The sequence below is a fragment of the Ursus americanus genome, chromosome 24, assembly GCF_024610735.1.
Source record: "Ursus americanus isolate L20-20 chromosome 24, mUrsAme1.1.p, whole genome shotgun sequence".
In the NCBI taxonomy this organism is placed as follows: domain Eukaryota; kingdom Metazoa; phylum Chordata; class Mammalia; order Carnivora; family Ursidae; genus Ursus; species Ursus americanus.
This window is the reverse complement of record NC_142150.1, coordinates 33630134-33702222: the sequence shown is the minus strand read 5'-3', so window position 1 is coordinate 33702222 and position 72089 is coordinate 33630134. Positions and strand designations below refer to the sequence as shown.

Here is a 72089-nt window from a genome sequence, read left to right as displayed (position 1 = left end):
TTCCACCAATTTCACCCCTTCCATATGATTTAATATTCTCCCATTTTCTTGATTTGGTCCAATGATCATGTTCTCAAGTCTTTATTATTATTATTATTATTATTATTATTATTATTATTATTATAAAGAACAGAGGAAATTTATCTCCTCAAATTGCTTCTCAATCAATTGATAATTTGGGGAAAGAAGAGCACAATTGCTCATTCTACCTTCATTAATTTTCACATTATGAGTTTTGACTTCCCTCATTTATGAAATTTTATTGTGCAGTACATTTTTTATTTCTATGAGGTTATAATAACTAAGCTTTTAAATAAGCATAATTGTATTGATGAAGGAATTAGGTTTTATACAAATCTTTTGGAAAGTAATTTATTTTTTTTTAAGATTTTATTTATTTATTCGACAGAGATAGAGACAGCCAGCGAGAGAGGGAACACAAGCAGGGGGAGTGGGAGAGGAAGAAGCAGGCTCATAGCGGAGGAGCCTGATGTGGGGCTCGATCCCAGAACGCCGGGATCACGCCCTGAGCCGAAGGCAGACGCTTAACCACTGTGCTACCCAGGCGCCCCTGGAAAGTAATTTAAAAAAGCATCAAAATACATTTTTCTGTGTATTTTACCAAAGAATTCTATTATCAGAAATCTATTGAGATAAAAACAATTAGAAAAAAAGATTTATATGCAGGCTTTATCATTATGATAGAAATTTCTTCGTAAAGCAAGAACTCTAAGTATATAACACTGGGAGATGGATACTTTAGTAGGCTCAATGTAGCATTAAATTATAGTCTGTGATTATGAGATATCCAGAAAACTGCTTGCCATTGCCTAAAATCTCCCTTACTATAGGTGATAGTTTTGCTTTTGGAAGTTTGATTATAACAATAACAGTGATGACTGAAAAGCTGTTATATTAAAATATTCGACAATGGAATTATTCTGGAAGAAAATATGAACTGTCTGAAACAGGAAATTAAAATTTGCTTTAACACATCATATTACATATTTACCTAAATTTAATTGTCAAGCAATAAGAAAAAAATTCCAGAGACTTACAGATTTTAACAGGAAAGATTTATTGCTGTGAGTAAATATCATTCCATTTGATAAACATTCTTTTCACAAACTCAAAACCATTGTTCATTACATATTGCGAACGTGCCGTTAGCCAAAGGCTATGCTTGCTTTCTTAATAGCTGTGGTAACAATGATACTGGACAGAGTTTTTGACGCATGGCTGAGTGAGTAGAACAATAAACACTATATAGAATGGTGAACATAAGCAACATGGGGTTTTAACAGTCATTTTGTTGAGAAAACTATCAGCATTTTCAAGTGGTTGTTTTATAGAAGTTTTCTAAAGGCTGATTTTAAGGGAATTCCACTGTAATCTGATATGACAGAATACCTTTGCATTGCTATTTTGGTATTTCTTTTAAACAACTGACACTGGGGTACCTGGCTGGCTCAGTTGGTGGAGCATGTGCTCTTGATCTCAGGGTAATGAGTTCGAGCTCTATGTTGGCATGGAGTCTACTTAAAAAAAAAAAAAAGTATTAATCAGCTGGCAGAAATGGAATTGCCCTAAAAAGGAGCCTGTGGAGGGGCACCTGGGTGGCTCAGTCAGTTATGTGTCTGACTCCTGACTTCAGCTTGGGTCATGATCTCAGAGTCTTGAGATCAAGCCCCGTGTCTCCCTTCATGGTCAGCGTGGAGCCTGCTTAAGGTTCTCTCTCTCCCTCTCCCTCTGCCTCCTCTCCCGCACTCGCACATTCTCTCTCTAAAAAGAAGAAAAGGAAATTGAGGAAATATTTTTTAAGTTAAATATTCAGATTGTGACAGTTCTAGGTAAAGATGGCATACAAAATACAGGGATTTCTATTTGTTTCTTAAAATGGGAGGAGGCCTGTGTGCAAGTATATGTATGGATGTATGTGTGCGGGAATTCTATCTCTCAGATGTTGATCTTGTCTGGTCCTGGGTGAGCTTTTAACTCCATTGATCCTTTGTTTTCCCATCTGTAAAATAGGTCAGCTCCTTTAGAGTTGTAAAGGAGAAGGAAGATTGAGTGCGCTCTCTGTAACCGATTTTCACTGAGTTAGTAGAGATTCAAAATAATAAGTTGCATTCGTAAGGGATCAAAATTATATAGTGGCATAAAATTATTTTCAACTGGAGACACTTGGGATTCAGTCGATGCATAAAGAGGCTTTTTCAGAGCTTTCGTCATCTGACTAAAGGCAGGAACCTCTAAGAGTGAGGCTGTTAAAATTGCTCTCTCCCTGGGGTGTTGTCTCCCAAGAAAGAAGACAGAGAAGACCACTTGCCCCTGTATAAACAAGCAATATCACAAAATTTCCTATCTCTCCTTTGTTCCTTCAAAAATCCATTTGTTCTTCCCACAGAAGCCTTTCACATAACAAATTAAGTGTATGAACCCCATCTCTAATTATTGAGTAAGCTACTTTTTGTGTGTATCTTACATACATATGAACAAACTTTGCCTGTTCGCCTGTTAATCTGTCTTTTGTCAGTGTAGTTCACAGGTCCTCAAACAGTAAACTTAAGAGGACAGAAGAAATATGTTCCCTCTCAGACAGAATGTATTGAATGTGTATCTGCATATACATATATACATATACATATATATATCTGTGTGTTTCCAAAAGCCAATAATGAATACATACTTTAAAAATACCATTTTTTTCCTCCAGCGAATCTCACAGGTGTTTAACAATGCTCCTGCCTGTGGAATCAATAAACATTCCTTAAAGGTTTCTTCTCTAAAATTCATGGTCACTGAGCAAATACTTTTCTCAAAATAATTCTTTTCATTGCTTCTTTGGCCTCTGTATTTCTCACACTGTATATCAGGAAATTTAGGACTGGCAGCAAAAGAGTATAAAACATGGACAGGATTTTGGCTCTGTCCTGTGGGTAGTTAGAGCTGCTCCCCAGATAAGTAAATATCACTGTTCCATAGAAGATAGTCACTACCATTAGGTGAGAAGCACATGTGGAGAACGCTTTATATCTGCTCCTTGTCGAGTGTAACTTCAGGACGGTGAGGAGGATTCCCAGATAGCAACTAACCACTACCAGAAAGGTAGTCACTGATGTCATGCCAGAGAGGACTGTAAATAAAATTTTGCTGTACTGGGTGTCGGAACAGGACAGTTGAAAGAGCAGTGGGATATCACAGAAGTAATGGTTGATGACGTTGGGCCCACAGAAAGACAGGCTGAGCAAGCTGCTCAGGTGGGTGAGTGAGCTGGCAGAACCTGCTAGGTAGGAAACGGTCACCAAGTGGACGCAGAACGTGCGAGTCATGAGGCCCTTGTAGTGAAGTGGGCGGCAAATGGCGACATAGCGATCATAGGCCATGACCGCCAGGAGGAAGCATTCAGTGGTCAGGAACATGCTGAAGAAGGAATATTGAAGAAGGCAACCGTGATAGGAGATGACTTTCTGTCCTGCTATGTAGTTCACCAACATTTTAGGAATAAAGACTGAGGAATAGCAGAAATCCAAGAAAGCCAACTGGCAAAGGAAAAAGTACTTGGGGGAATGGAGCTGGGCACTAGTCCAGATGACTGTGATGACCCAAACATTGCTCACCACAGTGGCGAGGTAGATGGAGAGAAACAGCATGAAAAGGACAGTATTCAGCTCTGGGTTATCAGTCAGCCCCAGGAGAATGAATTCGGTTACCACACTGACATTTCTGTTGGCCATTTGTATGTCCCCCTATGGGGGGTCTGCAGGGAACAAGAGGACAATGAAAATAACCAGAGTATAGTGTGAATATATGCATTCAATCGACTAGCATCTTTAGGAAACTGCACGGTGTTAGTTAACAGTCACAGTCCATAGGAAATTCAATTCTCTCAAGTGTGAGGAGTCAGCCTGAGAAGAGACTTTGATTGACTCAAAGTCTCATCAGGGGGTGTAAACTGACATTACGCACTGTAAGAACCTTGGCAGAATCAAAACTCCCTTGGAAAGCCTCTAGGAATGTAGATTTAACAGAAAGAAATTAGGAGATGGACCTGGGGTAACAGTATATTCCAAATTCCAGAATACAAGGCAAGAACCCTGTATTTGAGGAAAAACATTTCTTAAAGAACACAAAAACTCAGTATGTAACAAGTAAATTTCTGAGCCATCTAGCAAAACTACTGTGTATGACATCTTTTTAATTTAGACAAATAAAACATGGCACATGTTACACAATAATATATATATATATATATATATATATATATATATATATACACACACACACACACACACAATATATATATATACATGATGGAATTTATAGACCATCCATAAAAATGGAAAATGAGAATTAGGGATGTCTGGATTAGAGAGTGAAAAGAAGTCAATCATTTTCTATCATAACATTTGCTATTCCAACAGATATTTGTCATTCCATTTTCTGATTTCTTAGAGCATTTATTATCTAATGGCGTGGATTAGTCCATATCAGATTTTTTTCATTAATCAAGAAACTTTTCAATATGCTTTGATCCCTGCAGTCAAAAAACCTCAACCCTGATTTCAAGGACAATACATATACTTTTGGTACATTAAATCATGCATGGATATGGATTTTTATCAAGAAAAGGATTATTAAATTAATTTTATTTTAGGCTTTCTCATACAATCCGGATTACATGAAAAATAAAATTATAATAGCTGGCATATTAGGGAAATGAAAGATTAAGTAATTTTGGAGGAAAGGTTTCTTCATTCCAGGATTTATAGGAATACATGATGGACTATTGTACTTTGGGAGTTTCCAATAAGAGAAATAAAAATAAAGCATGCTTTGCATTAATTTGACAATTGAATCTATTTACATTGAACGTTAATGAATAGGATGTTTCATAATCCAGGCTTTGGGAATAATATTTCTTTGCTATTGAATAAAAGGTGAGAATGACATGGGTTTGATTCTCTGCCCTTTACTCACAATGTAATGTAAAGTTATTTAGTAACAATTCAAATGTTGCAAACCTTGGGACGGGATTGCTTTGATCATGTCTACTTTACTGAAATGCCAGAGGTGAAAAAGAAGTACGAGTTTTTTTTGCTCCATTAAACTGTGGATTTCATGTCTAAGTCTTAGTTACTAGCTTAACTACAATTTCATCTGTGAATCTTTCTCAGAAATAGTTGTGATAATTGAATAAGAAAATATGTGAAAACTGTCTGCACAGCCCCTAAATGTTTGTTGTGTAGTCAAAGTAAAACAAGTAAAACAGATACCAGACTGTCTATTGACATACTGGGCAAAAGGCTTTTGACTAAAGTAATATTTTGGATCTTTGTTCTTTTTTGTTGGTTTCATTTTGTTTAGATAGTTTTGCCTGCCTCCCTGGACTTGAAGCAAACCATTTGTTACTTTGACTATGAGTTCCCTCTTATGTCACTGATTTCATACTTGTTTCTTTGATTTTCGTTTAACAACTATTGATTTTCATCTGGACTGCCTTTAATGCCATTTTTCCTTTTACTGTAAAGTCGGTTATACACAATAAATTAATCTTTGAATCTAAAAATTAGCTCTGGTAACAGGGCCAAAAATCACCACTCTCTCAGATTTAATACAATTCACAGCTTGTAATAATTAAACTTAAATTTTAAAGAATTTCTTTAAATAAATTTCTTTTTGTAATTTACATATTCATATGAAGCTCTAAATACAGTTACCTGAGGATATAGGGAATGAATCCACTAATTTTTTTCTTAAAGATTTATTTGAGAGAGAGAAAGCATGAGTGGGAGGGGCAGAGGGAGAGGGAGAATCTCAAGCAGACACCCCACTGAGCATGGAGCTGGACACAGGTCTTGATCTCACCACCCTGAGATCATGATCTGAGCCAAAACCGAGTTGGACACTTAACCTGACTGAGCCATCCATGTGCCCCAAACACACTAATTATTTTAAGAGAGCTATTCAATGGGCTCAGTGAGTTATGCATCTGCCTTTGGTTCAGGTCATGATCTCAGCGTCCTAGGATGGAATCTGACATCAGGTTCCCTGCTCAGCGGGAAGCCTGCTTCTTCCTCTCCTTCTGCCTCTCCCCCTGCTTGTGCTCTCTCCCTCTCTGTCAAATAAATAAATAAAATCTTAAAAAAAAAAATAGAGCAAGAGAGCTATTTGATGTGGCAATGGTCTAATTCTATTTCACTTATCTCAATCATTTGAATGGATTTGAAGCAGATGATTTTTCTTCACTTTCCATTCATAGCATGTATTAAGAGTTGCTGTTTTTGAAACCTGGAGAGGCATTTATAATTCCTCTGTTAGAGCACATAAATATAACACCTACCTGATGTTGAGATGAAGCTTAGACCTTTCTCTTAGTTTCCTGACTTGTGCTTATATTTGGTTCAGGGTCTTTGGAGGATGGAATCCCCAGTGATTCTGTGATATTACGTTTCATTAAAAGAGCAAAGAGAGACTTGGGGAAGGTAAGGTCCCAGCACCATCTTTCCAAATTATAGTAATTCATGGATTTGGCCATTTCTCAGTTTTAGAAAAAACTGTCACATAAAAAATGTATCACACACAAAAAAATGTATCAACTTCATAAGCCTCTGCAAAACAACATCTAAGTTATTAGAAATGAACTCCATCAGTGTTTATCATTATAATTTACATAATATAGTTATATATATTTTATATATATCTTTTTTAGTTTTATTTATTTTTTATAATAATATTTTTTATTATATTTTGTTAGTCACCATACAGTACATCCCTGGTTTTTGATGTAAAGTTCAACGATTCATTAGTTGCATATAAAAGGGCTAAATTCCATTTGCTGATGACCATATGCTTCTCTACATATGTATTATTATTGGTAGTGATTATGGAAAATATGTATATATCTTTCAATCTGAGATAACCCAAAAGAAGTGGAAGCAATCAGCAATCACTAGATAGTCAAGCGTGTGTATGTTCATACACTAACTTGCCTTTTAATATGAGACAATTTAGTCAATTAAGACACTAAAATAAATATCAAGTTTAACATTTTTGCCACTGTGGTGGTTGAACACAAATGTAATTTTTAGAAATTCTAGGTAGGCTGCTACTTGGAGGATAGAATGAAGAACAGAGAAGGTGGTAAATCAGAGTAAAAGGGTAGGCATTTACATTTAGTAAAAAAGGGGAGGGGGCAAATAAGAATAAATAAGTCACTGATATAGGACAAATGCAACCAAAGCAACAAACTTAACTGTACAAGAACAAGGTGGTGAAAATTCGCAGTGATATTCAAATGAAGCAATAGTTAGACTAACACACAGGGGATATTATAATTAATTTTACTAACAAGAAGATTGCTTTTTCTTTGGCAACAAAATATTAAGTAGGATCGTAGTTGGGGTTGTTTTTATTTATTAAATGCCTCGTATGTTCCAGGCACTTCACAACTATTATCTCTAATCATTAGGTAATTTTATGTAGTTGAATATTCTGATGCATATGATTCGTATTATATGTGGCCCAGAATTATTAAAGGAATTGTCTGAGTTTGGACTTAGGAAATGGTGGGACAATACCTTAATACGGTGATTGTCTCATGTAAAAATTTGTGTTGCTTTTACTATTTATTCCATACAGTCTTTTAATACCGACAGACTAAGAGTGAACATAATAAGGATGGAATTTGGAACCATATTATATGAAAAATATGAAAAAGTCAGGGAATATCCAGTATGAGAAAAATTAGACTCAGGACAGTATTCTTCTTTTTTTTTTTAAGAATATTATTTATTTATTTGTTTGTTTATTTGTTTGTTTGTTTGTTTGGCAGAGAGAAAGAAAGAGCACAAGCAGAGGGAGGGGCAGAGGGAGAGGGAGAAGCAGGCTCCTCACTGAGCAGGACTCCATCCCAGGACCCCAGGATCATGACCTGAGCTGAAGGCAGACGTTCAACCGACTGAGCCACCGAGGTGCCCCTCAGGACTAGTATTCTGATTCAGCGAAAACTGAACATCTGAGCAGTCTACGAATGAAGAGTGAGAATATATGAATTTTAAGACTTCATGAGACATATCTAAGACTGATTCCAGCTCTAAAGAAAGAGACGGGTTTTGCTTAAATTGAAAAAAAAAAAAAAACCCTCATATTTAATTGGTGAAATTTAAGAAGCTAGTTTTATAGGGTAAGGATGATAAACTTTAGACCATTTTTAGAGGGCATTCTATAGTGGATTAGGGTTTTGAAAGGATGACAATATGCTCCATAGATATCCATAATTCTGGGAATCACAATTCATTCACAGGCACAACTGACCAAGGACTAACTGAAAATTGCCATCAAAGCTGGGATCAGTGTAATCACTATTGTGTTCATAGCAAAAGACCAAATCTCAAATCTTGGGAACCATAAATTCCTTACACTGACTTGTGGGTCCCTTAATAAATAACAAGCATGACCATGGTGCAAATGCACCCATGACTAGTCCAAGTACTGCCAGCAACTTATTTCCCTGATGCATTAGGCCAATTCTAAACTCCAAACACCAAGTCTACACATGAAATAAAAAAAAAATATATATATATATATATATATATATATATATATAAAATCACATATTTAATAGAGATTGTCTGTGAACTAAGAGGAAAGTTATGTTAGATAAACATCTGCTGAGTTCTGATTTCTCCAAGTGTTGATGTTGAGCAGTAATCAATTTTATGGATGGGGTAGAGAGATTGGAGCTGAAGGTGCCCATTCTCAATTTTTTATCCTGGTATTTTACATGAAAATGGAAGAAATAGCATCAGATACTTCATTCATGAAGTTCTCATTTATTTCTAATTGACTAAGTATATTAACCACTTAAGGGTATTTGGAATGTGCTTGACTGAGTTACATTTAGTGATATGTGTGTGTATACACACACACACACACATACATGTATATATATGAATCAGGTGCATATATATACGGTATATTACTCATTATGTAGGGTATAGTACCCATTATATAGAATATATTGCTCATTTTCCAATCTTCACCCTACAAATCTGTGACACACCCTTCATCTGCCTCAAAATTTAAGGATTTTTTTTTTATCTTATTTGAACATCCAGTTACTGTTTATACTATAATACAGTAACTCTTTGTTAGGGTGAGTTGAAGGTCAGTATTAAACATAAACAAATGTCATACTTTTGTTCCATAAAATAACACCCTTCCCACACATGTCCACTTAGTAAACTATTTTATCTACATCCTGGCCGGCCAGGGTTTTATGAGGTGAGTATTGTAACAGAAGGAGGTGAGTATTGTAACAGAATGAGTTCAACTTGTTTTTCTGAGTTTTAATTATCTAGCTCATGTATTATTATGTTTGATACTCTAGGATATAAGATATTGAATGCTGTTGAAAAAATTGTGAAGAACTATATAAAATTAGGTTTACTTATCATTATTATTTTACCTTTTGATTTTTTCTGAAAATCAAAACTTTAATACAAATTCATTTATATGAATGCCTCTTATACATAAATGTCACATACATGTAGCCTTAGGGGACCCAGTTTCAAATAATATATCAAATAATTTTAGGGACACCTGGGTGGCTCAGGCAGTTAAGCATCTGCCTTGGGCTCAGGTCATGGTCCCTGGGTCCTGGGATGGAGCCCCACATTGAGCCCTGCATCGGGCTCCTGTTCAGCTGTTTCTCCCTCTCTTTCTACTCTTCCCCCCTGCTTGTGTTCTTGCTCTCTCTCTCAAATCATAAATAAAATCTTAAAAAATAAAAAAAAGAAATGATTTTGGATAATCATAAAGGGTCATACAAATTTTATATGATGTTCTTGGTGTTGGTGGTGTCATTATTTCATTCTGAAAAGTAAACTTTCGCATGAATTTCTTTGCTTGCATTTCTAATATAATGAGAATGTCATTTGCTATCTTTTTTCATGTTTCAGTTTGCTATCTTCACAGATATTGGAGCCATTCACTCACTGAGAGGAAAAAAAAATAAAAGTTTAATCTAGCCTGCCATGTAAAACCATATATTAATATTTATAGAGTAGTCAGGTGTCTCATTGCGCTGCTTAGCCTAGCTGTCTCTTATTATTTCAGTATTTAAAAGACTCTCAAAAAATTAAATATAGTTTTATTTGAAAATGAAGAATACTTTTGTTTCCTGGTAGGAGACTTCATAGCAATTTAGGGGGAAGAGATCACTATGAAACAATCAATATTTATGGGCCTGATTTCATCATTATGCACCTGTACATATGATTTGAATCAAAGGGAAAACAATGGCTTCACATATGTTCCCTTCCTGTAATGCATAGAACAGATGTCCTCCTGCATAAAATACCTTCAGGAAATTTCTTGTTTAAAGTCTAAAGAAGATTCTGGAAGTTCTTTAATGGAAAAAACGGGAAATGAGTCTGATTTTTCATGACTCCCTAATTATCTTGGAGGCCTCCTTCCCATGAAGTCAAATTCTTCAAGGTAAATTTTCTCTGAGTTTTAGTAACCCTTCCATGTGGAGCGGTAGTAAAAGTGTGGCATTCTGTCCCGTTCAGTTTCATATGTAATAAGGGAAACCAAAGCCAGGAATAGGGAAATGGCTCAGACTAATGACTGGGAGTGAAATCATGCAGGCAACCTAGAACCCAAGTTCTTTTTCTGACTATTTTTGAGTATTTGCATTTATTTTGAAAAATGTCTGCCTATAAATAATCCAGGCTAATTTCAGAACATGCATATGCCAGCTATGTGGATAATTCAAGTACCAATCCTTTTTGCATTAAAAGTATTTTACTTATTTCTCGTGCTTAATAGAGAGACTGAGTCAAGAGATACTTTATTCCTGGGGCGCCTGGGTGGCACAGCGGTTAAGCGTCTGCCTTCGGCTCAAGGCGTGATCCCGGCGTTATGGGATCGAGCCCCACATCAGGCTCCTCTGCTATAAGCCTGCTTCTTCCTCTCCCACTCCCCCTGCTTGTGTTCCCTCTCTCGCTGGCTGTCTCTATCTCTGTCGAATAAATAAATAAAATCTTTTAAAAAAAATTATAAAAAAAGGAGATACTTTATTCCTTACCAATCTTATGTTTGTATCTGTCTATATGTCTGTTTATGTGTCTGTTTATTTGTATGTACTCATTCTTCAACTGTCCAGAGATAAATAGCCTAAATCTTGCTATGGTTTTTAGGTTAGTTTACACAGTAACCAGACATACCTCTTGTACCTGTTACTCTTCTGGCTTTTTTCTTCTACTGTAAAATGGAAGGCTCCCATTAGGTAAACTCTGGAATTCCTTTGGCTCAAAACTTTAATAAATTCATGTAAATATTCTGATCTAGAGGACTTCTTTCTATGCTATTTTGGGACACCATATGTGTCCAAAAAATTAACAAGGAAAATATTTCATTTCTATAGCTCTTTTCACAGCATCTTTTACTTCCTTGTTCCTTAGGCTGTAAATCACTGGGTTTAACATAGGAATCACCAGCGTATAGAACACAGACACCACCTTTTCTTGTTGTAAGGAATATTGGGAACTTGGTTGGATGTAACTAAAGCTTATAGAGCCGTAGAATAAAGTCACAGCCGTTAAATGTGAAGCACAGGTGGAGAAGGCTTTGTGTCTACTGGCAGCTGAGCGGATCCTCAGGATAGTAGCAACAATGAAGACATAGGAGACCATCACAACCAAGAAAGTGATCATAGCAATAATTCCAGAGAAGATTAAAAGCAACAGTTCATTCATGGATGTGTCAGAACACGACAACTTCAATAGTGGGGGAAGGTCACAGAAGAAGTGACTGATGATATTTGGCCCACAGAAAGACAATTTCACCAGGCCGATTGTGTGTGTCAATGAGTTGATTAAGCCTCCTACACATGACCCAATGACCAGGACCATGCAAACTCTTTTAGTCATAGCCACTGTGTAAACTAAAGGGTTCATGATGGCTACGTAGCGGTCATAAGCCATTGCCGCCAGCAAGAAGCCCTCAGTGGTAAGGAGTGACACAAAGAAAAAATATTGCATGATGCACGCAGAGAATGAGATTGTCTCCCGTTCAACAAAGAAGTTCAGCAGCATTTTTGGTGCAAAGACTGACGAATAGCAGGCATCCACAAATGACAGACAGCTAAGGAAATGATACATGGGTGTTTGGAGTTTGGGAGTTATTTGAATTAGAATAAGCATTCCTAGATTCCCCACCAAAGAAATGGTATAGATCAGCAGGAACAGAACAAAGAGGACCACTTTCAGTTCAGCCCTATCTGTCAGTCCCAAAAGAATAAATTCCGTAACCAATGTAAAATTCACATCAGCCATGTGCGTGTGTTTCTTGGTACCTGTTGATGACAAGAAAATTGAAATTGAGAATAATCATGTCACACCATCAAGACTACTTGGAATCCCTAACTAGCTGTGCAACTTGGGCTGTTGACTTTTCTTTCCTGGTTTTTTCACCTATAAAATTAGAAAAAAAAATTTTTAAAGATTTTATTTATTTATTTGACAGAGAGAGACAGCCAGCGAGAGAGGGAACACAAGCAGGGGGAGTGGGAGAGGAAGAAGCAGGCTCATAGCGGAGGAGCCCGATGTGTGACTCGATCCCAGAACACCAGGATCACGCCCTGAGCCAAAGGCAGACGCTTAACGACTGCACCACCCAAGAGCCCCTAAAATTAGAAAATTTTAACTAGAAAGTCGCTAGTCTCTTCAAGTACTGTTTACTAGTCCATTCCAAAAGGACATCGCATGAATAAAAAAAAGTAAATAAAACATTAGGGTCTTAGCTTCAAGGTGCATGTAAATGCTTCTCTTTTTATGCAGAGGGGGAAAAAAAGCTAAAGTAAATTTTATTCTAAAAAAAATATGCAAAGCAAAGTCCAATTTATAAAGCATAATAACCAAGGTTGGAAATTTAATCTGTGGTCTCATTGAAGTTCTTTTAAACTTCTCACTTTGGGTTTAATGGTAGCTAATACCAAGTACATCAAAATATAAGAATTAACTTTACTATGGCATTTGAACTGAGAAATTCCACGTAATTTCATGTTTAGTTCATATTACACAATTATTTTTGTAAATCGGTTGTGATGAAAGACAAAGCCCTAACATCCATAAACTTTGTGGTCATCCTTAGAAAATAGCCAGAGGCATTGGTTTCTGAGAAAAATGCCACTGGGAATGGGAGGAGAAGGTACTCTGAGCTGGCATGTGAAACATGGTGAATAGCAACTTATAATTGGCTTTTGATATGCAATAGAAATATCTTACTCAGGAGACTCAGGAAACAGAGTTTTTATACTTTTTCTGATAAAGAGCAATGTAAACCTATAACATAAAGCAAACCTATAAAGCATACAGATACGTTTTCACAATATTTTTTTGGATGTTGCAATACATTTCCTAAAACATGCAATGTCTTTTCCACTGAATACACAATGGTTGATTATTACATTTTGTCTGAAAAAAATGCAACTATCTTTTTACACTATATAGAAAATAAAAATAAACATTTTAGGCATTTACAGTGCTATAGTTTTACCTCTTTAGAATAAAGGGAGATGTTTTTGATGGCTTCATTATCCTTTCACTTGGGAGATGCTATATCTTTAGTACAGTAGGCAAACTCAGAAAAAACAACATTACAAAAATATTGAAATAGTCAGAAATGACATAACTGTGTTAGATGTAGACTACCTACACTGATAGGTGAGGAATCCTATGGGGATGTAATTATGGCAGATAGCAATTCACCCTTTACGGAAGAATATTCCACACTGATTGAAACATCGATTTTTCATTGTTTCACTAGATGTTGCCTAACAATTTTGATGTTAATGTAGAAAAAGAAATTGAAGTGTAGCATAAGGGGTGAGAATAAATGGCCAAATTATAAATTCCTCCTACTCTGTGTTTACGAGAATAAAATTAAAACATAATTTTTGTGTCTTCATCATCGTGTTTTTGTATTTTTAACTGATTTGCAAAATGTATTTATAAGAGAGTCAAATAAGTGAGTTTCACTTACCAGTGGAAGAAAAAAATATTCAATACTTTATCTTATTTAGGAATCTTTAACTGCTCATTCCAGTGGATTATTTCTCTATATCCCCCCCCAAATAATCAATCAATCACACAGAAAAGTTATATTTGTCTAAAACAGTAGTATAAAAACTGGGTAAATGATAGTAGTTACAGGTAGGAGGATTGAAATTCAAACTTCTCCTTTAATATATGATAATCATAGGCAGAGCCTCCATGATATGAAAGCAAGAGTAAGATGGTCAAAAATTTTAGTTACATATTTACTTTAGTACCAATGGGAATAGAGTCCCCGGGGCTAATCGTCTGATCAAAAGGATATAATAAATACATGATTAAAAGTTCCTCTGTGTTTCTTGAGGAACTTAGGAAACTCTCAAGACCTTAACGGCTCCCTGAAGGCATTTAATTTCCTGAATGTTAGAATGAATAGAAGGAAATATAGGGCAAGTAAGTATAGGGGGAAAAAAAAAACAGTATATAAATTCTGAAAACCAGTGCAATAGAATAGATAGTGATGATGCCTGCTTGGTACTTTAGCAAGAGAAGCTTTTCAGAAGAATCCATTAGTTAGGCCTACTTGTCAGAAAACACACATGGTGATGAGCAATGGGTGTTATACGTTACTAATGAAGTGTTGAACCCTACATCAAAAACTAGTGATGTACTATTTTTTGGCTAATTGAACATAATAAAAAAATTTAAAAATATAAAAAAAAAATTTAAAAATTAAAGCTCTAGGGGCGCCTGGGTGGCACAGCGGTTAAGCATCTACGTTCGGCTCAGGGCGTGATCCCAGGGCGTTATGGGATCGAGCCCCACATCAGGCTCTTCCGCTATGAGCCTGCTTCTTCCTCTCCCACTCCCCCTGCTTGTGTTCCCTCTCTCGCTGGCTGTCTCTATCTCTGTCGAATAAATAAATAAAATCTTTAAAAAAAAATTAAAGCTCTAAAAAAAAAAAAAAGAAAGAAATAAAACACACATGCATACGTCCACATCCACACACACACAAAAGTGAAACTAAAACCCAAACATCAGTGGGCTTTAAGGTAGTAGAATAACACCTGGTTAAAAAAAAAATCTCCTCTGTTTTCTTGGATTGTGAGGATGGAATCAAAGAAAATTAAAACTACTGCTTCTTCAAAGGCTTCCTTGAAAGGAACCCAACCACCCCTATCTTGAATGTTTTTTCCTCCATTCTAGCATGTGTCTGCTGATAGACAACTTTTGGCATTTTGCCTTCATCTTAAAATGAATAATGAGGAATTCTGGTAGCAGAATTGTAAAATTGTAAATTTGATCTGTTTAATTGTAAATTGTCGTTTAGTTACAATTCTGTAAATAGGAATTGTCCTTTACTGTTTATTCTGAAAGTAATGAAAATTTGCCTCCCTAAATGGACATTTCCTAAATGCCTCAATTGAAAGCTAAAAGAGCAGGCTATAGGAGAGGGTATTAGGTGATAGTCTAAAGTTGAATTAGGCCAGAAGATGATTCACTATTTTAGAAGGCCTAGAAGATTCTAAGTACCTGATGCATTCTGTGTTATTTTCAAGTATATAATTTATTACCAGTCCATATATGAAGAACTATCTGAGACATATATATCAGAACTATAAAAAAGATTAAGCTTCTTAGACCAATAGCCTCTTTTCTCCTAGGAAATTATAGATCAAGGACAAAAATTATCTGAAAAAACATAAATGTCTCTATTTGCAGGTGATAAGGGAGAGAATAAAATAGAGTAAGGATTGCTAAAAGGATTATTTAAAATGGAGCAGGGAGGACACCGAAGGGGTGGGGCTAGAAGCCAAGGTTATGTTCCATATTAAAATGGATGCAAATGGACTTTCTGCCTCAACACAGTTCCACCTAGCAACCAATCCCAAACAAGTGAGTGTAACTGTAGCTATGCCAGCACCAATCACATTTCCTTCAAAATGATTTATGTAAATTCCCTCTCTCCTCTTTGAAAACTGTAACCTCCTTTGTTTCTCCCAAGCACACTTTTGACTTTGGTTGAACTTGCAGTTTTGTATCTCCTTGGTTGACACAGGCACTCAGTTGGGGGAAAAAAAACCTACATTTAGAAAATCCCTATCAGGTTCTCTATCTTCTGCAGATCCATTAATCCCTTGAGATTACACACAATACTATTTTCTTTTTTCTTTCTTTCGCTTTCTTTCTCTTTCTTTCTTTCTTTCTTTCTTTCTTTCTTTCTTTCTTTCTTTCTTTCTTTTCTTTCTTTCTTTTCTTCCCTCCTTCCTTCCTTCCTTCTTTCCTTCCTTCCTTCCTTCCTTCCTTCCTTCCTTCCTTCCTTCCTTCCTTTCTTTTTTTTCATAATTTCTACACCCAACACGGAACTCAAACTCAGGACCCCAAGATCAAGAGTCAAATAAATGTTCTACAGCTTAGTCAGCCAGGCACCCCACGCAATGCTGTCTTTAAAACACCTATTTCTGGGAAGTGGCCTCATATCAATCATCAGATACTTAAATGGATACCCAAACTAAGATGTAATGTCTTAACATTAAAAACTGATATTAAATTTTAAAAGTTGATATTTAGCACATATATAGGGCTGCAATTGAATTCGGCATATAGAAAAATTTAGCAGCATTATTTAAATGAATTTAGTACAGATTTATTGATTTTTTTGTCATGAAAGACTTTGTAAAATATAATTCAGAAGTATATTAATTAATACAACATATTGAAGTGTTATATTTTAGAAAATAATAACTTTTTTCAAATAAAAGTTATCAAGGAATAATTATGATACAATAAACAGTGTTCAGTTTAAGTGTGTAATTTAATGAGTTTTGACAAGTACATACTCCAGACCAATTAGTACTATAATCAAAACATAGAATTTTATCTTGTTCTCTTCCTAAGAAACCCCCATCTCTGACCTCCAACCCCAAAGAACTGCTGATCAGTTGTATATATTTATTTGTGAGATTTGTTTTTGCAGAGTTTCACAACATTTGGGATAATACAGTTTTTTTTTGGTCTAGATTTTTTTTTTTCAATCAGAATAATGTTTTTAGATACATTCGCATAGTTACATAAATCATTAGGTCTTTCTTTCTTTTTTTCTTTCTTGGTAATATTTCATTGTATGAATTAGCATACTTTGTTTACCCACTCACCTGTTATTGGACATTTGTGTTGTGTGCAGTATTTGGCTACTTTGAATAAAGTTGTTGCAGGGGGACTTGGGTGGCTCAGTCAGTTAAACATCCTACTTTTGGTTTTGGCTCAGGTCATGATCTCAGGGTTGTGATATGGAGCCCTGCATTGGGCTCCTGCTGAATATTCTCTCCCTCTTCTTCTCCCTCTACCCTCTGTGCTGTCTCTCTCTGTCTCTCAAATAAATTAATAAATCGTTAAAAAAAAAAAAAAGCTGTTGTAAATACTAGATTAAAAGTTTTGAATGGGCATGACTACTCAGGTTTCCTGGATAAATGCCTAAAAATGGAGTGTTCCAATTCATTAACAGGGACTATGTATTAATTTAGATCTCCTATTCCTCTTAGCAATTTTTTATAGTTTTCATGTCTTTACTGTTAAGTCTTGATTTTTTTGTTGTTGCTGTTGAATTTATTCCTAAATTCTGTCTTACTGTAAGTGGAAATATTTTATTAATTTTTGAATTGTTTGCTATTAATATACAGAAACATAGTTCATTTTTGTATATTGATTTTGTCTTTGACATACATAATAATTTCACCTGAGAATGAGAATTGTGCTTCTTTTCTAATTTGGATCCTTTTAGTGTTTTGTTTTGTATTATTCATTTCGTTTTGTTTTGTTTTCTTTTGTATTGTTCTTTCATTTTGTATTGTTCTTCTATTTTGTATTGTTCATATATTCCTTATTTTTTGCCTCACTTTTGAATTGTTCTACCTTTCACATTTAAGCCCATTTATTCCTGGAATTTATTTTTGTGTATTTTTGTGTATCATATGTTACGTGATAGGAATCTCCAGTAAAATGTGGAATAGAATTTTTTTACCATATGACGGCAGTTTTGTCCAGGTTTTGTTTTGCTTTGTTTTTTGCTTTGCTTTTTACCTCTCTTTTCTCCTCCTTTCTGGAAACTCCACTATGTATCTATTGATATACTGAATGGTGTCGTGCAAATCTCTGAGGCTGTTTATTTTCCTTCATTCTTTTCATGTTTGTTCTTCAAATGGGATGATTTCCATTGATCTAGCTCCAAGATGACTGATTCCTTCTAGCACCTCATATTTGTCATTGGATCTTTCCAGTGGATTTTTCATTTCAGTTATTGTATTTTTTTTTTTAAAGATTTTATTTATTTATTCGACAGAGACAGAGACAGCCAGCGAGAGAGGGAACACAAGCAGGGGGAGTGGGAGAGGAAGAAGCAGGCTCATAGCAGAGGAGCCTGATGTGGGGCTCGATCCCAGATCGCTGGGATCACGCCCTGAGCTGAAGGCAGACGCTTAACCTCTGTGCCACCCAGGTGCCCCTCAGTTATTGTATTTTTAAGTACGGAATTCTCATTTGGTATTTTTATCAATCCTTTTCTCTTTATTGAGATTCTCTATTTGATGAATACTTACTGTAACACTTTCCTTTAATTCTTTATATATATTTTCTTTAGTTACCTGAACATGTTATTTACAATAGTACTTTGAAGTCTTTTTCTGCTCAATATAACATCTGGGTCATTCAGTTTCTATCGACTTTTTTATCCCTGAGTCCAATGTGTTGCATTTTTCTGTTTCTCTGTAGGTCTTGTAAATTTCTGTTAATGACTACACTTTATATGCAATACAGTGTTGATGCTCTGCATTTTGTATGTGCAGGTTTGTTAAGTACGGACAATTGTTTTTCCAAAGTTGTTGTTCTGAGTAACATCTCCATCAGCCTTTGTAAGAGTTGTAACTGCTCCATCTCTTCAGCACTTGATATTGTATGCTTTTTTTTTTTTTTAAGATTTTATTTTTTTAACTAATCAGCTATACCCAGCATGGGGCTCGAACTCACAACCCTGAGATCAAGAGTCACTTGCTCCACTGACTGAGCCAGACAGGTGCCCCTGATATCATATACTGTTTTTATTGTCTTATCTTTTTGTGGTTAATTTTCCTTCCCCAGATTATTAATAAAGTTGAGCAACTTTCTTTTATTTTTATTGGAAGTTGGGAAATTTTCGATATTTATTGTGTCATGTGCCTTACAAATACTTTGCCCCCATCCCCACCTTTTTTTTCTTTCCGTTATGTTGTTTATCTTAGTTTTATTGGTTTGTAAGATTTCTTTATACATTTTGATTATAGTTTCATAAATATGTAGGAAAACTATTTTCACTGACTCTGGTTTATTTTTTCATGCTATAAATATATTTTTAAGTATCAATATAATTTAAGTTCCTTAATCTCTCCTTAATGGTCAGAACTTTTTGTGTCTTATTTAAGAAATGTTTTGCCTATTAAGTTTTTAAGACCTCTCAATGTATTTTTTTTTACTGTTCTAACTTTTGCATTTACTATGCTATTGATTGCCTTCCATTTTAAATTGTGAAATTTGAAATATTAAATATAATGCACTCTGTTCCCTTTTTCACTTTTCTTATTAAAGCCTTAGAAGATTTAATCCCATTGATCCACACTGTTTTTTGCATTATTGTTTCCATGCATTTATATTCTATTTATTTTAAACCTCCTAATAAAATATTATTATTGTTGTACAGTCAAAATTCAATCACAATTTATAATTACCCAGAAATCTCCAATTTACCCTTCCCTTTGCTTTCCATATTTTCATTGAAATTCCATTTTTTGTCCCTTCCTCTGAGCACTTGTTTAAGAATTATATACATACACGGACACATACATTATAAAGTGCCCTGATATCAAGTATACAATTTATTTCAGATTTCTTTTTTTATTTATTCATTTGAGAGAGAGAGAGAGAAAATGCAAGCACTCAGGGAGGGTCAGAGGGAGAGGTAGAAACAGACTCCCTGCTGAGCTGGGAGTTCAACGTGGGGCTCGATCCTAGAACCCTGGGATCCTGACCTGAGCTAAAGGCAGACTGAGCCACCCAGGTGCTCCAAGTATACAATTTATTTCAATTTTATGTACATGTACATGAGCATAAGCACCACACAAATCATAATGATAGAGATATTGCCAACACTACAGAATGCTCCCTTACAGCTATATTACCATAACTTAAATTTATCTGTTGTTAAACCTTATACAATAGAATCTTACATATGGAGTTTTTTTTAACATATGGACTTTTTGTTTCTGCTCTCTTTTATTGTGCATAACATTTGTGACGTCCATTTACCTTATTGTACATCAGTAACTTTTTAATAAAAGTGCCGTTTAGCCTTCCATTTTGTGACTATATCAAAATTTATTAATTTATTCTCTTAAAATGGTCTGGGTTTTGTTTCTAGTTTATAAATATAAATATAAATAAAACTGCTGAGAGCATTATTGTTGATGTATGTTTGTGAACACACACACTCATATCTGGGAAATCTTGGGATATAAGTTAGCCATATATTCAGCTTACCATCAGACAGTTCTCCAAAATGTCTGTACCATTTTCGTACTCCTGTGGAAATGTGTGAGTAATGATACTAAGCATTTTTACATATGCTTATTAGCTATTTTGAATGTCTTTCATGTAAGCTTTTTTCCTACCTTTCCCCCCATATTTAGTTGTCTTGTCATTTATTGACTGGAAGTTCTTTTTAATATATTCTGGATGAATTTTTTGTCAGTACACACTCTATGAATATTTTTTCATATTCTGTGGCTTGGCTTTTCAGTCTCATAATGGTATATTTCCAGGGACAGAAGTCCTCATTTAAAACAAAACCTCACTGGGTGTTGTATATGTGTTGAATCACTCAACTCTACACCTGAAACTAATATTACACTGCAGGTGAATCTACTGGAGTTTAAATAAAAATTGGGGAAAAGAATAAATAAATAAAACACAGATCTATTCTCCCATTGTTCTTTTTATTTTACTATTTGTATATCCTTTTTTTTTTAAAGATTTTACATATTTATTTGTCATAGAGGAAGAGAGAGAGAGCACAAGCTGGGGGGGCAGCAGGCAGAGGGAGAAGCAGGCTCCCCACTGAGCAAGGAGCCTGAAGCAGAACCTGATCCCAGGACCCTGGGATCATGACCTGAACCAAAGGCAGACACTTAACCAACTGAGCCACCCAGGCGTCCCTGTATATTCTTATTAAGAAATATTTGCCTATTTTGATGTCATGAAGACACAAACATTTTTACTTCTAGAGGCTGTATTTCTTTTTCATCTTTCATACATTTAGTTCTATGATCCATCTTAAATCAATCTTCATGTGTGATGTGAGCTGAAGTTAAGGTTCGCAGCTCTTCTGTGATTCTGCTTATATTGTGTGTTTTCCCACTCTTTCTTACTCTTTTTAAAAATATTTTCTGGTTCTTTGCATGTGATTAAAGATGCATAGAAAGTAAAGATGACATTACTTTCCACCACGGAGGGCTACATTCTTTCTAAAAAGGCATAACGGATGAGAGGTTGACTAAGTTAATTCAAATATTATTTGGGCTGGTTCTGGACTGAGTTGAAGTTAGACCTCATTTTTCTTCTGCCTTGTCCCTGTTTGGGTGTAGAATTCCCAAGATATTGATTAAGAGGTGGGCCTTTCTGTCTCTAGCCCTTAAACACTGCAGAAAGTTAAGTTTCAATTCTTTGGTGGTGTGAACTTTGCTCCTGTACAGGCATACCTTGGAGATATTGTGGATTCGGTTCCAGAACACTCCAGTAAAGTGAGTCAAATGAGTTTTTTGGTTTCCCAGTGCATATAAAAACTATGTTTATATTGCGCTATAGTCTGTCAAGTGTGCAATAGCATTGCATCTAAAAAAACCAGGGTGCGTACCTTAATTTAAAAATATTTTATTACTACAAAAGGCTAACCATCACCTGAGCCTTCAGCAAATCATCATCATTGATCACAGATCACTGTAACAAGTATGTTAATAATGAAAAAATTTGAAATATTGCAAAAATTACCAAAATGTGACACAGAGATACAAAGTGAGCAAATGCCTTTGGAGAAGTGGCATTGATAGACTGGCTTGACGCAGGGATGCCATGAACCTTCCGTTTGTAAAAAAGCACAGTATCTGTGAAGTTAAATAAAGTGAAACATGTAAAGTGAGGTGTGCCCGCACATCTTCAAATTGCAGCCAAGAGCTTGAGGGGGCTGCCAGCCTTGTGTCTAACGCAGGCTTCTACCTCTGGTGGGACCTTATCAACCAAACACCTAAAGACTGAGAAAAAGATCACCGTCTTGCCAGCTCCATTTGAATCTGCAAAAATCTGAATCTTCTGTGCTCCATAAAGAAAACCTCAAGCCCTTTTTGCCTGGCTTACAGCAAGATCAAAATCTGCCAAATGTTCTGGGGAGGAAACCTTTGTTACATTTGTTGTTAGCTCGTCCTTCTAGCAGGACTTTGTGTCTTCTAAGCACAGGAGGAGAGTGGAAGATTTCAATCTACTCCTGTGGCCCAGAACCAGTATTTTACACTCTCTACCTTCTGTCCCATTCTATTTCCTGGGGCGGGGGGTGGGGGGAAATAGCTGTGTGTTTAAGCTCCGATATAATCCAGTTCATCTCCTCAGGCCACATAACTGCCGAGAGGACCACTGTTTTCTCTTCCCCCAGAATAGTTACAGGGCACCGGAGCCCCTGATTTTGGTAGATGGCAATTGTTAGTATTTGTATTGTTTCGGACAACACCAAACATTCCTCTCTGCTTTTTAGAAGTTCTTTCTTTCTTTCTTTCTTTCTTTCTTTCTTTCCTTCTTTCTTCTCTTTTAATTACTTAGGGAAGAAGGAGCAGAGGGAGAGGGAGAGAGAGAATCTTAAGCAGGCTCCATGCTCAACACAGAGCCCAACACAGGGCTCCATCTCACGACCCTAAGATTATGACCTGAGAGGAAATCAAGAGTTAGACGCTTAACTGACTGAGCCACCCAGCTTCCCCAGAAGTTCTCCACTTAAATCTATCTATCTATCATCTATCTATCTATCTATCTATCTATCTATCTATCTATCTATCTATGTATCCATTCATCTATCATCTATCTGTCTCATGTATCATCTATCTATCCATCTGTCCATCCATCCAACCATCCATCCATCTATCATCTCTCTATCTAATCATCTATCTATCCAGTCTATTGTGTCTTCATCCCTCTGTATATTTGTTTACCTGCGCTTCAGGCCTACTCAGACCCAGAATATGGCTAATGCCCTGAGAAGAAATGCAGCCATGTGATGAAACCTGAAAAATATCTGTCTGAACCTCTCCTGAGTCTGCGGAGCCCTTTCCAGGGCCCTCCATGCAAGCCAAGCCTGCACTGTCAAGTGTGCCCTGAATCAGTGAGGCCGTCAGCTCGCATCCCCAAGGTCATGCCTCCCTGAAACCTAAGTCCCTCTAACTCTCTTTTCTTCAATAGCTACTCACTTCATTCAACAGATAATGTCTTATCTTGCTTTGCTTGTGATTTTTGTATAGATGCTGTTTTGATCACAAGTTACTCCATCCAGAAGTAAAAGTGCATATTTTCTTAATTTTTGTTATTTTGAAACATTTCAAATCTGTAGAACAGATTCAAGAATAAAACAGATTTGCAAGAATATTTAAATGATCTCTCCTGTGTTCCTTACCAATAGATACAAACTTCAATTGCTTATTTACTTTATCAGTCTGTTGATCTTTAGCTTACTGTATGTATATATGTATGTGTGTGTATACACTGGTTTATATACACATAATTTCTTTATAATTATAATGACACAATATTATTTTATATTATCCAGTACACAGTCATGCTTTCCAAAAGTTTGAGACATAACATCAGGTAATTCATTCATCTTCACACAATACTCTGAAAACTCGCTTCCCATACCCCTCCATTACCTGTTCCTCTAACAGCTTTGCCCCATATCTTAAATCTCTTAATGTTTGGATCTCACAGAGTAACTGGTGCAAGTAAAGGTACTAAACAGAACTATATTGAATGAATAAACTATAACTAAGGACAGTTTTTTTCTATAGCTATTCTATACCATTAAGATACATAATTTAAATACAAAAATGGAGATATGTGTCTTTACTTGGGTGACAGCATTTTTAGAACAACAGCAACAACAAAAAAGATCAGATCCAAGAAAATCATGCCAAGAAACTATTTCATTTTTCCTCTGAGATAAGAATACATTTGATAAATTCCTATTGTTGGAGCATTCTTTTCATTTGAATCAATGTCAGAGTCCATGGTGAGTTCTTTCAGAGTTTAGCATCAGAATTTGTTAGGAAAAAAAAAGTACTAGCTCTTGAGAGAACGAAACTGTTAAGTCACAAAACAGTGAATGGTAGAATATAGTGATTTTCAGTCTTCATGTCAAACTCAACATTCACATCTTCAATTTCATGAGACTTCCTTCATTATAGTTTTGTTGGTGTTTGTGTCTGTGATACAATTTTAAGAAAAGTCTATCTATTTAATGTTAGGTTAACAAAGCCATGGACAAGATTGGCTCAGATGGGAGTTCTCTTCCACGATATTGACCTTTTGGCTGCATCTTTCACATCCTTATTTCGTAGGCTATAAATCAGTGGGTTTAGCATGGGTATCACCAATGTATAAAACAGAGCAGAGACTTTCTCCTGTTCCAGGGAATACTGAGAACTTGGCTGGATATAACTAAAGGTCACAGACCCATAGAATAAGGTCACAGCAGTCAGATGAGAGGCACAAGTGGAGAAGGCTTTGCGCCTCCCCTCAGCTGAGCGGATTCTCTGGATGGCAGTGATGATGCACGTATAAGAGACCATGATGACAGTGAAAGTGAACATTGCAATGACCCCAGAGAATATTAAAAGCAACATTTCATTGTTATGGGCATCAGAACAAGAGAGTCTCAGAAGAGGGGGAATGTCACAGAAATAATGATTCACAATATTAGGACCACAGAAATCTAGTTTGAGCAAACCTATTGTGTGTGTGAGCGAGTTAATGAGCCCACCCAAGTAAGATGCAAGGACCAACTGAACACAAACCCTTTGGGTCATTATGACTGTATACAACAAGGGATTAGCTATTGCCACATAGCGGTCATAAGCCATCATAGATAGGAGGATGCCCTCTGTGGTTACATATACTGCAAAAAAGAAACTCTGTAGAACACAACCAGAAAATGTGCTGGACTTACGTTTCGATAGGAAATTGACCAACATCTTTGGAGCAAAGACAGTAGAGTAGCAGATATCACAAAAAGAAAGGTTGCTAAGGAGGAAGTACATTGGAGTATGAAGTTGGGCATTTAACCAGATCAAGATGATCATCCCCCAATTACCTGCCAGAGTGGTGAAATAAATAAGGGTGAAAAGCAAAAAAAGAGGGATCTGCAAATTAGAGTTTTCAGTTAAACCTACCAGAAGGAATTCCTTCACCCCTGTATGGTTCCAACCTGCCATGCATTCAGGTTTATATAGCTTTTCAGTTGCAGAACAAGATGATATCACTCAGATGAAAAAGATATATGTATAATTTCTTCCACGATCCAGTATCCATAATAGTATTGGGGTGTTTGTGTTTACCCTGTAGCTGGTTGAAGAAAAGAAATAAACTTCAGCAGTGGGCTATATGTATACTAGACAATCCATTTACAGTGACTCAAATTCATGGAACTAGAAATTATTTTATGCCTTGTTTCTCAGTTTCCACATCATAAATACTGAGAGAAGGAAACTCTTTCAGATCAAGAAAGTATTAATTGGTAAAACTGACAGTTAAACCCCAATATACCTCAAACCGAACCTCTGACTCATGTTAGGACACATATACAAGTTCTCTGCTTACATCGGCTATGCACTGTGGCTCCTTGTGATAGAAATTACTTCCTTACCTTTTGGCCAAACTACTGCTACTTTTCAACACCTAGTTAACTCTCGATGCTGACATTCATAATAGGCAACCCCTTTCCTTTCCAAATCTCTATGCCTCACCTTCTTCTCAGATTCTGCACTTGGAAGATCAATGACCATGTCCTCCATAAGAGCTGAATTGAGAGGAAGAGGTAGAACAATCTTTTCTTCATTTAATATTGTTAAGGCCAATCAAAAAAATAGCAGTGCAATTCAATTGGAAAGCCCTTTCCTTTTGCATCTTTGGATAATTTCACTTATGCATTTTTTTTTTTTTAATCAACATTAAAACAAACCCTCCAAAACCCAATGTCAAGACTCGGGGTGTGAGGGTGAGATACTGAAACTATACCTATCAGATATGTCTTGTTATTATAAAATATTATATACAAATAAATATATAACTGATTAAGTATTATATGAAATATTGTTATATATTTAAATTTACAATTCTATAACTTCATAAGTATATACATGTACTTGTAATTTGAAATGGTATATATTGAATGGCTTGTGACTAAAAATTGCTTATAAGACAAAGGAAGCAAAAAATCAGATAACATACAAAAATAAAACTTAAATAATAATCACAAATAAAAATGCAAAAGAGCGCACTATCAACAACAAGCTGCCGTACTGAAAGACCCCAAATTATAGCTTAGATAGTCTAATTTAAAAACAATACATATTGATTTGAAGTCTATTATATCCAGGCACGCTAGGGTTGTAGTGGGAAGAAGTAGCAGCTTGTAGCAAAAACAGTCTTAAGCTCTGAGAATCAAATGTCTGTGTGCATGCCCTGGTTTTATTGCGGACAGGCTACAGTGACAAACTCAAGGAAAAGAGAAACTAATTCTTAACATATTATTGGATTCATAAAATAAAATTATGTCTAAAATATTTCCAAAACACTATTATATAGATATGAAAGGAATGGTTTTTCTTGTGATATAGTTAAAATACATTCTAATTCTCAGATACTCTATCTTAAAGAATTTTCCATAAATGTGCAAGTAGCCATAAGTTACTATATAAACCAACTATTAAATACTGTAAACACACATGCATACATGAGAATATTGAATGTAGGTGTTATGCAAATATTGCCCTTTTTCCCATAAAATGAGAACCTTTGAAACCTTTGAAATATAAATAACCCGCAAGTTAGGACATTGTTTTCTGGCTATTTGGAAACAATATTGAAATCCTGTAGCTGGTAATGGATTATTTTAGTGTGGGGAGATAGAAAATATTAAAAGATTTAAATCTACCTACGTTACTACTTCTTAAATATATTCATAACAAAGCCAAGTTCAGAGTAAATAGAATATCCAGTGAAGACGACCAGGTTTTCACGATTCTTAAAAGACTAATTGCTGAGAGTAGAGATTTCTTAATGTTCGGTTGCTTTTCTTTCGGGGACATGAGCGCTAGGTCATGTGTAGATGTGAATCTCAGATGTCCAGAGGTTGGCTCATTAGCATCCTTCTGGTCTCTGGAGACTGGAGCTAATCAGACCCCTGCAGGCCTTCACAGTCGCCATTCACTAGATGCCTTTGCCCTCACTTTGATAAAATGCATTTCCTTTTATAAACAGAACACTCACATGTCTTGGGGAAAAGGCACAAAACAGAGAGTAAATGCAATGTAGGAACTAAAGAAATGTGTTCCACTCATATATATGCTACTCAGACAAATCTTCAAATGTTCTCATGTTGAAACAGCTGAGATTGTCTTTTTTCCCTGTGAAATGGGGACATTTACACATGTTCTATCAACCTCATTGGTTCCTTATGAAATTGATATAAATTAATGCATGACATCATACTCTCCACTTTAACAGTAATTTACATTAGATTTTTGTGAGATTTTACACACATGCACATACACACAGAATTAGTTGAATTGTATACTCTCCTTTTGGTTTATTTGTATAAAACAGTGTGCTTTCATTGGAAACCAGGGATGTACTGTATGGTGACTAACATAATATAATAAAAAAACATTAAAAAAAATCAACAGTGTGCTTTTCTTTTCTCTAATAATTCAATAGACATCACAGAGCTGTGGATTATGTCTTATAATTCTTTTGTAGCTTCCATTCTATTGAAGTGTAGACACATGAGACACTGTGGAGATTTTACATATATTTCACATAGCTTTATTAACTTTTTGCATAATTTATATTTGGCACTCTTAATCACACAAATAATATATTTATTACTGTATGTTTGGGAGAGGGTGATGGATGGTTTTGTTAAGGTGTGTTAATTTTAACATGAAAGCAGAGTAAGTTACAACATATGCAGATAAATAAAATAATGAAGTCATGTTAATCCAAATATTGTAAAAAAACAAATAATTATCCCAAATTACATGCAGTTGTGAATCCAATAAAACAGCATTAGAGCATCTTTAGATACAAAATAGGATACATTGCCATGTAATGAGAGAAAAGAATTTCGAATCCAACAAAACAGTCAGTGAGGAATGGAGTTAGCTACATAAGGAATTAGAGTTGCAAATTAGAAGCAGAAGAAAAAAAAGCAATATGGTTAAATGTAGCCAGATTAATGGCATATACTTTAAAACCAACTGTTTCATAATTTGTGAAGTCATTGCTACAATAACTTGAACAAGGATCGGTGTCAATGGCAAGAAGAAAATCCTGTATTTGCTGGCCAAAAATATCTTGGCTGATACACAACTTAAGTTTTTTGAAATGGAATCTCTGACTTTCTTGAGATGGGTTAGTTCCTTCAAAAATGGGGAAGTATCTTGGATCCTAGGAAGGTTAGATTTATTATAGAAATGATAAATTCACAAAACCCAGAGTTTAAGAAAACTTGTTATATTTTATCATCAGACTCATCATATTTGTGAAACCAACTTCAAATACATAATCAGAAACTGACTTAGAACTGGTTGTTTTGCTGAAAATTGAAGGAAATGTTAGTGTGATTTTAAACAGTATAAATTAATAAGACAATTTGGAATTCAACATATTTATATATTCATGTGTTAAAATATAAAGCATTTATATTCTTGTGTTGATTTAATTTGTTGACCTAATAAGCTTGAGAAAATCAAAAGAAATATATAAATTCAATTTAAAATATAATCAGTTTAATTAAATAAGATTATATATTATAGCAATTTTAAGAGCCCTTTGAAAAGTGATTGTTATAATTTACTAGTTATATAATTAGATTACCCTGTTTTGCAATTTGAATCAAAATGTAAGGGAAAAAGTTGATTTTTATGTTTATTACAGCAAAATATTACTTGTTAAATAAAATAATAGAAAATTAACAATGGAAAGTCTTTTCTGTGTGGAAAAGTGGTTCTTGAGGCTAACAAACAGTTCACATTTCAAGAAATAGATGAGGAATAATTTGTTCAGTATTCTAAAACAAAATCACTATTCATATTAATTTCCAGCCTTTTAGATAAATTACATTTGAAGTTTGACATATTAATAACTTAGTTTATTAATTGCTGATTACACACTGAAAACTTCATTATATTCAGAATCTCACATAGCATTCATGGAATTCTAGTGACATTGGATTAAAAAATGTAACTTTCTATATGCATCCATGAAATCCAGTATTAAATAACAAAGAAAGAAAGGACCAAAGAGGAAGGAAGGATAGAAGGAAGGGAGGGAGGGAGGGAGGAGGGAAAGAATGGGAGAAGGAAGGAAGGGAGGGGGAAGAGACAGAGAGCGTGAGAAGAGAAGGGGAGAAAGAATATCCATATAACTTTAAATATAAATTGTAAAACAATAGATAGCCTAGGATAAGCATTAGTTTTGTTTTGTTTTTTATGATTTTTATTTATTTGAGAGAGAGTGAGAGAGAAAGAGAGAGAGCAGGAGCAGTGGGAAAAGGTAGAGAAAGAGAAGCAGACTCCCCACCGAGTAGGGAGCCCCGATGTGAGACTCATCCAGGACCCTGGGATCATGACCTGAGCTGAAGACAGATGCTTAGCCCACTGAGCCACCCAGGCACCCTAGAACAGACATTAGAATCTCCATCATTATTTTAAAAGCTTTTGTAATTTCACTTTCATAATGCAAAGTTCAATCATATGAAGAATGATTTGTTATTCAGGTAAGGATTGGCAATTGAAAAATTTAAGAAGAATTACTAACATGCCATTCTTAATATATACTCAGCATTCTTCAACATCTAGACCTATGTCTGGCAAACACTACCATTTAACCCCCTTCCCACTCAAGATTACAGACATTCTTTAACCTTATTTTATAGATATAGATCAGATTTTATATCATTGTACAAGCCTTCTATTAGAGTCCCATAGACAAAATCTTTCTATGTCTTTCTGTAGCAGTGCCTAACAAAATGCCTGGTGTATTGAGTTGTATGATAACTGTTAGTTGAAAAACTGAATATATTTTATATTACTCTACGCACCATTTTTGCAGTTTTAGGTAGAAATAAATAATAGTTGTAAAAATTATAAAATATGAAGGGATTGATTAAGATATGTGTGCATGTGAGTAACTAAATATGGCAGATACAAAGGAATAATTGAGTTGCATTCCAGAATAATCAATGAAAAATGTGCACTGCAAGCAGAATAATCAACAATTGGCTATTCCTCTGTAAATGGATGCCAGCACTCCAACTGATCATAGTGGCTGACATTAATTCTGTGAAAATATATTCACTAGTGGAATGTGAAGCAATACTTGTTAATCTAAAAAGCTAAGGCAGATGGGCTATTCCTCAGAAATGACAGGTAAGGATTAACTTATTTAAGAGTGATTTCTTACAGGCTGTCCTCTTGCAAAGTTGCATGGAAATCAGATACAAATCAGTGTGAAGTCAGTAAAGGAAAATGCTGAGGCGAGGGAGCAGTGAAGGCACATGTCAAAAGCTTCAGCATCAGTAATTGGACTCCATTCCCCTGATTACGCCAGGAAAAAAAAATGGTGTTTCCTTAACCATGAAGGCTGAGCTCGCAGATCAAGTTCCTGTCTAATTTATTGTATTTGCACTTAGGAGGCTTGGACCAGAGGATCTCAATCTTCATCAAGTCATGGGGACACTGATGCATCCCAACCTATAAATGTTGAGGTGGCGTCTTTGGGTGGTCATTAGTCTGCCTACCACACCCACCCAGATGGTCATTAGAAAAAGTTTCTAAGCAAAATTACCCATTTTTACACTGTAGCCACAGATTTTAGCCTTATTTATATACCACTTATTTTCATGATGGTGATAACAGCTATGGGCTGGTTGACTCACATGACACCTCATTTACTGGACGATTTGTTCCTAGAAGGCTAACCTTTGTATGTGGACAAATGCCCACCCCTGTCAGCCACACATGAACATGGCCTGCACCCTGGGGCTTGCCACTTAACCATCCTTATGTTTCCACACTTCTTCCATGACCTATGATTTCACTACCGTACTTTAGTTTGGGTGTTAAGGAGCAGTGCTTCTCAGATTTCTAAGACGAGAAAAAGATCTAACTACAGCTTCCGTGGTGGTCTTTTTATCGGACTGACCTGCCAGTCATGCTATGCCAAATAATCAAGAAGACCACCCAATTTTGGGGGGCAAGTGAATTAGCCTGGAATACTTGTCCCGGAAAATTTTAAACTTCAGAATTATCCTCTAAATTATCCAAGGAGGTATATGCATCCTGGTTCATGACTTGGGTCGCATGTACCTCAACATCAGCAGTCTTCTGAATTGGGGAAAAGCCCAGATGATTGTCTAAATTGTACCATCACTGTCCTTGGACATCTTCTCTTGGAGGAGTCTTAGATGGATTGACTCCTGGTTGAGTAAAAGGCTTCAAGTGTAACCACACCTTTTTTTGTTATGTTCACAATCCTAAATGTACATACTTGCTCTTGCAGCAATGTCAGGGATCATGTCGACAGCACTTTTTAGTGGAAATCGAAAGGATCACGGACATAGTGTGGTCGGAATCATGGAAGCCACCATTTTGGATAGGAAAGAAAGAATTAGACTTAAGGGCTAATTTGTTCAAAGCAAATTCTTTGCTGCCTATGAAAAGTATATAGGGTTGAGAAGTTAAGAAAATCAATTATGATTCAATGCTGTGGTGGATCAAAGATGGCTGTAAATTCATTGACACACCTCCCCTGGAATCTGGGGTCACCTTCATGACTTACTTCTTAACAGAAGACAGACGGAATTATGTTCTGGGACTTCTGAGGCTAGGGCATGAGAGGCTGGTAGCATCTGCTGTAGTCTTTTGGAACACTTGCTCTTGGGTTATCCTAAGGCTATTTTTTGAAAGGAAAATTTGGAAAGACCAAAAGGAGATGCCCTAAGACTGCATGAAAAAGAGATGCCCAGCCAACCTTTAGCTATTCCAGTCCCAGCTATTCAAGTGATCCTAAGTGAGACACCAGGCACTGGGGAGCAAGGAGACTATCATTATCTAGCCCTCCCCGCATGGTAGATTCCTGAGCAAAACAAATGGTGATTGTTTTTAGCCACTAGGTTTTGTGGCAGAACAATATACAACCAGAAAAAAATGCTGAATACAGGGCAACTCAGGTCACATATTCTGGCATCACTTTTATAGCTCCACCTGAAAGATCTGGACTCCAGCCCTAGCTCACCCAGATGTGTGGTGGTGCCTCTTTGGCAATGCCAGGGTTCCATCGTCTTGCATGGTCTCAATTGTAAGGCTTGTTTTTCAGCTTCAAAATCAAGCTTTAGGACTTGGTGCTCTCCCAACTAGTGAATTTTGAGTTTGCAGAAAAGGGTTAAAACAGGGTTTGGCTATGAGGTATGGGTATTAGACCCTATCCCCTGATGGGAAGGAGGGATTGTTGCTTCCATAAGAATATACGTTAATATGTATTCTGCTTCTCAGTAATGATGGCTGATCCAGCCAGATTATCATACATTATCTCAAAATGGGATAAACACTGATGAGAACAGTGTACTTGATGCTGCTTCCATCTGTGAGGAGGGGTGACACCAGGAGGCAGTGCCAGGAAATTTTCTTTAGTTTGCTCAAGAACACATAAAACAGAAATGATTTTTGTGGAGCATAAACTCTTACGTTCTTATAGGAGGAAAATGATATGTGCTGATAAAATCCTGGTTTTTTATAAACAATGATGACTATGTTTATATAACAACACAATGGACCATGTACATGCTTAATTAGAAGCTGACTTCTATTCTTAGCAGCTAAGAGAATGTATGGATTTTCAAAACTCACCCTTCATCTCTATCAACTTGGCAAACATCTCACGTGTTCCAAGAAAGTATTTTTTATTTATTTCTCAGATGAAAATCACATATGGATGTATTCTTTTGAATATATCTTTTAAATACAACCAAAATATTTTTTTGTTTGTGTATTTCATGTCACTAGAAAAAAATGGTATTTTTTAACTCCTGCCATGAAATTCACTTGTACCTACCTTCCAATGTTCAATGTAAGGGTAATAAAGATGTAAAATTGTCACATAGATTTTATTTCTGACCTGAATAGAGATCCACATTAAAATGCAGATATTATTACAGAAGGTACACTATTTTTAGGATTTTAAGTTCGTCTCTTCCTTGTAACCGAAATGTAACATAGCTTCTCTGGTAACATTTTCTCTTTCTCATCATAGACAGAAGCAGAAAAATAAATCTCCTGAGATGTGATGAACATAAATACCCTACTTTATTATAATTTTTTCTCAACTGTAGCCCACTTCTTAATATATATGCATTCAGCTTTAAATTTATGTGCTTACATTATTAAAATTATGTGTCAATTTTCTGTGTTCATGCAGTAGATATTAGAAATAAATCATCTATGGGGGCGCCTGGGTGGCGCAGTCATTAAGCGTCTGCCTTCGGCTCAGGGCGTGATCCCGGCGTTATGGGATCGAGCCCCACATCAGGCTCCTCAGCTATGAGCCTGCTTCTTCCTCTCCCACTCCCCCTGCTTGTGTTCTCTCTCTCGCTGGCTGTCTCTATCTCTGTCAAATAAATAAATAAAATCTTAAAAAAAAAAAAGAAATCATCTATGGAACATAAGAACTAGGAAGATCAGTAGGGGAAGAAAGGGATAAAGAAAGGGGGGGTAATCAGAAGGGGGAATGAAGCATGAGAGACTATGGACTATGAGAAACAAACTGAGGGCTTCAGAGGGGAGGGGGGTGGGGGAATGGGATAGACTGGTGATGGGTAGTAAGGAGGGCACGTATTGCATGGTGCACTGGGTGTTATACGCAATGAATGAATCATCGAACTTTACATCAGAAACCAGGGATGTACTGTATGGTGACTAACATAATATAATAAAAAAACATTAAAATTAAAAAAAAAAGAAATAAATCAACATTAGGGAAATAAGGCAGAACAAAATAATATCTCATCTGAGATGTTTTTACCTAATTATTATTCTGATATATTCAGGCAGTGACCTCACTCTTATGGGTTTCACTTGTTTTATAGACAAAGGAATAGTCTTGACTAAGTTCAGTGGTTCTCGCTCATGGGTAATTTTGCCTCCAAAGAGACATTGGCAAAGTTTGGATACATTTAGCTGTCCTGGACAGGGAGGGTGCTACTGACATCTGGTGAATAGAGATCAGGATGCTGCGTAACACCCTAAAATGTGCAGAATAGGCCTCTCTTCCTCCCCAGTAAAGAAATATTGGCCCAAAATGTCAATAGAAACTTTGGGCTAGATAAACTCTTCACAATTTTACAGTTTACAAATACACTATAGTCAAAAAATGGGCAGAAGACATGAATAGACAGTTTTCCAAAGAAGACCTACAGATGGTCAACAGACATCAGAGCAAAGGTGGTGATGATGATTAGAGCCAACAGAGCCAAGGTGCTCACCACCAGTGGTCATCAGGGAACGACAAATCAAAACCACAATGAGACATCACCTCAATCCGGTCAGAATGTCTAAAATCAGCAACACAAGAAACAATAGGTGTGACAAGGATGTAGAGAAAGGGGAACCCTCTTACACTGTTGGTGGGAATGCAAACTGGGCTAGCCACTCTGGAAAACAGTATGGAGGGTCCTCAAAAAGTTAAAAATAGAACTACCCTATGACCCAGGATTTGTACTGCCAGGTATTTACCCAAAGAATACAAGGACACTAACTCAAAGGGATACGTGTACCCCGATGTTTGTAGTAGCACTATCAACAATAGCAAACTACGCAAACAGCCCAAGTGTCCATCAGCAGATGAATGGATAAAGAAGATGTGGTATATATACAATGGAATATTACTCAGCCATCAAAAAGAATGAAATCTTACCATTTGCAACAACGTAGATGGAGCTAGAGAGCATTATGCTAAATGAAATATATCAGTCAGAGAAAGACAAATACCATATGATTTCACTCATATGTGGAATTTAGAAAACAAAACAAAGGGACAAAGAGAGGGGGAAAAAAGAGAGAAGGAGGCAAACCAAGAAACAGACTCTGAACTATAGAGAACAAACTGATGGTTACCAGATGGGAGGTTGGCAGAGGGGATGGGTGAAATAGGTGATGGGGATTAGGGAGGGCACTGGGTGTTCTGTGGAAGTATTGAATCACTGTATTGTATACTTCAAATGAATATTACATTATATGTTAACTAACTGGAATTTAAACAAAAACTTAAAAAAATAAAAACAATGATGGCAGCAACAACAAAACCAAATACATTGTAGTTTATTTATTTTAAACTAACTTATTTTAGAAAATGAAAACTTGTCTCAGATTTAATAGGCCCTATTAAGGAAGCTGATAATTTTTTTATGCAACCTCATATCCATAACACAATGGATGGATGATGAGAAAGAATCAGCTTAATGTTTTTTTAAAAGGAAATTGCACTAAAATTAAAAGAAAATTTCAAACTAGCCTGTAAGTTTCAGAAACTAGTAAAAAAATAAGAACAAATTAATGGCGTCGTACTGTGTACTCGGGCAGTCTTCATAGTAGGACAGGTGTTTTAATATGCTGAAGGTCACTAATTTGAATATTGAGTTCTGCATTTTTGTTTTTTGGGTTGTTTTCTATCTTCTTTCTTTCTTTCTTTCTTTCTTTCTTTCTTTCTTTCTTTCTTTCTTTCTTTCGTTTTGTTTTGTTTTGTTTTTTGGTTTCCAGCAACATCTCAGAACATTTGGAATGCTTCACAGATATTTTTGAAATGCCTAATTTCTTCTGGGAATCAAATCTTTACTGTTTCTTTAAATCAAATAGTAATATAATAGTAAAAAAATAATGAGCAATGATATACCATTACATTGTAATTGACAGTATAAGCTTTACATGTATTCAGGAGATTGATACATATTTAATCACCTAATTTTCGAATCATACATATGCTAGTAGTTTTACATATATTAGTTCATTTAATACTCAAAGCAATCCATGGCAATGGGCAATATCTTATCGGTGTCCATTTATAGGGTAGACTAATGCAGTCATTATATCTTCATGCTTACTAGAAAATGCACAGTATTATATATTCACACGTACACAATTTATTCCTTCAACTTTGTCAAGATAAAACAAAGGAAATGGAGACCGAAGGATCAAAATCAACCTCAGAAAATGTCTGACAATTTAATCCTCAAAAGTGATCCCAGAGCAAGGAATATTTATACTTTAATTGGTTTGCATTGTCATTTGCAGAATAAAATGATTAAAACAATTGTTCACTCCTTGAAGATAGGGACTCAAAGATTAATTCAGTAACATGGTCAAATAATTAGTAATGTATACAGTTTATAATCTTGATGATCTTCACAAACTTGTTTGGTTTGTACATGTCCCCACTATGAATGGAACAGTAGAGGATCCCTTACACTAATCAATCTAGCCCAAAGAAAATCAGTGTGTCATAACTTCACTCTGTCCTAATATTAAAGACACCATTACTATGTGACGTCTATCTGATTTCCTAAGAGCCAGTGAAACCACCATTTCTTACCATGAGTGATATCAAATGTCCCTGATGATAAATGTTCTGCAAGTGCAGAATCTAGACTCAGTTTCCCAAACAAAGCAAGCTACATTTACTCACTCATCTTTCCATCCATCTATTTATTCTACCCATTCATCCATGAAACACACATGTAATGCGAATGTGCCGTATGTCCACTACTATATAGGAACTGGAACAATAAACTAATAAGATACATATACCCTGCTGCCAAGGAGCTTCTAATATGGGTGGGTTGACAGACAATTCAACATATATCTTTAATACATCATGATAAGGAATATAATGAATCAATGCACAAAGTATTTTATAAACACTAACTGGAAAGCAATTATTATTATTTATTTTATTTCAAGAGTATTTCACAGAGTAGAATAATTTTGGAGAGCACATTTCTGAATGAGAGGACAAAAGTATCCTAAAGTATTGAGGATGAAAAGTTATCTTTATTTCTGAAAAATGATAATAAATTTCAAAGAGTTGACATACAGGGTATGCACGGCATGATGATATTGGAAGGGCAAGCTATATCTTGAATATTCTTAAATTATTCAAGTTCTTATTCATTTAAAAGTCCAGTTTCTTTCTAGTAGCTTTTTGAGGGCATCCTTTACATCCTTATTTCTGAAGCTATAGATTATTGGGTTAAACATGGGAAAGACAACAGTATAAAACACCGCAACTACCTTGTCAGTGTCTAGGGAATAGCTGGTGGTGGGACGTAAGTACATAAACAGGAGCGTTCCGTAGAATAATGTGACCGCTATGAAATGGGAAGTACAGGTGGAGAATGCTTTGCTCCTGCCCCCTGAGGACTTAATGCTCAAAACAGTGATGAGGATACAGAAGTAAGAGATAAATATGACCACAAAAGTGCTGGTCTGAATGAAGCCACACAAGGCAAAGAGCAAAAGCTCATTGATATGTGTATCCACGCATGATAAAGCTAAGAGAGGTGGGATATCACAGAAGAAATGATTAACAATATTGGAGCCACAGAACGGCAGCCTGAACGTGAGGCACACATGTGCCATCGCAGTCATGCTTCCGCTGAAGTAGGCCAACACAACGGAGCAGATACAGACCCTCCTGGACATAAGTGTAGAATAGAGCAATGGGTTACAGATGGCTGCGTAGCGGTCGTATGCCATTGCTGCCAGGATAAGGCACTCAGCATCAGCAAAACAACCAAAGAAAAACATTTGTATTGCACAGCCATAGGGAGAGATGCTTTTCCTGGATGCTAAGAAGTTCACCAACATCTTAGGGGTGATTGCTGAAGAATAGCAGATGTCCAAGAAAGACAAGTTGCTGAGAAAATAATACATGGGTGTTTGAAGGCATGAATTGATATTAACTAGGATTATTAAACTCATATTTCCCACCAGAGTGAGTGTATACACTATGAGAAATACCAAGAATAGTGTGACTCTGAGAGGGAGATAATCTGTGAATCCAGCAAGGAGAAACTCCGTTGGCATGGTGTAATTGCTCTCCAACATCTTGGTTCTCTTGTTTTTCTTGTCCAAAATAGATGATATCAGAATACGTGAGTTGACTTGAGTGGTGTATGAAGCAAGGGTATCTTTAGTCTCCCTTTTAAGGAAGCAAATAGAAATATAATAAAATCACAGCTATCACATTTTCCGTGACCTATTTGGTTTGTTTCCTTTTTTTGGCCATTTTCTTTAAAAGAGGTAATTAAAAATCTTCCTTGATACCAGAGGCTGTTATGCTGAGCTGGTGTTCTGAGATGCAGTATAACTCTCCAAAAGTTGTGCACATTAAGAAATGAGATTAGTTCCTTTCAAGCTGAAGGGAAAGGAATGTGGCTTGGTTGATAAGATCTAGCAGAATTGTGAAAATTGACAAAATCCTTAAAGCAAAGCTTTATTTTTCCATCCTAAAATCACGTTCTTCCATGTAAAGGAACGTTGAGAAAAATTCTAGGAAAAAAGTGCCCACAGGTAAACTAGATAATTCTACAGAACCATATCTGTGATCTTGGGAAGTAGTTAAACATCACAGTTAACACAGTAGTTACTGTAAGAGATGACTGGGTTCAAAGCTAAGCTTTGCTACTTACTGGTTGTGTGGGCTTGATAAAGTTATTTAACCGCTCTGTGTTGGCTAGAGGAATAAATGAGTAGATATTTGTAAAACATTTATGTTACTGGCATATAATAAACACTAATACGAGCATTTATTACATAAAACTAATTAAAACAAATAAATTGACTTTTTTGTTTCCTTTTAATAGCTTATTCAATACTGAATTTTATTTATTTATTTATTTATTTATTTATTTATTTATTTATTTATTTATTTATTTATTAAGCAGGCTCTGCAGAAGGCATGGAGCCCAACGTAGGGCTTGAACTCACCACCTTGAGCCCCGAGCTGAAATCAAGAGTTGGAGGCTTGACCCCAACTGAGCCACCCAGGCACCCCTCAATTTTATTTTTAATAAAATATTCAAGTGTCTCAAAATTCGTCTTATCTTTGGCATCCTGGGTATATGATCTGTGTTGTCTTATAGAGAAAAGCCATTGTGTGTGTGTGTGTGCGTGTGTGTGTATGTGTGTTCTATGCAAATATACCGTTTGGCAGTAGTAAATCTTTTACACATGTCCCAAAGTTATTGCTTTCGTCTCCCTGGGTTTCTGTCTCTATCTCACCCCTGAGGTAAGACAGTGTCTGATGTGAGGTTCCTGAAACATAAAACATCTTAAAGAACAACGTATCTCTGCACTTATTAGTGGACTTCAAAACTGACTAAATGAGAAAATAGATGTTGTATGACCGGAAGGAAATTAATCAAGGGAAAAAAATAGGATGAGCGCAAATAAAAAATAAATCCTAGCATGATGGAATACGTTCACCAGGCAGTTACGGAGTAGTAATGTTAGAGTGACGCTGCAGTGAACAATAAGGCAAATGAACAATGGAGCTCTATTCTGTCTACCATGCTTGTTAAGCTCAGAATTGCCCCTCCCCCAACAAAATGACCTACAATCTTCTAGAGACACTGAGAAGAGAGGTCAGTGTTCTTTGGGAACCAGATCTTAAAGCGGAGTAAGGTGAATGTCTGAAACTATGGTGACACAATCCAAACTCTTAAAGGAGAAAAAAATGTTTACGTGGCTATGCTGTGCAAATGTCATTTGTAAGCTTTATATAATATTCACATTCTCCCTTAAATCTGTCTTTTCTTTTTTCTCTGAAGGTGTGGTTAAAAAATCAATTCAGTGATTAAAGTGGTTAAAGAATCTGTAATTAAATGCTTGCTATATAAACTTTAAATAAGGAGTTTGCACAGATTCGGTGGTTAAAGAATCAGTTTAATAATCATAAAAAGATTTCCTCTAAGTCATTTTTGTCAAAATTCTAACTAAAGAATTAACATTAAAGAATCAACTAAATAACAAAAGTGTCCCAAATTTAGGACATTTTGCGCCATTGGTTTTCAATGATTGTATCAGATGAGATCTCACTATTAGCAGCAGAGCGATTATTAAGAGTAACAACAGTCTACACTGAGAGCTCTAGGTCATCACATCTGCCTGCTTATTGGGGCTTGACTTGCAATCACTGGTACAGAAGAGTATGAAGATTAGCAAGGAAGATTAGCAAACAGCGAAAGAGTAAATGTCTGGATACCTGGGCTCTAATTCGGGTTCTTGCACTACAGGTCATTTCATCTTCATGTGAACCTATCCTTGTTTATAAAATCACACTTACTTTATTTAGTGTATAGAACTGTCCTGTAAGGCAAATGAGTCAGCATAGTCAAGAGCTTCATGATTATGTAGGAAAGTTTCATCTTTGGAGATTAGTAATAGAAATTCTAAAATCAGGCAAGTTTATCAAAATGTGTTTTATTTTCTCACTGGAAACACCAAAACAGATGGTACTGTGCAATGCTGATTAAACACACAGGATTCAGAGGGAGGCAAAATTGATGTTAACCTCAGACGTGGCATCTAAGTTTCTGTAAGTCACTCAAGTTCTGTATCCCTAAATTTCTTGATTTTGTCTATCAGTATAATAATATTCCGTAAGGTTGAAACCAGGATTAAGCTGGTTATAAGTGTTATAAATTTACAACACCATTTACAGAGCTTATTATATTATAGATGTATAAAATGGATCCATTATTGTCTATTATTACTATTAAGGGCATTATGATTGTTTGATAATTCAATATCTGACTTCAAAGTCATAAGTTCCCTGAATTGATGATTACAGGAACAAACACAAAGTAGTCATAGTATATGTGAACATAGGTATGTGCTCATAGCAAGTGAAACTTGGCTGATGAGGGTTACTTAAGATTTACTCAATTAATTAGACCATTGGATTTCCCCAAATTCCAAAATAAGCACCATTAGGTTCTGCCTCCTGGCAATAAGGGGCACAATGAATCAGGCAGTGGTTTTGGAAAATGCCGGGGGTAAGGTAAGTTCAGATTTATACCTCCTTCATCCTCCATCCCCTCCCCTGGCCCACACATGCACACAAACTAAGAAAACACCACAGAGAATCAGTGAACCTACCTTTTATCTAAGACAACATTACCTTTGTTCATTGTTACATTCACAGCAGACAGTCACCTACCTTAGCCCCATCTAGAATTTTGAATCAGAGAATTTATTTTGTACGAGAGGCTGACAACCCTTCTATCCACATTTTACCAATGGGTCTTATAATGGATGACTATTTATCTTCTCGGCGGTGACAAGTAGGACATGACCCCAAGATAATCCCCAACCCCAGGAGGACTTTGGATAGGTAATTACTTCCTTTCCAGTGGTGTGGCTTGAATGGTTTATTTTAAATGAGAAAGATGAAAAATGGTAACAGAATGGACTCCAATGTAGCCAGTTACAACAAAATATATGTGTCCATCACTGGGAGATGTTTGATTAAAAAATAACAACAACAACAAAAATATTTTAGCAATACCGAATAATAAAAAAAAAGGCTTTCTCCGGTAAATGTTATGATTCTATCAGATATTGAAAGATGCTTTAAAGCATCAGTCATAAGACGGGATTCTAAAGTACAATCTCGATGCTATTAAGAATCCCAAGCACCCTGATTTTGGTTTTGGTTTATCTGAGTGAGTACAAGGAAATATGCCTTGAAGGATAAGCTGCAGGAGTGAGAGCTTATGTGTCAGGCGGCCTCGATTTGAACGTTAGTTTTGCCATGTCACAACTGTGAGATATTAAGCTGCTTATAAACCTGATTTTTGTTAATTTTTAAGCTGTGAATAATAATTGCCCATCTCATCAAATTCTTGGGGGGATTGGGATAATGCACGTAAGACCCAGCTCCTTGTGAAGAAGGTTGTATTCATTGAGTACCTGTTCCTTTTCTTTAACAATAATAGCAGCATTTCTTATACTTAAAATTTGGTTTCTGGACTTTAACTTGTCGGCATTGGTGTAGAGTCTGTACCTTAAGACTCAAGGTAGACAGAATGCAGAATGGATAAGTCTGGGATGCTGGGGTGCCAGACGTTGCAAACAACTGGCTTTTTTCTTGTATCTAGTGGGAAAATTAAAATAATTTTTGTTGCTACTAGAGAGGCAAAAGCTCAGTGTATTTAAAAAAAAAGGGTCATCTTTTGTCAATCAAAACAGCAATGTGTGTGAAGAATTAAGAGCTAGAAAAACACAGCTTAAAAATTTCTGAGAAAGGGTGCCAGGGTGGCTCAGAGGGTTAAGCATCTGCCTTCAGCTCAGGTCATGATCCCGGGGTCCTGGGATGGAGCCCCGCATCGGGCTCCCTGCTCAGCGGGAAGCCTGCCTGCTGCTCCCCCTGTTTGTGCTCTCTCTGTCTCTCTGACAAATAAATAAATAAAATCTTTTTAAAAATTCTGGGAGAGAAGATGCCAAAATTACTGTTCTTTCTTTCCGCCTATTTCATTTAATAAGCCTACATATCTTTTGAGAAAAGAAAAATAATTAAAAAAATAGTGATCTCTTAGTTGTATTTTTAAAAAATATGATTATAAAGAAAATCTACCTTTCTATAAGGAGTGTATGTTTGTTAAAACACAAAGGTGGGGCGCCTGGGTGGCTCAGTTGGCTAGGCATCAGTCTTCAGCTCAGGTCATGATCGCCTGGTCCTGGAATCCATCCCTGCATCAGGCTTCCTGCACAGTGGGGAGTCTGCTTCTCTCTCTCCCTCTGCCCCTTCCCACTACTCATTTTCTCTCTCTCTCTCTCATAAATAAATAAAACCTTAGCAAACAAACAAAAAAACCCAAAAAGATATCCTTCACCTTAAAGAGTACTACCTTGTTTTACAAACAGTGATATGGGGACAAACAACAGTAAAACAGCTCTGCTTATTAACAGCAGAACATGGATTGGCCAACTCCTTCAAAGTAGAAGGAAGGTGGAGGACTAGTTGAGAAACTTGGCAGGAACCAAAGGAAATAGAGGAGTGAGGGTAGCAGCATAGAACAGTCTGCTTCCTATCTGACGACTGCCAGCCCCTTCCATTGTCAGCTGCTGTGAATAATCCCTCTGTTGCTTTACATTCAAAAGACTCAAAAGTTAGGAATGGAATTTGTGATTAGCCAAGAGTAGTGCACATATTCCAGCTTCAGTTTCTAGGGAGCTAGAGATGAAATCTCTCTCCTTAGCCTGTTACGGGGCTGAAGAGGCATTGCGGCGTCCCCGCCGTCCAATTCAGGACAACCACTACTGCATCCCTCAGAGGACGTGCTGCTTTCCTTCACACAAGCAGTTTAACCAGAGTGAGGAAGAATCATTTTTAGGAGTGTGTTATTAACTGTATACAGCCCATACCAAAAAGCCCATCCACATAGAGCTTCCCTGAACCTCCCCTTCACTACCAATTGCATTCCTTCATGCTCCTGATTGACTGGCCAAACTGAAATAGATTTTTAGATTTCTTCTATAAGCAACATAGCTAAACATGTTTATTTCTGGAAAAATTATCCAACATTCTCCAATAATCTTCAGGAATTCCTTAGCCTGGCGTAATAATACTGTGGCAATGCATTCTTTGCAGTAATCACTACAGTATGTAGAGCCTGACAGCAACTGGGCTTACTTTTTTTGTGTGTGTGTGTGGTTTTTTGTTTTGTTTTGTTTTGTTTTTGTATTGTTTTGTTTCAACTCTTCCATTAGTTAGCCATTGAGAAGTCAGTTCCTTGGTGCCATGCTGTGCTGCGAAAGTAAGTGAGTATCTCCTGAAAATTACCTGGACCTTTTGGATTTGTTCAGGCCCAGCTTCACATAGGTAAATTCCATGAAATAATAATGTTCTTCATGGAGTACCTGACTTTATCAATAAGAGATCTTATAACCCCATGTTCATAATGGAAAATTTAGGACTCGCAATACCCTGGTGTCCCGTGGGCAGGTATTCTATCTCAACCAGAGCCCAGTAGCAGGATAACGCTTATTTTTCAAAATGAGAAAAGTAAATTTGCTGAAGCAAAAAAAAAAAAATGTAATCTTCTTAAAATCTCTAAAGGCTTCTGTTACTGCACACAACATTTTGATACGCCAGGGTCCATTTGGGGAATGTGATAGGAAAAAGACTGGGTATAGAGCTGTTTGCATTACAGTCCAAAGAGCCCTTTCTGCTATGCATCCTTCAGAAAGTTGTCAACCCTTAAGAGAGTCCACTGAGGGGCTCAAATGTGGGCTCACTCACATAGAAGATGTAGCCTCCAGAATTGAAAGTGAGTTATCAATATGTTGCGTCTTTTATGTGGTAGGAAACACGAGGTATAAAAAAGTGTGCTTCCATTTCGGAAGGATGTGATCTTGTGATTTATAATAAGAAATACATATTTGGTTTTTGTCCCAGTTTCTAGCACAAGGCTTCTAAAACCCTTGGAATTTTCCTAAGTGTTGAGAGAGATAAAGATGTCTTCTGCTATGGTACTGATGAGGTGACTCTTGGAATGTCCCTATGTCACCTAAGGTTGGGAAGGGAGAAGGGAGATCACTGGAAGTTGAGTCCATTGCCAATGGTCACTGATTTAATCAATCATGCCTATGTAATAAAGTTTCCATAAAAACTGGAAAGTATGGGATTTGGGAAGCTTCCAGATTGGTGGGCACTTGGAGATTCAGGGACAGTGGTGTCCTCTGAGAAGGCTCCGTATCCTTCCCCCATACCTTGCCCCATGCATCACTTCCATCTGGGTGTTCCTGAGTTATGCCCTTTTATATAATAAACTGGTAATCCAGTAAGTGAAATGTGTCTCTGAGCTCCGTGAGCCACTGTAGCAGTTCAATCAAACCCAAGGAGGGAGTCCTGGGAACCTCTGATTTATAGTCATTTCAGTCAAATGTACAGGTGACAATCTGAACTTGTGATGGGCATCTGAAGGGTGTGGGGAATTTATAGGATAGAGACCTTAATTATAATCCAAGGAGAGGGTCATTAGAATCTCCAATTAATGGCCAGTCTGTCAGAAACTTGGGTAACAACCCAGGCTTGTGATTGGCATTTGAGGGTGGGGTGGTCTTGTAGGACTGAGTCCTTAACCTGTGGAATCTGATGCTCTCTCTAGGTGGGTCGTATCAGAATTGAGTTCAACTGTAGGATACCCTGCTATACCCTGCTTGCATCCAGAGCATTACTTGCTTGGTGGTATGGGGGGGGGCACCCCCCTCCACACATTGGTAATTGAGTGACGAACTCAAAATAGAAGATACACCAACATTCCCTAAATGTCTGGACCCACAGAAACAAGGCTTCTAGATTGCTGATATTTGCAGATGCCATATCATATTTTGGTCTTCAATACAATGCTAGTTGTATATTTTCATGGGATAGTGAGAGGTAAACTAATTTTTATTTTTCAAGAACCTGGGATTTACACAGAGACAAAATGTTTGAAACTTCTTTGTTTTCCTTGCCAAGAAAAACAAAGCAATTCAGGACATTTGTTTTTCCTGGATGGGGTAGGGAAGTAGAGAAAGCATCATATCATTGAAAAGCTACATATAGGGTATCATGGGCTGTGCTGTAAAAGTGCGATATTAGGAATAGTAGTTATAAATGGAAGTCATCACCTGATTACATTCATAAAGAATAATTAACTAATATTTTGAAAATTCATTCATTTTCTATACTGGCAAAACTAAACAGCCAAGTTACAATTCTGTGAGAATCACTGTCACCGTTTTTCATGTTGGAACTGTGCAGTAATGGGCTAACTCAGTCAGTCTGGATTGCCCAAACTCTGCATTATTCCAAAGGTCTTCGAAGACTGAGCTTTGACTGGTCCTGAGAGGTAACTTCTGAAACCTTGGAATATGCTCCTTAATAAGAGCATCTTTGTATCCTGGCGTCCCACACCAGTTTAAGCTAATGATGTGATTTAAGATAAATGCCTGTTTTTATACACCTGGGTTTTCTTCAAATGCTTTGGGCTAGGCTGGATCAGTTTGAATTCTAGGGTGGAGCAGCTGAAGACAAAGTAACAGGACAGTTATGTGGGCTCTCCAAGCGTATGTCGTGCTCTCCAATAAAACCCTCTACACTGGGGCGCCGGGAGGCTCAGTCAGTTAAGCATCTGACTCAGCTCAGGTCTTGCTTTCAGGGTCATGACTTCAAACCCCGTGTTGGGCTTCACGTTGGGTCCGGAGCCTGCTTAAAAAACAAAATCCTGTACACTAAGATTTGGTTCAGCCTTTCTGGTTGGCAAGAATTCATAACTGTCATTGGGCAACACCGCCAGGAGAACCAAGTGCTGTCTGTGTGACCTCACCAGGAGAGGACAAGTGGAAACTATGCCTGGTTTCTGGACACTGCCCTATACATCTTTCTCCTTTGCCAATTTTAATCTAACTGTGCAGCTGTAATAAGCCATAACCATAATAGTGATTCTGAGTTTTGTGAGTCCTTCTAGTAAATCACCAAAACTGCTGGTGGTATCGGGCACCTCTGACAGAAGTACTAAACTGTTTCCTCAAGTTTTTTTTTTCTTTTAATTAAGATTTCAAACTTCTTTATTCTTTAGTATATAAAATATGAAATTTAACCTATTCCAAAAATAGAAAATAGATATTAAGAAACCGAATTACATGAATACATATAAATTCACCTCCCAAGTTAAATAAAAATGAAGAATTTCGAGTATTGTCCAAACTGGAAATTCTCTGTGATCACCCCATTATCCTGCTTCCTCGACAGTGACAACCAGTCTTCTGTATTTTTCATTCCTTAGCTTTTACTTTTAGAAAACAATGTATCCAAGCTCTTACATATATTTTTCACAAATCTACTTTTTTTGGTTTTGAATATTGTAAATGTGACGGCATCCAGTTTGTCCTTTCTATTGCTTGCACTTTTCTTCAGTATTATGTTTCTAACCCTATTTTATGTTCATACTCATTCCTGTACTCTTTAATTTTACAGTTCCATAGTATTATTTTTCCTTAACGTTGCCATAACTAAATTGTCTGCTACTTTCTATCATGACTAATGCTTCTATGAATGCTACAGTTCCCTTGGTGCACACATGCACGTCTGTCTGGGTACATCCCTAGATGTGGCAGTAATTGGATACAAAGTATGCCTACGTTCAGCTTTAAAATATAATCAAATGTTTTCTAAATTTCTTGCTCATATTTATACTCTCGACAACAGCACGTAATACGTCAGGTTCCATATACTTACTGACACTTGTTATGGTCAGACATTTAACACTTTTTTTGGCAACATAGTGGGGGTGTCAGATATTTAAATCTTCAACACATCTGGAATTATTATTTTTTTGCTTATTATATTAAGTAGGGATCTTTTCTTTTTTGAATGCAGACAGTATATTTTCCCCACTGTTTTTTTGTTTGTTCGTTTGTTTTTGTTTTTTTAAATATATGCTCTTGAGGCACCTGGATGGCTCAGTCAAATGAACATTGGACTCTTGGTTTCAGCTCAGGTCATGATCTCAGAGTCCTGAGATCAAGCCCTGCCTTGGGCTCCATGCTCAGCAGGGAGTCTCTTTGGGATTCTCTCTCCCTCTCCAGGCTTCTTCCCTCTCTATCTCTCTCTCAAACAAATAAATAAATCTTTGAAAATATGTATATATTCTCCATTCACCCTTGGTGACATCTTGCATTAAATTTTCATTTACATGTGAATCTGTTTCTGGATTCTGTTCTGATCATTAGCCTACGTTAAACTTTCTTTATTGGTAAGCTTTCCATCATATAATGGCAATCCCTCTTCAGGATTGGCTTAGTCTTTTAGTTTTGGGTTATTCAATAAATATTTAAATTACTTGTTACTTTCAGGGGCCCCTGGGTGGCTCAGCTGTTAAGTGTCTGCCTTTGGGTCAGGTCATGATCCCAGGGTCCTGGGATCGAGCCCTGCATCGGGGGTCCCTGCTCGGTGGGAAGTCTGCTTCTCCCTCTCACACTCCCCTTGCTTGTGTTCCCTCTCTCGCTGTCTCTCTCTGCCAAATAAATAAATAAAATCTTTAAAAATAAACAAATAAACAAACAAACAAATAAATACATTGTTACTTTCAGAATGTTTTTGAAATTTTATTTGGAATTGTGCTGTATTTAAAGATTAATTTTATAAAATATATCTTTAAAATATTGAGCCATCTTTGTAAACATGGTGTCGCTATTCCTATTTATTTAAAATCTTTCAATGATTTTTTTTTAAGATTTTATTTATTTATTTGACAGAGACAGCCAGCGAGAGAGGGAACACAAGCAGGGGGAGTGGGAGAGGAAGAAGCAGGCTCATAGCAGAGGAGCCTGATGTGGGGCTTGATCCCACAATGCTGGGATCACTCCCTGAGCTGAAGGCAGACGCCTAACCGCTGTGCCACCCAGGCGCCCCTTTAATGATTTTTTATAATGTTCTTCACAAATGTTTTGAGTATCTATTGTTGGGTTATTTTTTTCAAAGGACCTTTAATTTTACAAATATTAGCCTTTTACATCTAAATCTTTTCTGCAGTGATAAGGATATACAACTAATTTTCGAATCAAATATGGATCCCAAATTTAGCAACTCAAACGTTTTTATTAATCTTCATAATTTGCTATTTTACCCCTTTCCATGAACCTATTCCAAATACCTTTTAAAGTTTTGCTTTGTTTTGGTTTGGTTTTTTCTGCTAGCCATATCTTCCATTGAATTGTTACCTAGAATTGACAATATTGAACATTATAGTCTTTTACATAATTTTAAAGTAGTGTCACTAAACTTGTTCATCAGTTTTGATCATAGGATGTCAATCTAATCATTTAACTTTTGGTCTTAATTAAAATTATGTCTGAGCCTTTAAATGCAATTTTCCTGGCTTCTCTTGCACCATTAATGACATGAAAGAAGATGTAAAAATAAATAAATAAATAAACAAAAATAAACAACCTTTGCAATAACAAATCTTTTGGAACAAAAATTCAAGCAGCCTAATCCTAAACTTTTAACCATTAAATTACAAAAGAAGATGTGTTATTAAAGGCGATAGTCTGCTATGTTTTAAAGCATTGCCATTTCACCTTTTTAAGCCACAAATTTGCGGTGCTGAAGTTACTACCCTCTGAGGTAGATCAACCCGTCAAAGTGAATGCCCAGTGGGTCTCATCAACAATAATCTTTGCTGCATTTTTTAGCTTAATTTCAAAGAAGGTACAGTGCAATTATTCCTGAAGGGATAAGTACCATGGTGATGATTACCCTGCGAGACAAATAATCACTAGATGGTAAGGAAAGGCAGACTCCTTGCTAACTGTTTTTAATGTAATAAATCCCTTTGTAAATTGTGAATTATTATTACCTTCTGCATTGGGGGAAATATAGGGTTCAGCATCAGAATGCTTCCTAATTATGTTATTTTTTATTGAATCTCAAGAGAAATCAATAGACATTACAGTTATGTAATGAATCGACATATTTCTCATTCTTCTAAGTATAAAAAAAATCCACACATGCACTTCAGTGACAGAAATGAATAAATTAAAAACCTACTTTTCCTACAATATCAATTTACAATTTATTATGTGTATTTGTTTTATTAATTTGAATAAAATTATTAGAATAAACTATTAGCATTGTGAGATTGATCCTTAGATAAATTACATAGATGAAAATTTTACAATCTAAGAAGTGATGCATTATGAATCTAATTATTTATAAAAACAACTTGAAGATTTTTAAATTTATAGTTTAAAATATAACCACGTCTATTTACTGTTTTATTTATTTATCCACAAACATTTGTTGATTGTCTACTGTATGACAGACGCTGTTCTATTAACCTGGTCAATAATTATAAAGCTTTGTATTCCAAAAATTTTGTTAGAAAATTAAAAAGAAAAAAATATAAACAAGTAACTGAATGATACATTTTGTTATTAATATGTCCTGAGAATATAATTGAATATGTTTTTCTAATTAAGGGCTTCACTTTACCTTTGATGTTGAAGTTTTTAAAAAATATTTAAAGTACACAGCAATCATACATAATAACAAGATATTTAGAAATCCGAATCAATAAAAATGAGTATCCTCTCTATGATATAACTCAACAATTAACAAAAAATATTTAGTTTATTTAAAATTATTCTTTCAAATTCCTTTTTTATGCAGACATTTTTGTTTGTTAGGTAATAGCTGAGTAAGTGACATGTGAAAATATAGAGCTTAAACTACATCTCATAAACTGTAATGTCCCTTTGATGAATAAATTTATACCAAGTCAAGAGACGGCAATCATTAAAACACTGGAGATTATTTCTCATGTACCTTAAGTGGAAAATTTTAATATATTTTGACTTCTCTATGGAAATAGACTCTGTGTTTATGGATGCTCCATGTTTTTTGTTGTTGTTGTTGTTGTCGTTGTTGGTTTTTTAGTTTGTTTGTTTGTTTTTTGTTTTTTTCACTTTGCTTTATTTGTATTTAGATCTGGAAATCTGTTGTTTCATCCCCTTACAGGATCAGAATCACAAACATTAATTGTAAAAAGCCAACACAATTTTAAAATCATAAAAAAGAAGTTAGGTTTTTTTGATCCATTGTCTTATTTGCTCAGGGTATCATATTTCTTTAAATATTGTACAATGGAATTAATTTCTCATTGTCATTAAATTCACTCAAGAAGAGAGTTGGATTAAAGGATTAACTTGCCAAGACAAAGGGAAAAGTGTACACACACACAAACACACATACACACAAAAGGAATGGAAAAGAAAAATAATGCTTTCAATAATTGAAAAGCAAGGGAAGATTAATATATTGGTATTGGGCCATGTACCCATTTGGGATAAGCTGCAAAGAGAGAGGAAAAACACAAATAGCCAATTAAAATTATTATCATTTTTTTAACTTTGGCAAAAGACTATTTTTTAATTTTTTAATTCTTTTTACATTCCACTGTAGTTAATATATAGTATATAATATAGTGATTCATCAATTATTTTGGTGAGACGTTAAAGTAACACAGAGATCAGGAACACCTCTATGATGCAAGGTCCACATAATGTTTGGTTCCACATATATGCATGTGATCATTATGTGTTCTCAGTTGAGACCGGAGTTCCTGCCTTAGAGGATTGACTCATAGTTAAAATCCACAATCTGGTTCCCATGGTTACCCTTTTCTCTTTATGAAAATAAGTATAAAAGCATAGCAAAGTGTATTTTTCAGAAGGTGTCTCAAATTCTGACAAATAGCTAATTTGAATTTTCATTGCATTGCATTGCATTTAAAAAATAGAATTTTTCTACTTTTGATTTTTAAGCTTCAACTGAGAACTCCTAATAGAAAAGAAAATAGTAAACTATCCAGGTAAGACCCTAGGAAGGAATTTAGCCGGATTTGATGCTGCTGTTCACAGAGGTGGACAAGTATCATGTCTGCTACTACATGATGTAACTTGAGAGTGTATTTGTAACAAGAACAATTGTTTCATTCCCTTTCCTTTTAAAACACTACAAAATCATTCCTAAGACTATAAGAGGTATCAAAATATTGGCTATTTAAAATGGTCACTATATTTGTTACTTGAGGTAGACAAGAACAATTTTTAGGTGCTTTGGTGGTGAGGAATATTCAGAGTGCTCCTGAGTGGAAAAAATAGATTTCAATTAAACACATGTATCTGTTCACAGAATGAGAGAATTTGAAGCAAGAATATTTTTATCATTTGCATATGGATGTTGGCTGGAATGAAAGAGCAGAACAACATAGAGAGCTTTTGCAGAAACTGAATGGGAGTGTGTGGTCTTGCACTAGTGAGTTGAGAGACCCTCAAACCTGATTCAATACAGACAATTGTTCATTAAATTCAAAGGCTGATCTATTTGTTCCCCAAATTCCTCCTACTCCATCACTCGATTTACTGTGTTGTATTATCCTAGGTTGTGTTCTCCCCCATGTGTGGACGGCCTCATAACAGTTCCATTTCCTGGAAACTTAAGACAGGAAAGTATTTACACCTAATGCAAGTTTAAGCAAATGATATGTGTGACGAATGGCCAGAAGAAACCACACGGCCCTGACTGAGTTCATCCTGCTGGGGTTAGCTGACACGATGGAGCTACAGATTGTCCTCTTTCTGCTTTTTCTGGTGATTTACACACTTACAGTTTTGGGGAATGTTGGGATGATCCTCTTAATCAGGACTGACTCCCGACTTCACACACCCATGTATTTCTTCCTGGCCAACCTGTCCCTCGTGGATGTTTGCTACTCCTCCACCATCACCCCAAAGATGCTGGCGGACCTATTATCAGAGAAGAAAACCATCTCCTTTGCAGGCTGCTTCCTGCAACTGTGCTTCTTCATCGCCTTGGCCACGACTGAATGCATCCTCTTTGGGTTAATGGCCTATGACCGGTATGTGGCCATATGCAACCCGCTCCTTTACCCCGTGGTCATGTCCAGGACAGTGTGCCTCAAAATGGCAGCGGGCGCTTTTACAGCAGGGTTCTTGAACTCCATGGTTAACACAAGTTATGTGAGCAGCTTGCCATTCTGCAGTTCCAATGTCATTCATCATTTCTTCTGTGACACCCCCCCACTTTTTAGGCTCTCGTGCTCCGACACACACCTGAATGAAAGTATCTTTTCCACATTTGCTGGTGTGAATATAGTAGGAAGTCTGCTGGTCATCCTCACCTCCTACTCCTATGTTCTCTTTTCTATCTTCCGTATGCATTCAGGGGAGGGGAGGCACAAAGCCTTCTCAACCTGTGCCTCTCACCTGACCGCTATAACTCTGTTCTATGTCACCGCCATCTATACGTATCTGAGACCTAGTTCCAGCTACTCTCTGGATCAGGACAAAGTGGCTTCCGTGTTCTACACGGTGGTGATCCCCATGTTGAATCCTCTGATCTACAGCCTCAGGAATAAGGAAGTAAAGAAGGCTTTATGGAATGTAACTACCAGGACACGCATCCCTTCGTTTCTCTGATTTGCTTGGTAAATTTTCTGAACTAGGTAGCAAATGAACTTTCTAGGTTCATTGGCTCCTACATTTTTCATTGGGATATTTCTAAGTAATTGCTTTCTGTTAATATTCAAGTGCATGCACCCATTTAGGAACCAAGTAATTCACAAGTCTTATAGATGGACTCTGGGCTTTCATGTAATTGTTGTTTTTTTGCTGGGTCCTCTTGAATAGGGCTTATTTCTAATCAAATCTTGGTTAGAGAATGAAAGAGATTTAGTATTTAGAATCACAAGTCACAATAGCACATGCAACTAAGCATATAGAATATTTAGAATTGTTCACTTATGTTTCCCATGCATTTTTATTTCACTATTTTTGATCAGTAAGAGACAGTTATGTATCACTCATGTGTGAAACAATTTAAATTTAAAATACATTTGCATTTTAATTTATTGAATTATCTTCAGGAGGGAAGTTAAATCAAATATTAGGACTACAATTTTAATTGCAGCTATAAACTCACCATTTTTTTTTCCAGAGCCTTCTCCCCATACACACATATATCCATTAATAGATAAGTGTGAGCTTGTCTAAAACATGGTATCAGGAGAAGTATCATCTCATTAGAATGCAACTGTATGGTGACTAACATAATATAATAAAAAATAAAAATAAATAAAGTATACAATGGAATATTACTCAGCCATCAAAAAGAACGATTTCTCAACATTTCCTGCAACATGGATGGGACTGGAGGAGATAATGCTAAGCAAAATAAGCCAAGCACAGAAATACAATTATCATATGGTTTCACTCATTTATGGAACATAAGAAGTAGGAAGATCAGTAAGAGGAAAGGGAAGAAGAAAGGGGCATAAACAGAAGGGGGAATGAACCATGAGAGACTATGGACTCTGAGAAAGAAACTGAGGGCTTCAGAGAGGAGGGGGGTGGGGGAATGGGATAGGCTGGGGATGGGTATTAAGGAGGGCATGTATTGCATGGTGCACTGGGTGTTATACACAACTAATGAATCATGGAACTTTACATCAAAAACTAGGGATGTACTGTACGGTGACTAACACAATGTAATAAAAAATATTATTATAAAAAATAAATAAAGTATAGGTATAATTTAAAAAAAAGAATGCACCAATTACAACTCTCATATTCCTTCCTCTAGTCTTCAAAATTTCCAACCTTTCTTTCCCTTCCTGTCTCTTGGACGGACACATAGGACAAGTTACACACACACGCATTCAGCTGCTCATAGTTTAATCAGTGCATAGCTCCAAGGAGGTAGATCAATGTTCAGGGGATGAATCTGACACATTGTCTTTACAATAAGCTCATGCATTTCCTCCTTATAGATATCTATCAATTGCCAATAAAAATCAATTCAACTTAATATTAAAGCCATGCTTTGCTGGTATGGAGGTAAACAGAGAGTTGGTTTAATAGAACTTTGCAGAGACTGAGTAGGGGTTAGCGCTTCCTAAAGAAACAACCACACTTGGAGTTTTTGGGGAGAATTTCCCCATGACCTTTGCCCTTGCAGCTGACGTTGCACCAGACAAAAGTGAAGTCCCTGTCTCCTGGGATGTAGACACTGCATATGCTGTGTCCCGTCACAAAGAGTCCAACTAGCTCGACCATCCAATGTACCCAGTGACCTATGTAGGTGACCTTGCCCAGAGAAGTGTTTATGATGTCATGGCTCTTGTCTATGCACCTGTGGGCTTTACTGTCCCTCCCCAGGTCCCGTGTGGTTACCTGGCCTGGACACCCTACAGCAGAAGGATCAGTTTGTTCTCTGAGATAATTGTCCTTCCTCTGAGTGGCCCGCCTATGGTCTTCTGCACCAGCTGGCTGCTCCCTGGCTGGATTCTTTCTGCGTTCCCTGTCCCCAGTATTTAGTAGATTGATATATAGGACCAAGATACTTCACAAGTAAGTGGCAATAATATGTTCCGTCTATTAGATGTTTTATTTTTTGGTAAAATTTGACAATAAAAAGAATGTTTGGGAGAAAAAATCCAGGAATTCTTAAATTTGGTTTTTAAACATATCCTATTTTAGGCCAAGTTCTCTGCTACTAATTCACCTCTCCTATATTTACTGAATCTTATTCCAGAGTCTACAAATACTTACAACTTTGAGACTAATGATCTCTTAACTATCTTGCCTGCTTTTTAATTCCTTGAGTATGTGTATCTTATCTAAATTTTCATTATTTCTATAACCCATAAACTTGTAAAAATATTTTTAAATTTTCATAATTTATTGCTTATTATTTAATATGTTTATGTAAGGCATGTTCCAAATATTGCATATTTATTTAACTCAAAATAATATAAACTGTAAAATCGTTGAGTCTTCTAATTAATATGTTGGGTGGGATTTATCATTCTCTTTTCCCCTATGTATGTGACAATATGTATTAAATTCTTTCATGAATGTAAATAATCTTTTTGGTTCTTTGTATTGTATTTCCATAGTTTTCTGTTTTTCTAATTAGTGTTTGCTTCTGTTGAATGTAAAATTCAAATTTATTATCCAATATGCAGATATCAACCAATATTTTGCCTTATTCAATTGTTCTTCAGCTGTTTACTAAAATTATTAAAGGATGTTTGAAGTATATGCATTTTGGCTCTGCTTTGGCCAGTATTTTCATCAGGGATTAGGTGAGGCCGGAAGAGGGTAGCTTACAAACCTGCGACCATCACCAAGTTGGAAAATAAGCACAGGGTTGGAAGAAATGAAACAGTCAATATGCCAATCACATACATGCAAAAACACACCGAAGGAAAAAAGATGTGTTATGAGTAGATGGAGCCCTACATTTAGGGAGAAAAAATGTGTACAGAGAGTTTGATAATTTTGATTTAGAGTGTGAGTGTTAGTAAACTAATACTCACATAGTATGTATGTACATGCATGTGTGTATATATATTCACATACACAAATGTGTATATACACATATACACACATATGTGTATATACAAAAATATATATCTATATATTTATGATCTTCCAAGTGACTGGGATAAAAGGGGACAGGACAGGGTTAGGTAGCTGGGTATTGTTTCCTTCTGCTGAAGCTGGTGCTCCAGTTGACTCACCCACTAACAGTTGGCCTATTGAAAAGTCATTTAATAGCCTGAAATCTCAGCTGCAAAATGTATAATGTAATATCGTCACTCTCAAAGACTGAAAGGGAGGATTAATTGAGAATTTAAATGGAAAAGAGTAATATATTACGAGTTCTCAATGCAAATAGGCTCTCCGTGATTATGGACGCCCAATGTGGTTTATTTCACCTTGCTTTCCTTGTATTTAGACCTGAAAAATCTGTTGTTTTTTCCTTCTAGGATCAGAATCATAGAAAATATTGCAAAAGCCAACACAATTCTGAAATCATAAAAATTAGTTAGTTTTAGTTTTAGCTAGAGTTAGTTTTTTTTATCCATTGCATTATTTACCCAGGGTTCAGTATTTCCTTAAACACTGTATAATGGAGTTAGTTTCTCCTTCTCATTAATTTCACTCAAGACAAAGTTGAATGGAAGGTTACACCTGTCCAGACAATGGGAGGGGCACACACACACACACACACACACACACACACACACAAACACAGAAAAACATAATTTCACACAAAAAGAAAAAAAAAGAATAATAATTTTTTCAATTACTAAGTAAACAAAGGAAGAATAATACGTTGGTACTGGGCTATGTACCCAATTAGAATAAGCTAAAAATACAAAGAGAGAGGCAATACAAATAACCAATTAAAAAGTACTATCATTTTTTTTTCTTTAAGAAAGATCATCATTTTTTGAAAAGTACTACCATTTTTTTTTTACTCTAAGAAAGACTTTATTTAAAGTAACATAAACAAATATCAAATGATTTCACTCGTATGTGGAATTTGAGAAACAAAACAGATGAACTTAGGGGTTGGGAAGAAAAATAAGACTAAAACAGAGAGGTTGACAAACCATAAGAGACCCTTAACTGTAGGAAACAACCTGAGGGTGGCAGCAGGGTGGGATGGGGTAACTGGGTGATGGGCATTAAGGAGGACACTTGGTGGAATGAGCCCTGGGTGTTATATGCAACTGATGAATCACTAAATTCTACCCCTGAAGCTAGTAATACACTATATATTAATTCGATTAAATTTAAAGAAAAAAAGAAAAAGAAAATGCTCACAGGGTGCCTGGGTCGCTCAAAAATAAATCCATAAATAAAGTAACAGAGAGATCAGTGAGTACTTTGTGATACAAGCCCCACATAATGTTTGATTCCATGTATCTGCCTGTGATCATACTGTGTGACCTTTTGAGACTGTCTGCCTTTAGAGGATTGACTTACAATTAACCCATAATCCAGTCCCCATGGTTACCCATTCTTTAGGAAAACAAAATAAATGTGCACCAATGAGTATTTAATCACAAAGTGAATCAAATTTTACAAACAGGTATAGGGAATATTACTGTATTTCATTTCATTTAACAATGAAAACTTCCTTTTTCTGTAAGTACTATTTGAGAATCCTTGCTAAAAATGAAAATACTAGATTACACAGGTAAGACCCTGGGAAGGAAGTAACCAGGATTTGGCGCCGCTGCTCAGTGAGGTGGACAGCTAGCATGTCTGCTGTTAAGGTGGCTCACTTAAGAGTGTACTTTGCAATGAGAGCAATACTTTGGATCACTTTTAAAACACTACAAGTCATTTTTAAATATATGATAGATTGTAAATAGTGATTATTAGAAATGGTCGCTATTGTTGCTACGTGATGGACCCAAGATAATGCGTGGGTTTGGAGTTGAAGAATATTCAGAGTGGTCCTGAGGATAAAAGGAAAGGAAAAACAAGACTGAGCTAAACTCACTTACCCACTCAGAATATGGGAGAGATATCAGCAGTGATATTTTTTATCCTTTGCATTTGGACCCAGACTGTAGAGACAGACAGGAGTACAAAGTATGCTGCTTGTGGGAAACTGAATGGGAGTGTGTGGTCTTGCACTACTGAGTTGAGAGACCCTCAACCCTGATTCAATACAGACAATTGTTCATTAAATTCAAAGGCTGATCTATGTGTCCCCCAATTTCCTCTTACTCCATCACTCGATTTACTGTGTTGTATTCTCCTAGGTTGTGTTTTCCCCCATGTGTGAATAGCCTCATAACAGTCCCATTTCCAAGAAACTTAAGACAGGAAAGTATTTACACCTAATGCAAGTTTAAGCAAACGATATGTGTGACGAATGGCCAGAAGAAACCACACGGCCCTGACTGAGTTCATCCTGCTGGGGTTAGCTGACACGATGGAGCTACAGATTGTCCTCTTTCTGCTTTTTCTGGTGATTTACACACTTACAGTTTTGGGGAATGTTGGGATGATCCTCTTAATCAGGACTGACTCCAGACTTCACACACCCATGTATTTCTTCCTGGCCAACCTGTCCCTCGTGGATGTTTGCTACTCCTCCACCATCACCCCAAAGATGCTGGCGGACCTATTATCCGAGAAGAAAACCATCTCCTTTGCAGGCTGCTTCCTGCAACTGTACTTCTTCATCGCCTTGGCCACGACTGAATGCATCCTCTTTGGGTTAATGGCCTATGACCGGTATGTGGCCATATGCAACCCGCTCCTTTACCCCGTGGTCATGTCCAGGACAGTGTGCCTCAAAATGGCAGCGGGCGCTTTTACAGCAGGGTTCTTGAACTCCATGGTTAACACAAGTTATGTGAGCAGCTTGCCATTCTGCAGTTCCAATGTCATTCATCATTTCTTCTGTGACACCCCCCCACTTTTTAGGCTCTCGTGCTCCGACACACACCTGAATGAAAGTATCATTTCCACATTTGCTGGTGTCAATATGGTGGGAAGTCTGCTGGTTATCCTCATCTCCTACTCCTATGTTCTCTTTTCTATCTTCCGTATGCATTCAGGGGAGGGGAGGCGCAAAGCCTTCTCAACCTGTGCCTCTCACCTGACCGCTATAACTCTGTTCTACGCCACCGCCATCTATACCTACCTGAGACCTAGTTCCAGCTACTCTCTGGATCAGGACAAAGTGGCTTCCGTGTTCTACACGGTGGTGATCCCCATGTTGAATCCTCTGATCTACAGCCTCAGGAATAAGGAAGTAAAGAAGGCTTTATGGAACGTAGCTACGAGATCCCGCCATTTCTGTGGTTGTGTGGTTGATTTTCTGAACAAAACAGAGTATTTAATTGACTTTTGAAAGCTGCGTCAAGACTCCAGTTTTTCTTTAGAATATTTTCGGAGTGATTAGAGTCTATAATATTCACATATATGAAACAACGAAGCATAAGGTAAATTATGAAAGTTATATAAGGCCATAGAACCTTCATGTAATCCTTTCTACTTAACTTCTTTTCAAGTCAAAATTTCCAAACCGTCTCTCCCTTCCTCTCTCTTTGCCTGTTACATACACAGAAACCACATAGACACTTTTAGCTGTGACAAAGTTTAATCAGTGCATGGTTGCAAAAGGCATAGATCAATGTTCAGTGTATAATCTGACATATTCTTTATAATAAATTCATGGCTTTTCTGCTCAAAAATTGTATATCATTTGCAAATCATTTTAATTTAACTTGATACTTAAAGCTGAGCTTTATTAATATAGAAGGAAACAGGGAGTTGGTTGATTAGAAACTTGGCAAGTACCAAGACTTGCCTAGGAGACAGCCACACGTACAGTTTTTGGACAGAAATTCCCCATGGTCTTAACCCTTGCCACTGAAGTTGCAAGTGATAGAAGTAGCGATGTCCATGTCATCTGGTATGTAGACATAACATGGATTGTTTCCTGCCACAAAGACACGATCCGGATTGTATTCCAATGTTTCCTCTGATCCACATAAGTGACCTTGCCCAGACAGGTGTTCGTGAAGTCATCGGTTTTTTCTATGCACCCGTGAGCCATATTCTCACGCCCCAGGTCCATGGTGGTTACCTGGCCCTGGACACCCTGCAGCCAATGATCAGCTTGTCTTCAGAGATCATTTGTTCTTTGACTAAGTGGTAGTTTGCTCATATTCTTCTGCACAAGCTGGATGCTCCTTGACTGGACCCTTTCTTTTCTCTGTCCTGGGTATTTAGCAGATTCATGGATCAGACTGAGATATTTCACAAGTAAATACTAATATTATATTCCTCTTATTAAATGCTTTAATTTCTTTTAAAACTTACAAATAGCACTAATGGGCGATAAAATCCAGTTATTCTGAGATTTGGGTTTGAGACATGTCCTATTTGAGGTCATGTTCTCTGCTCTCTAGTTAACCTCTCCAACATTTACTGAATCTCCTTGACAGAGTCTACAGCTAATTCCAACTTTGGGAGCAATTTTCACTTAATTATCTTGCATGCTTTTTTAATTCTTTGACTACATGTTTCTTATGTCCATTTTGATTATTTCTTTAAACAAAATTACTTGTAAAAATATTTTAAATTATCCTAATTTCTTGCTTATTGTTTGTTACATTTACGTAAAAAGTGCAATTATTATATACTTTATGTAAGTCAAGATAAGCTTAAACTATAAAAACATTGAGTTTTCTCATTATTATATAGAGTGGGGATTTATCACTCTCTTTTGTTTTAAGTCCTTGACCATATTTACTAAACCTTTCCTCATGAATGTAATAGTGTTTTTGCCTCTTTGATAGACTATATCCATTGCTTTTCTCTTTTTCTAATTCCCTCATTCTTTTGTTTTGGCTGAATTTTAATTCAAATTCATTATGCAAATATACAGATGTCAACCAACATTTTGTCTCATTTAATGATTTTTGAGTAATTTATTTACTAAAATTAATGAAAGATGTTTGAAGTATATGCATTTAGGCTTTGTTTTGGCCAATATTTTCATCGGTGATTATGTGAGGCCAGAAGAGACTAGCTTACACAACGTGTTAGCATCACAAAGTTGGAAAAATAAACCAACAATTTGGAAGACATGAAGCAATCAATATCAAGAATCACATACATCCAAAAACACAGCGAAAGAAAAAGATATGATATTATTAGAAGATGAAGTCCTGCACTTAGGCAGGAAAAAATATGTACAGAGAATTTAATCTTAATACACAAATATTGATTTTGATATAGTTTGTTAAATGTCAACTAACAGGCATGCACACTGTAATTTTCATTGCCGTATTAAAATGAGAAGTGTACAACTGTAAACAAGAAACAGGTATTTACTAGAAGATGCACACACACAGACACATATGCATATGTGCACACATGGATATGTACATATATAGGTACATGTGTATGTATGTGAATATCGTCACGATTCTTAGTGACTAGGGTGAAAGGAGACAGGACAGGGAAGTTAGGTAGCTGGGTATTATTTCCTTCTGGTGAAGACTCTGCTCCAGTTGATTCTCCCACTTTCTAACAGTGTGTCTATCGAAATGTCATTTAACAACCTGAAATCTCAGTTGCAAAATGCATAAAAGAATAATGTCAACCTCAAAGACTGGCATGGAGGATTAACTGAAAGTTTAAACGGAAAAGAGCTATATGTTGTGAGTTCTCAATGCAAACAGGCTCCCCATGCGTACGGACGTCCAAGATGGTTTATTTCACCTTGCTGTCCTTGTTTTTAGATCTGGAACATCTTTCATTTCATCCCCTTCTAGACACAGAATCATAGACAATAATTGCAAAATCCGACATAATTCTGAAATCATAAAAACATGAGTTAGTTTTCTTATCCATTGTATTATTTGCCCAGGGTTTAGTATTTCCTTAAATATTGTGCACTTAAGTTAGTTTCTCCTTCTCATTAACTTCACTCAAGACAGAGTTGAATGGAAGGATACACTTGCCCAGACAAAGGAAGGGTGTGCACACATGTGTGCGTGCGCGCACACACACACACACACACACACAAATAACACAGACACATAAAAACACAATTTCACACAGAAGGAAACAGAAAGAATATTTTTTTTTCAGTTATTGAAAAGACAAAGGAGGAATAATAATTTGGTACAGGGATTTGTATCCATTTGGGATAAGTCAAAAATATAAAGGGAGAAGCAGTATCAACAACCAATTAAAAGTATTATTATTTAATTTTTTTACTTTGGCAAGACTTTTTTAAAGTAACATAGAGATGAGGAATTACTTTGTGATGCAAGCCCCACATAATGTTAGATGCCATATATCTACCTGTGATCATATTGTGTCTTCTTTAGAGACTAGACCTTCTGTCTCTAGAGGTCTGACTCACAATTAACCCATAATCTAGTCCCATTGCTACCCAATGCTCCTTATGAAAACAAAATAAAAGTGTGGCAATGTGTATTTACTCAGAAGGCATCTCAAATGTTTACAAAAAAGGTAAATTGAATGCTTAATGCATTTCATTTCATGTAAAATGAAATTTTCTTCCTTTTTCTATATGCTCCATTTGATTGGAGAACATCTCATAAAAAGGAAAGTACTAGACTCCACAGGTAAGACCCTGGGAAGGGAGTGATCAGGATTTCGTGCTGTTACTCACTGAGGTGGACACATAGCATGTCTCCTGCTAAGGATGGTAATTCAGAAGTGTATTTTGTGATGCGAACAAATTTTTGGATCACCTTTAAAGCATAACAAAATCATTTTAAAATAAATGATAGGAGTCTGAAAACTGATTATTAGAATTGATCACTATTGTTGCTGCTTAAAGCACTAAAGAGGGACTTCTGGGAAGCAGTGTATGAATTTTAGAGTTGAAGAATGTTCAGAATGGTCTTGATGATAAATGGAAAGGAAAAAGAAATAGAGCTAAACTCACGTACCTGCTCAGAGAATGGGAGAGATATCAGCAATGATATTTCTATCCTTTGCATTTGGACACAGACTGTACTGAGAAAATAATATAACATATGTAGGTTTTTGGAAACTGAAGTGGGATGGGTGGTCTTGCACTGCTGAGTTGAGAGACCCCCAAACCTGATTCAACAAGACAATTGTTCATTAAATTCAAAGGCTGATCTATGTGTCCCCCAATTTCCTCTTACTCCATCACTCGATTTACTGTGTTGTATTATCCTAGGTTGTGTTTTCCCCCATGTGTGAATAGCCTCATAACAGTCCCATTTCCAGGAAACTTAAGACAGGAAAGTATTTACACCTAATGCAAGTTTAAGCAAACGATATGTGTGACGAATGGCCAGAAGAAACCACACGGCCCTGACTGAGTTCATCCTGCTGGGGTTAGCTGACACGATGGAGCTACAGATTGTCCTCTTTCTGCTTTTTCTGGTGATTTACACACTTACAGTTTTGGGGAATGTTGGGATGATCCTCTTAATCAGGACTGACTCCAGACTTCACACACCCATGTATTTCTTCCTGGCCAACCTGTCCCTCGTGGATGTTTGCTACTCCTCCACCATCACCCCAAAGATGCTGGCGGACCTATTATCCGAGAAGAAAACCATCTCCTTTGCAGGCTGCTTCCTGCAACTGTACTTCTTCATCGCCTTGGCCACGACTGAATGCATCCTCTTTGGGTTAATGGCCTATGACCGGTATGTGGCCATATGCAACCCGCTCCTTTACCCTGTGGTCATGTCCAGGACAGTGTGCCTCAAAATGGCAGCGGGCGCTTTTACAGCAGGGTTCTTGAACTCCATGGTTAACACAAGTTATGTGAGCAGCTTGCCATTCTGCAGTTCCAATGTCATTCATCATTTCTTCTGTGACAGCCCCCCACTTTTTAGGCTCTCGTGCTCCGACACACACCTGAATGAAAGCATTTTTTCCACATTTGCTGGTATGAATATGGTTGGGGCTTTACTGGTCATCCTCACCTCCTACTCCTATGTTCTGTTTTCTATCTTCCATATGCATTCAGGGGAGGGGAGGCGCAAAGCCTTCTCAACCTGTGCCTCTCACCTGACCGCTATAACTCTGTTCTACGCCACCGCCATCTATACCTACCTGAGACCTACTTCCAGCTACTCTCTGGATCAGGACAAAGTGGCTTCCGTGTTCTACACGGTGGTGATCCCCATGTTGAATCCTCTGATCTACAGCCTCAGGAATAAGGAAGTAAAGAAGGCTTTATGGAATGTAACTACCAGGACACGCATCCCTTCGTTTCTCTGATTTGCTTGGTAAATTTTCTGAACTAGGTAGCAAATGAACTTTCTAGGTTCATTGGCTCCTACATTTTTCATTGGGATATTTCTAAGTAATTGCTTTCTGTTAATATTCAAGTGCATGCACCCATTTAGGAACCAAGTAATTCACAAGTCTTATAGATGGACTCTGGGCTTTCATGTAATTGTTGTTTTTTTGCTGGGTCCTCTTGAATAGGGCTTATTTCTAATCAAATCTTGGTTAGAGAATGAAAGAGATTTAGTATTTAGAATCACAAGTCACAATAGCACATGCAACTAACCATATAGAATATTTAGAATTGTTCACTTATGTTTCCCATGCATTTTTATTTCACTATTTGATCTGTAAGAGACAGCTATGTATCACTCATGTGTGAAACAATTTAAATTTAAAATATATTTGCATTTTAATTTATTGAATTATCTCCAGGAGGGAAGCTTAAATCAAATATTAGGACTACAATTTTAATTGCAGCTATAAACTCACCATTTTTTTTTCCAGAGCCTTCTCCCCATACACACATATATCCATTAATAGATAAGTGTGAGCTTGTCTAAAACGTGGTATCAGAAGAAGTATCATCTCATTAGAATGCAACTGTATGGTGACTAACATAATATAATAAAAAATAAAAATAAATAAAGTATACAATGGAATATTACTCAGCCATCAAAAAGAACAATTTCCCAACATTTCCTGCAACATGGACGGGACCGGAGGAGATAATGCTAAGCAAAATAAGCCAAGCAGAGAAAGACAATTATCATATGGTTTCACTCATTTATGGAACATAAGAAGTAGGAAGATCGGTAGGAGAAGAAAGGGAAGAAGAAAGGGGCATAAACAGAAGGGGCAATGAACCATGAGAGACTATGGACTCTAGGAAACAAACTGAGGGCTTCAGAGAGGAGGGGGGTGGGGGAATGGGATAGGCTGGTGATGGGTATTAAGGAGGGCATGTACTGCATGGTGCACTGGGTGTTATACACAACTAATGAATTATGGAACTTTACATCAAAAACTAGGGATGTACTGTATGGTGACTAACACAATGTAATAAAAAATATTATTATAAAAAATAAAGTATAAGTATAATTAAAAAAAAAAAGAATGCACCAATTACAACTCTCATATTCCTTTCTCTAGTCTTCAAAATTTACAACCTTTCTTTCCCTTCCTGTCTCTTGGACGGACACGTAGGACAAGTTACACACACATGCAGTCAGCTGCTCAGAGTTTAATCAGTGCATAGCTCCAAGGAGGTAGATCAATGTTCAGGGGATGAATCTGACACATTGTCTTTACAATAAGCTCATGCATTTCCTCCTTATAGATATCTATCAATTGCCAATAAAAATCAATTCAACTTAATATTAAAGCCATGCTTTGCTGGTATGGAGGTAAACGGAGAGTTGGTTTAATAGAACTTTGCAGAGACTGAGTAGGGGTTAGCGCTTCCTAAAGAAACAACCACACTTGGAGTTTTTGGGGAGAATTTCCCCATGACCTTTGCCCTTGCAGCTGATGTTGCACCAGAAAAAAGTGATGTCCCTGTCATCTGGGATATAGACACTGCATATGCTGTGTCCCGTCACAAAGAGTCCAACTAGCTCGACCATCCAATGTACCCAGTGACCTATGTAGGTGACCTTGCCCAGAGAAGTGTTTATGATGTCATGGCTCTTGTCTATGCACCTGTGGGCTTTACTGTCCCTCCCCAGGTCCCGGGTGGTTACCTGGCCTGGACACCCTACAGCAGAAGGATCAGTTTGTTCTCTGAGATAATTGTCCTTCCTCTGAGTGGCTCGCCTATGGTCTTCTGTACCAGCTGGCTGCTCCCTGGCTGGATTCTTTCTGCGTTCCCTGTCCCCAGTATTTAGTAGATTGATATATAGGACCAAGATACTTCACAAGTAAATGACAATAATATATTCCTTCCACTAGATTTTTTATTTTCTGGTAAAATTTGACAATAGTAAGAATGTTTGGGAGAAAAAATCCAGTTATTCTTAGATTTGGTTTTTAGACATATCCTATATTAGGCCACATTCTTCACTCTCTGATTCAGTTTTTTTTACATTTACTTAATCTGATTTACAGAGTCTACAAAAACTTTCAAATTCGGGGCCTATAATCACTTAATTATATTGCCAGCTTTTTAATTTCTTAAATATGTGTTTCTTATGTAAATTTTGGTTACTTCTTTAATGCATAAACTTGTAAAAATATTTTTAAATTATCATAATTTTTTGTATATTGTTCAATACATTTATGTGAAAAATGTTCCAGAGATTGTTTATTTTCTTTTACTCAAAATAAATTTAAGCTGTGAAACCACTAAGACTTCTAATTATTATATTGAGTGAACAAACAAGTTGGAAATAATGAGGAATCAATATTCAAGAATCACATAGCTCCAAATAAACAACCAAAAAAGAAATATAATTAATTTTGAAATCCTGTATTTAGGCAAAAAAATTTGTACAGACAGTTTGATATTATATATAAGAATAATTTTGGATCTAGTTTGTTACATGTGAATTAACATGGACAACAATTTCCAGTAGTCCATTAAAAATGGCAGTTATACCTTTGTAAACAATAAATAAATGAAGGCTAGGTGCTGAAATAAGTGAAGTAATAATCCTATTTAATTTCACGTTGCTCTAATAAAAGAGAAGATAGTATGTTAGCTTACAATAAGCGTCTCTCAGAGGATAGAGATAAGCGAAATTTTGTCAAGAAGATAATGCCCAAGGGGTTGGATGAACAGGAAAAAATTAAATAAAAGTAGTTGAGTTGATGTGAGAAGATATAATCTGTAGAAAAGGAATGTACAAAGAGCCGTATTGAAAATGTATAACTTTTGGGCCCCGGGGTGGCTCAGCCTGTTCTGACTCTCGATTTTGGCTCAGGTCATGATCTCAGGGTTATGGGATCGAGCCCCATGTCAGGCTCCACACTCAGTGGGGAGCCTGCTTGAGGTTCTCCCTCTCTCTCTGCCTCTCCTTCCCAAACAAATAAATAAATCTTAAAAAAAGAAAATGTACAGCTTTATGAAAATATACAACTTTATAAAAGCAAGCTTAAAACAAGTAGGTTTATTGAAAACACGGAACACACATCAAATAAAATGTGTTGCAACAGAAAGCAGAAATGTGCACCTTGTTGCTAAACTTAGGTATAATTTACCATTTTGTCTGGGAAATTGGTGTGTACTACCTCTAACATTCTCTTTAAATTTTGTGATTTTAATCTTAATGTGAAAACATTGCATATGTCTACGTACCACTCCAAAGTCTCAGAAGAATCCTTGGTATACTTCAGCCACTTAACATGCATAGTTCCAGCTACTCTCTGGATCAGGACAAAGGGGAAGGTAGTGAATATTAACCAAGTAATATTGAGGGTTTGCAAACGGGAGATCAACTGGATGAAGATTTATGTCGAAAGCTGAGTTTCCAAATTGGGCTCCAAACCCTCAACTTCTTGAAGTCTTAGGATCATTTTAACTATGTGTTGTAAAGTAAAATTAGTAAAATATAACTTATTAGCTAAGGCTGTGTTGAGAATGTGTCAGATTCATTTATACACTGATGAGAGAAGGAGCGAGATAAAAAGAAATTACAGATTTGGAGAGGATATGGAAACAGGAGATTTATTTAGCTTGGAAACAGAAAAAGCAGCATTAAAAACATCTGAAATAAAGGTTGAGGTTTGATTTTACAAGTCATAACATTATCATGCCCAAATCATGTATCGCAGAAGAGAACTGTGTTTCAGAGTTATCCTAAATGCTTGATTTGGTGAGAGTAGTCAAAAGGAACAACAGATTTAAGAAGCAAATGCTAAAGATATATCAATGGCTGATTGCAGTGACATAGCTTTACCTCCAGCGGTAGGGTCCAGTACGGACAGCAAACATGGGCTCATGAGATGGTGCCAACAGATATTAGAAGCAGAGTGACAAGAAACAAGTTTGGTTTTTAAGTGGCTATGGTCAGTGATTTTTTTCTGACATGTAAACAAAATTGCAACATACACTCTTTTCTTATTCTTCATTTTTACTTTTCCCTTTAAGAAGTGCATGTGTGTTAAATTTATCTCCTAAGGATAGGCTGATAACTTTGCATGAGACCCATGTGAAGTAGCTATCTACCATTAACCAGTTCAGATGCACAGATCATAATGGATTTGATGTGCAAAAATCCCTAATTCCTACAATGATTCTTCAAAGGTGAAAATTGACATTCTACCACAAAAAAACAATGTTTTACATTTTGTACATAGAAAACCTTACGTACCAATAATACAAATATGAAGATGCTTCTAGTGATGGTTACTAAATTAGCTTTATGTCCAGAGCATCAAAAATATATGGACCCATGTGATGATGAATGATATTAAGTGATCCCAGTTTTTTCAATGAAAAAAAAGAAGAAATAAAAGAAATGTAGAGGACTTCTATAATGGGGGACCAAGGTCCTCTGTGAATCACTATGTCTTTAATAAAGCAAAGAATATACTCAAAATGTTAAATCAATTTTTTCAGAGCTCTGGATATCAACCAAAGGTTAGAAACAATGTGAGGAGAATTTACTCAATAAAAACTGATGATTTGGTAAGAATAACAGTTTGTGGCATAGTAACTTGACCTAATACCATCACAGTTCTCAACAGTTAAGCAATAGTCATGAAAACCAGCAGCTTGAAAACAATGTTAACTGCTGTGTAGATACTGGATTGTGCAGACTGAGTTTGGACTCCTAAGGATGCCCCATCCCCAGAGTAATCAATACATCCTATAAAACATAAAGAAATAAGGCTCTTATATAGTATCACAATTAAATAAGACATTAATAACATTGAAAAATCCCATCTACATGGGTATTAAAAAGTTATCAAATAATACACTCCAAATGATAATATAAATTGTAAATACTGGATCATGTAAACTAAAAAATAAAATAAATTACAAAATTGCATATTAGAAGTGATGCAATTTCTGTAAGTCCTTAAAGAAGTTTAAGTGCTGCTAATACTAACCAAGACATAATTAAAAGAAATTGCAAATTATTTGTCTTAAATACTCAAGAACGTATGAACACGAAACTATATGTAAAATAGCATAAGTGAGTTATGAAGAGAAAGCCAGAGAAATGGATGGGATTTTTGAGATGATATGTTTTCTTGTATCCCATGCACGGAGAATGTGTTGATAGACTTTTATTTAACTAGGGACTTCAAAATGTTTCAAGAGAAATTGGTACACCAGATAAACAGTACAAGAAGGGGTGAGGAAGCAGACTAAATCATATGTGCTTATGAACCATCCGACTCATATTCTCTTTGCTCTGGCCTCCTCATTCCACTTCCCTGTCACTACCCCTCAGTGACTTATCTCAGTGAAAATGTAACCGTCATTGTCACCTGTGTCACCTCACTGTGAGGAAGAGACTAGGATGACCCTGGCATTTCAGGGTCCAGGTGACAAGAGTTTCACAAATCATTTTGTACAGACAGTTAATGTCAGCATCTAATTGTATGCCTGGCTTCACCGAGGCTCTGCCTGGGAGAAACATCTGGTAGCCAGATTTCTAACTACGAACTGCAGAAATCAAAATGAATTCACCAAATTGAGATGATAGGATATGTTGCATGAGTAATGGGGCATCTCATAGTAGCCCTAGTAGCGGAAGAGCCTGAGCGCAGTCTCTGGATCTGGGAAAGAACTTGAAACAAGGACTTGTATCTCTTCATGTCATGTTTGCTGATGTTTGTACATCTGTCTAATTCTCCTCTGCATACCTGATGTTTGAGTTCTGACTTGTTGCAGGAAATGGTTGAATGTTTGGTGTAACACCTACTGTTGAGCCCAATTAAGTAGGGCCTGTGCGTGCAGTCAGGTGGGATATAATGACCACGTAAAATGCGGGGGTGAGAGTGAAGAAATTTCTTAGATAATTCATGCAGGGCGTAAGTAGAAAAAGCAAGACGTCTATGTTAATTTGGTTAAACTAAGCAGAATAGAAAACCTGTTTGATTTTGAGGTCTTTAAAAAAAAATAATCCAAGACAGGATCCTAGGTTTAGTGCGAAATAGTCATTCCAGGACAGGTGGCTCTGATGTTTGTTATTGGCTGGTCTCATGGTTGCTGTGGTCATTTACAGGCCAGCCAGCCAAAGTGGGAAGACAGACATCCTTTCAAGTAAGTGAGTAAACCTGCTCACAGTGTTTCCCCCCTATTTCATTGCCAAGAATTAAGTCAGGCAAGGTGCAAGAGACACTGGGAACACATCCTAGAGTCTATGGAAATAAAAAAGAAGGAAATGAAGGAAAATTTAATTTCATAGACACAATTAGTTTCTAGCATGGTGCACGATACCATCAAGAAGAGAAGGAGAGCCAAATAAAAGGAATTAAGGGAAAAATGGCATGGTTTAATTTAGATCATAAACAACTGTTATCCCTGAAATAATAAAGAAAAAACTGATGAATGTGAGATAGTACTGAGAAGAATACTTTTTAAAAAACTATTTCAGTTAAAAAAGATTGCAAGGATATGAACTAAGAGATTAGAGGGATATGAGTGGAATTAACTGATATGAGGAGATAAAGTCAGCATAATTTGATGACCGACTAGATACTGTGGGCAAACTGATGGAGAATGAGAAATATGTCATATTTTGTAATTTAGCTGGTTTTATGTATGGTAAAATCGGGAATCAAAACAAAAGAAAGTGCTCAGGCATAATCTCTATGTAAATCCTGCTACCATGTCTCACAATGGATATTCAACCTCAACCTTGATGTTGGCCACCATCAGCTCCCACATAGATTACTAAAATCCACTCCCCTTCTACTTGAGTGTCTCCTGGCTTCCACTTTTGTCCATGCCAGAGTATACTGTATTCTTGTATCATCCCATTTTCAGACTTTTTAGCCACTGTTAACAATGGAAGAGAACACAATAAATATGATAAGTGACGTAGAAAGATTAAATGGTAGAGTGAATTATTGAGTCTCTAAAAATCCCCAGAGTGTTCTATGTAGGGGGTTCCATACTTGGAGCTGGATGGGCACCAGTAAACAAAACAATGCCCTGGAATCAAGGAGCTAATGACAAGAAGAGAAGGTCAAATTCAGGGGACAGCCAGGTGGCTCAGTCGGTTAAGCATCTGCCTTTGGCTCAGGTCATGATCCCGGTCCTGAGATTGAGTCCTGCATCGGGCTTCTTGCTCGTGGGGGCGGGCAGGAATACTGGGTCACTTGTCGTGGCATATGGCACGCTAGCCCAGTTTCACAGAAGAACACATCTTTGGTAGTCTAGAGAGTACAAAGTTTTCTGTGCCCCATGTACTGTAGAGCACAACACCTTATGTAGTTAGATACTTGTTGAATGCTTCTAGAAATAGAAAAAAAAACTGAGCGC

The 72089-nt window shown here is 36.5% G+C and overlaps 7 protein-coding genes across 7 annotated transcripts; 3 read left to right on the top strand and 4 right to left on the bottom strand.

The window, feature by feature from the left end:
• Positions 1-2798: 2798 nt before the first annotated feature.
• LOC123785258 (olfactory receptor 5J3-like) lies at positions 2799-3737 on the bottom strand. The gene has a single exon (XM_045786980.2). The coding sequence runs from the start codon at positions 3735-3737 to the stop codon at positions 2799-2801; it is 939 nt and encodes a 312-aa protein (XP_045642936.2).
• Positions 3738-11402: 7665 nt separating this feature from the next.
• LOC123785257 (olfactory receptor 5J3-like) lies at positions 11403-12350 on the bottom strand. Its single transcript, XM_045786979.2, has one exon. The coding sequence runs from the start codon at positions 12339-12341 to the stop codon at positions 11403-11405; it is 939 nt and encodes a 312-aa protein (XP_045642935.2). The 5' UTR covers positions 12342-12350.
• Positions 12351-24667: 12317 nt separating this feature from the next.
• Positions 24668-25618, bottom strand: LOC123784952 (olfactory receptor 5J3-like). Its single transcript, XM_045786488.2, has one exon. It carries the CDS (start codon positions 25604-25606, stop codon positions 24668-24670), a length of 939 nt encoding a protein of 312 aa, XP_045642444.2. The 5' UTR covers positions 25607-25618.
• An 11991-nt stretch (positions 25619-37609) lies between these two features.
• On the bottom strand, positions 37610-38548 carry LOC123784951 (olfactory receptor 5AS1). Its single transcript, XM_045786487.1, has one exon. The coding sequence runs from the start codon at positions 38546-38548 to the stop codon at positions 37610-37612; it is 939 nt and encodes a 312-aa protein (XP_045642443.1).
• Positions 38549-52549: 14001 nt separating this feature from the next.
• LOC123785256 (olfactory receptor 5F1-like) lies at positions 52550-53494 on the top strand. Its single transcript, XM_045786978.1, has one exon. It carries the CDS (start codon positions 52550-52552, stop codon positions 53492-53494), a length of 945 nt encoding a protein of 314 aa, XP_045642934.1.
• A 5260-nt stretch (positions 53495-58754) lies between these two features.
• Positions 58755-59741, top strand: LOC123784949 (olfactory receptor 5F1-like). Its single transcript, XM_045786486.2, has one exon. It carries the CDS (start codon positions 58755-58757, stop codon positions 59739-59741), a length of 987 nt encoding a protein of 328 aa, XP_045642442.2.
• A 3956-nt stretch (positions 59742-63697) lies between these two features.
• Positions 63698-64642, top strand: LOC123785255 (olfactory receptor 5F1-like). Its single transcript, XM_045786976.2, has one exon. It carries the CDS (start codon positions 63698-63700, stop codon positions 64640-64642), a length of 945 nt encoding a protein of 314 aa, XP_045642932.2.
• The last annotated feature ends 7447 nt before the right edge of the window (positions 64643-72089 follow it).

What these genes read in the sequence shown, in the direction of transcription:
- LOC123785258 (XM_045786980.2), bottom strand. Translation starts at nt 3,737, where the DNA reads ATGGCCAACAGAAATGTCAGTGTGGTAACCGAATTCATTCTCCTGGGG.
- LOC123785257 (XM_045786979.2), bottom strand. Translation starts at nt 12,341, where the DNA reads ATGGCTGATGTGAATTTTACATTGGTTACGGAATTTATTCTTTTGGGA.
- LOC123784952 (XM_045786488.2), bottom strand. Translation starts at nt 25,606, where the DNA reads ATGGCAGGTTGGAACCATACAGGGGTGAAGGAATTCCTTCTGGTAGGT.
- LOC123784949 (XM_045786486.2), top strand. Translation starts at nt 58,755, where the DNA reads ATGGCCAGAAGAAACCACACGGCCCTGACTGAGTTCATCCTGCTGGGG.
- LOC123785255 (XM_045786976.2), top strand. Translation starts at nt 63,698, where the DNA reads ATGGCCAGAAGAAACCACACGGCCCTGACTGAGTTCATCCTGCTGGGG.
- LOC123785256 (XM_045786978.1), top strand. Translation starts at nt 52,550, where the DNA reads ATGGCCAGAAGAAACCACACGGCCCTGACTGAGTTCATCCTGCTGGGG.
- LOC123784951 (XM_045786487.1), bottom strand. Translation starts at nt 38,548, where the DNA reads ATGTTGGAGAGCAATTACACCATGCCAACGGAGTTTCTCCTTGCTGGA.